At 34.5% G+C, this 72,089-nt stretch overlaps 2 protein-coding genes, 3 long non-coding RNA genes and 2 pseudogenes across 5 annotated transcripts; 2 read left to right on the forward strand and 5 right to left on the reverse strand.

The window, feature by feature from the left end:
- Positions 1 to 8,105: 8,105 nt before the first annotated feature.
- On the reverse strand, positions 8,106 to 8,803 carry LOC146904371 (uncharacterized). Its single transcript, XR_015018970.1, has 2 exons — positions 8,663 to 8,803; positions 8,106 to 8,430 (listed from the first exon to the last, which is right to left on the reverse strand). It is a non-coding gene; the product is annotated as an uncharacterized LOC146904371 (long non-coding RNA).
- A 1,640-nt stretch (positions 8,804 to 10,443) lies between these two features.
- LOC146904372 (uncharacterized) lies at positions 10,444 to 12,929 on the forward strand. Its single transcript, XR_015018967.1, has 3 exons — positions 10,444 to 10,849; positions 12,242 to 12,353; positions 12,547 to 12,929. It is a non-coding gene; the product is annotated as an uncharacterized LOC146904372 (long non-coding RNA).
- A 6,405-nt stretch (positions 12,930 to 19,334) lies between these two features.
- On the reverse strand, positions 19,335 to 20,001 carry LOC146904373 (methyl-CpG-binding domain-containing protein 4 pseudogene; annotated as a pseudogene).
- A 4,606-nt stretch (positions 20,002 to 24,607) lies between these two features.
- Positions 24,608 to 25,129, reverse strand: LOC146904374 (paired amphipathic helix protein Sin3-like 3). Its single transcript, XM_085728280.1, has 2 exons — positions 24,987 to 25,129; positions 24,608 to 24,875 (listed from the first exon to the last, which is right to left on the reverse strand). Exons 1-2 carry the CDS (start codon positions 25,127 to 25,129, stop codon positions 24,608 to 24,610), a joined length of 411 nt encoding a protein of 136 aa, XP_085584406.1.
- Positions 25,130 to 43,345: 18,216 nt separating this feature from the next.
- On the reverse strand, positions 43,346 to 43,702 carry LOC146904375 (dof zinc finger protein DOF3.1-like). The gene has a single exon (XM_085728281.1). The coding sequence runs from the start codon at positions 43,700 to 43,702 to the stop codon at positions 43,346 to 43,348; it is 357 nt and encodes a 118-aa protein (XP_085584407.1).
- Positions 43,703 to 44,995: 1,293 nt separating this feature from the next.
- LOC146904376 (uncharacterized) lies at positions 44,996 to 49,220 on the reverse strand. Its single transcript, XR_015019212.1, has 2 exons — positions 48,235 to 49,220; positions 44,996 to 46,105 (listed from the first exon to the last, which is right to left on the reverse strand). It is a non-coding gene; the product is annotated as an uncharacterized LOC146904376 (long non-coding RNA).
- An 858-nt stretch (positions 49,221 to 50,078) lies between these two features.
- On the forward strand, positions 50,079 to 52,385 carry LOC146904377 (uncharacterized; annotated as a pseudogene).
- Positions 52,386 to 72,089: the final 19,704 nt, after the last annotated feature.

The following is a 72,089-nucleotide window of genomic DNA, read 5'->3' on the forward strand; positions in this document are numbered from 1 at the left end:
GATTTTTAGAAAACTGAGTTGAAGAAAACACGCCAATAGCAAAAATTTTGCTAATAGCGAAATTACTCCAGAGGATTTCGCTAATAGCGAACCTGGAGCGAAAATTTTTAGTTTTTCAAAAAAAAAACTGTCATTTTGTCTCTAGGGCTTTAGTAGCTATTGGGGGTTGTTTTCACAATCTTTTATGTAACAAACACCCTCTAGAACATCAAGTATCGAATGCACATCACACCCTATGATTTCTAAGGAAGAAAATGCATGGACAAGTATTAACGGAATCAATCCGGTTTAAGGTAGTTTTGGAAGTTAATGTTCAAGATCAAGAGTATAGAAGTTCCAACATTTAGAAGGAAAGTCACCGATGTTTATGCATGAGTTATGAAGTAAGAAGTTAAAACGGTGCGAAGTTGTAAGAAATCACAAGGTTCTCGGATTACATGGAATTATGGCGTATCTCTCGAATCTATGTTTTGCCTAACGGACATGTTAGGGCTCGATATGATGTTGGATTATAAAGTTTAAATAATTTTAGAAAGATTTACGCGTATGGGTGATTGAAGTTGACATTTTGAAAATTCACGAGGTTTTCTAGGAACCGGGTTGCTTCGACACTCGTAGGGCGGGCTAGACTTATTAGAGTCTAGGTTTGATGGCACGTATGTGTTATCAACTCGTTCTATGATTTTAGAGCAACGGCCGGGGCCTAGACTCAATATATTTATAAAGTAGAAAATCATCAACGTCAATGACCCGTGCGCTAGTTTATGAAATTTTCTTTAAAAGAAAAATTAATGAGCAAGCATTGGTATGATTAAGCAAAATATAGTCCGCGAGAATGCGAAGGTACTAGGAGTAAAATATTTAAGAAAGTCATGTTCAAGTGTTAAATGGGTTGGTTAAAGGATTTTGAGTTTACACGAAAACAAGTTCAAATATGATATGTGTGGTAAATACAACCAGCAAGAACATAAGGTTCACCCCCAAGTCAAGTATTATGAGAATAAGATAAGTTATCACGAGTTTTGTTCTTACCAGGCTGTGACGATGTTTACAACATGGGAGATCTTGAGAATAGTTCAAGAAGTAGGTATTCAAGTGGTAAGCATGAATTGAAGACTCAATTGCTCTAACGAGTTAGAGTATTAGTTTAAGCCAACCGGTGGGAATCAGAGTAGCGCCATGGAAGTTAATCGTTAAACACGAAACATGGGAGTTTTAGTATGTATGAAGCTTCGTGAAGAATGTTTGGTTAGTAAGGCAAGTTTAGCAGAAGCATCATAAAACAAGTGAGGAGTTCTTGATGTGATAAGTAAGCATGGATGATTATATAGATAACATTGGCCAAGGTAAAAGTTTTAAGTATGTGCCATCACTTAAGTAAGATGAAAATGACAAGAATTGCCTTATATGAATTGGTCAGGATGCACAAAAGATGATAATGGGAAGTATGTAAGGTTCAGAAGGTTACATTTTGTGACTCAAGTAAAGAATCAAAGCATCAAGAACGATGACCGGTTTCCGGAAAGGGTATTAACGCTCAACCGATAATCGAATGAGTTAATGTGGAGAATCAAGTTTAGTGTTCCAAAGAAGAGGAACAAGTTAATGCAAGAGGTTCAAGGATTTCCTATGGATATGCAAGCGGTATGGCAAGTATGTATATCGGTTGAGTAAGGGAAGAATTTATCTTCGAAGTTAAGTATGTTATCATGAAAGAAGATGCAACTCTCGAGTTTGTGCAATGAGAATCATGCTCTCGTATGCAACACTTGTTGAGAGAAAACGATACTTGTTAAGACATGTTAAGTCATGATTTTAAAACTTTAAAAAGTTAAGATTGGTATTATGGAACTTGGGAACGATGTTTTTATTTAAACTTATGGAATTATACATTTTCGAAACTGATAAGATACGTCGTAAGTAAACTCACTTAAGACGTACAAACTTCAGGACCAACTTGTTGTGGACAAGTTTTGGGCGAGTTGTAAAATCTTTTTCAAAATATAGAAACTCGTCCGGTGGCTCTGTGGTGCTTTTACAAATTCAGTTTTGGAAATGATAAAATATTTTTTTTTAGTTATGTATATATATATATATATATATATATATATATATATATATATATATATATATATTCGTTCCAAAAACCCAAATACCAAAGTTTATGAAAAATTTCTTCAAGAAAGATTTTAGACACGTATCGTTATCATTTAACAAGAGATGGCACTTGGAAGTATGTACATGTTATGGAGACGACAATGTGCGTATGAAGTTAATATCATGTAGGATACACGGAAATGTGTTAAGAGTATACGATGTATGTGCAAGTGGATGTATTAGAAAGTTTCAAGAGCATGTGAACCGCAACGTTGGTTATTAGATTGTCAGGTGAAGTGGCTAGTTGATTTCACTTTTCCATATCAAGCAATATGAGTTACCCCTTTAGTACGGGTGATAAGATGCAATAAGATTGCAATGTGATCGAAAGATTTCCTAAGACTCGGAAAGAGATAAGTGATTCGTGGAATCGTCTTTATGAGTAATGAAAGTAAGAGACATGTGTCTCAAGGTATAATAAGTAAACTGATATATGAATTATATGGCTACCCGATAAGATTAAGAATGCATGAAAAGATGTTTTAAAGTTACAAATAAGCACTGCAGGGCAAACCTGGTTTCCGTAGGATTCCAGTTAAAAGGCAAATCCTGAGTGTTCATGATTATGATAAGGTAACGTTATGAAATGGTTTATGTTAATCGGGTAAGATCCGAGATCAAGATAATAAGTTTATATGTAGCAAGGTAAGCTCCAAATCATGACATACTAAGATAACTCTAAGTTGAGTGATATTAAGATCAAGAAAGCTATGTTTAATTGTATGTGGATTAAGTAACAAGATGAGAAAATTATACGAAGAACTTCTTGATAATGTATGATTAAAAATATGTATGGTTTAGACCAAAGATGTTAAGATTTTGTTATGATGATTGGTAAGTGATCTCTAAATTTCGAGGACGAATTTTTTTTAAGGGGGGTAGAATGTAACATCCCGCTCGTCAGCTAATGGAAATTTCATCTGTTAAAAGTATCAGAGGATTAAGATTCAAGGAAAACCAGTATAACGAAAATGTTAAGTATGGAGGATACTAAAAGTAAGCAATATCAGTTGAGCAAGGACTTATGCATCAGTGTCAGGTAAACACGACTGAGACGAAGGCCATTTAAGTAATCTCGCACAAGGGAGTATATAAGCATGTTTGGGCACCAAATACTCATTTTCCCATTTCCTTTCTCTCTCTAGGTTTTGAGAAAACATTTCTCTCCCCATTCTCTCTAGTTATTCGCCCCCTCCTTCTCTCCCAATCCACTCAAACTGTTCCAAGAATCAACAAGTGGTAACCAACAAGGATTGTGGAAGCTTTAGGGACAAGACACAACAAGAAGAAGTGGTTTTGGTGGATCAAGAATGAAGTGGAAGTTAGGGTTAAAGCTTGATCAAGATGAATTTAAGCTTATTAGATGCTTCATATAGCAGGTGAGTTCTTAGATAGAACCCACCATTGGAATTATGTGTTTAATTTGCAAGCCAAGCATGATTTATGTTAAGATTAGGAAAAATATGATTTTTATACCCTTGTCTTGATCTTGTCTTGTACATGTTAATATTGCTATGAAAGATGTTTTATAATGTATATATATGTTGCTGGATGTTTTGGTGCATTGCAGGAGCCATTAGGATGAGTTTTGGGTCAAAAATAGCAAAATTTGTACCACAGACCCGAAGAACCACGCTATTAGCGAAATATACGCTAATAGCAAAAATTTTCAGCAAGGGCTACGCCCAAGCTGCGCTAATAGCGTGGCCTTCTGGATGGGCCAGCATGCTTTGGCCTGTTGGTCCATTCTAGGGTCCGTGGTGCGTTCTGAAGCTTTTCTTTCAACGTTTTATAACTTTGTAACCCCAAAACAACATCTAATCAATGCGCATAACATCAAGCAACCATCGAATCAAGAATCATGGAAATCTTAACATCTACATCAAGGAAGGCACAAGAGAGTTTAAGCCGATTTATTCGGGTAGTAAGCACTAAGTAAGGGAAAAACTAGAGCCTCGACATAGCAGTCGAGAAATAGCAAGTTAGCAAGAAATCCTAGATTGATAAGACGCGAATGATAATCACTTCGCACATGAGTTAGATGATTTAGCAACTATGTTAAGTTGTGGATAGGATAGTCTATCTCTCCACCATGAATAAGAAAGTACAAGCATGACCTAGAATGATATTTACCGCTAATCGGATCGAACAAGGTTCCGAGGTAAACATGTATGCATGATTAGGTTTAACCTATACGAACGACAAGACTATGATTAATAAGTGTAGGTGACATGTCTCTTGCTATCCACGCCAGGGGGATACAAGGGGTTCTCGTAATGAGAACGATTCAAGCCGTATGGGACCCGCATGTCACTGAGTAAACAAGATGTAGGTGCTCGTGTCTCTTGATATCCACGTCAGGGGGATACAAGAGGTTCTCGACCTAAGGGGAACGGTTCAAGCCGCAAGGGACCCACATGACACCGAGGGAGTCCGATGTACGTACATCGGTCATGTATGGGATTGATCTCAGGGTTACTCCACCCGGGACTATCCATAAAATGAACTCAGATAATAATGTTTGTTCAACGCTAACATAATGAACTTATGTACGACATGTATGTTATGATTAGGTTTCTATGCATGATTATGTTTAAGAACAAGATCAAGATATGTATAGAACGAGTAAAGAAAGCTATGCCCATGACGACCTTAGGTTTTCCTAATCATCCGGTTTAGAATCATGTCATGAATATGTTATGCTATTCTATGTTTAGACCTTGTTGCGTAAAGCGTACACTTGGCAATGCGGTCTAGGTTCCCTCAACCTCCATGACATGTATAGATGAGAAGCCTATAACAAGTAAGATAAGACTATGACGGCCCTAGTATGCACGACCGTCTAGGTATGCGAGTGCCCACACACGTATAATCAACCGCCAGGTTGTAATGTAGACACGTGGTGACCGTAGGTTTCCCCTTGAGGTTGCCTATAGCCTAGGATTTAGGGGAACTCACTGAGACCTTATGTCTCATCCCAATCCTTATTTGTTTCAGATAAGCAGGATGCTATGCAAGTTTGAAGTCAGATGGATGTTTCAGCAAGAGCGCGTTCGTGTCGCTGCAGGATGCTTTGGACTTTAAGGATGTAATTATAAATGTATGGATGAGCTGTTTATGTGATTTATGTACGAACGCAATTTGTTGTATAAATATTCATTCGTATGTAATTTATGTTGTAAATTTTTAATGTATCCAGTACTAATATTAACGCACGTGCTAGACTTTCTAGATACGTCTGGTATGGGTGTTACACCGTCAAATTTATAAATTATACAACTTAACAAAGCATCGTTGGTACCACATTCATTCTATTGCAGACTCTGAAAATCTTAAAATCATAATTTTCAGACTTAAAAATAATTCCCGTCAAATTTATAAATTATACAACTTAACAAAGCATCGTTGGTACCACATTCATTCTATTGCGGACTCTGAAAATCTTCTGAGACATGGTAATTATAATAATTGAACTTTTATTCATGCTATTCGTTATCTTTCTTTGAAGTAGAGAATTAAAAGAGAATAAAAAAAAGTGAATCAATGGAAACAAAATGAACAGAACCTATTAAGGATGGATACTATAAATAAAAAGGAAAAAAAAAGGCAACAACAACAGAACAGCAGCGCAACAACAATATGAAATAACACAGAACAACGGCGCAGCAACAAGGAAGTAAAATAATAGCAGAGCAACTTAATTGATATCGAATAACAGCAATATGGTAGCAGCAATCGAAATCAATAAGAGTAATCTCCACTGAATTAATAAAAAAGGGTACGTAACAGCAACTTAAAAATAAAAGGAATTTGGATAAATGATTATAATAAGTAGGAAATGGTAGTGGAATTAAAATTGCAAGAGAACAAAGTACTTAAAACTTAAATTACAATAAGCACTTAAAAGTGAAGAATAAGTTGTTTTCTAAATTACTTAATTTCTCTCTAAAAAGCTTGGAACCCTTAAATTGTTTCTTCAAGGTCTATTTATAGGCAAAAATATGCCCTGAAGTGCTTTTGGTCGTGTCCAAAGTGGCAGAGAAAATGCAGATCATCAGTGATGGGCATCTCCCCCCTAGTGATGGGCAGACCATCAGCCTTTCGCTGACTTTCCTCCTCTGATTTGTTGACTTTATGGTGACTTTGGAGCTTTCTTCCTATTTTCACCGTTTTTCATCATTTTGACGTGTAGGGACTTTTAATCGATAGATATTTGAAATAAGACACACAATACCAGCATAACATTGCAAAAAATCTATAAAGTAAATATCAAAGCATGTGTAAGTCGAGCTAAAATAGTAGTGCATTTATGTGTTATCACTTAAATAAGATTTTGAGTTTAAATGTTGTTTACTTCTTTTTGTATTTGTTGATAAATTTGAAGGTCAATTTTGTTGGGGAAAATCACAAAATATTTTTAACTTGATGTTTCAATGATAACAAACTGAAGTGAACATAAAGATCAGAATGATTCTTATATGTGTTGTTTCCTCACAAGTTTCTTTGAGTATTCTTTGGAACAAGATATTACAAATGCACAAATCTTGAAAGAAACATGAATCCGAACAACAAACAAGTGTTAAGAAGGACTTCAAAATAATCATAAGGACTTCATAATGAGATTAGAAGTTATGTGATTTGAGAAAACGAAATGAACCTAACAAGCCGAATTAAACTGTTCTTGAATTTTAAACGAGTCGAACTCGAGCTTGGAAAAGAGTCCGTGTCAAACTTGAGCCGAGTTTCGAGCTTAGCAAATTCTTATCAAGTCAAGTTCAGACAGATTCAACTCGACTCTACTCATTTCCAGCCCTAAAATGAAGGAACTACAAAATATATTTTGCCGAAAAGAATTATACAAATTTAATTAAAAAAGTGTAGGACCGGTATCAACAACTACCATTTGAATATGTTCAAAACTAAAATAATAAACCATCAATTTAATCCTTAAATTATCGCTTTTTCTTCAATTTAATCCATAAACTATAAAAATTGATAGTTTAATCCTATTCCAATCTTTCTTATTGGGCCTTCGTCATCTTACATTACCAAAACAAAAAGCTAATAACGCACATGAAAATTCTAAATAACAAAACATTGTCAAAATTTTGTAAAAAAAATAAAAAATTGCTAAGATAAAAAACTGCATGTTTGATCTCCTCCGCATGAGGAAGAACAATGAGCAAGAGATTGTCAGCTTCAGTGACCATAACAGGAATGAGATGATTAGGAAGATCATTAGCAGTATACAAATGAGAAGTAGCAAATATTTGGGAAAATAATTAAGAGCATGAGATTCTATGTTAGAAGCCGTGTTGTAGACCATATCCCCATCTTTCAGAAGGCAGATCATGTTCTGCTTTAAATTTTGAAAACACCTCTTCCCATTTTCGTCCTTACAGCTAAGTTGAAAATTTCAATTTTGCCTTTTCCTAAAGAAATCTATATTAAAGGTTGATGATGTTTTGTTAAGAATGGAAATCATTTTTTGGAATATAAGTTTTTTGTTGTGCCCCAATCCCAACAAATTTGGTTTATATTATAGTCCATCGAGATTATCCAAAGCTAAAAATAATACAAAAAACTATGTTTCAAAGGAGAGAAAATGATCAATCCGTTAAAGTGTGAAATTTTTTGGTTAAATTGATAGTTCAAATTTAAAAAAATAAAAAAATCATTATAATCATATATAGTAGCAAAATGTTAAAATCAAACACCTCAAATAAATAAATAGTTTAGGTCTAAAGAAATATACATTTTTATGAACAAGAAAACACATAACCTTTATAACGTCAATGATCAAATAATAAGGACAAACTAGCATATGCATATAGAATATTCTTCAGGATGTAGTATTGATGACATGTTTTTGGTACTCGATTTGATTTTTTATATTTCTGAGTATCTTTGTAGCAACATTGTTATTGTTATCTTCCTCTAGTGTTATAAAAATAAGGATTGACATGCATATCTGATTGGTTTGATCAAAAGTTGAAAATTATTGATGTTTTCAATTTCAAATCTAGAAATTTATTACAAGACAAATGCTAACAATGTCATTAAGCCTTTCATCTAATTTGACAGAACCTATAGCTTTTAGCTTTCAGAAAGTCATCATACATATCCCTCCTGTTATCTTGAACAAATCTACGTTTAACTTCATTGACAAATTCTTTGGCATTTATGGCTTCACAATGTTCCAAAAAATGTCCTTTCATTATCTCGGGTTGCCCTAGGCTTCTCCATAGTCCTTCATTATAGTCCATCAAGATTCTCTAAAGTAAAAAATAATAAAGAAATCAATTTTCAGATAAGAAAAAATAATTGATTTGATAAAGTGCGTATTTTTTTCGTTACATTGCTAGTTCAAATTAAAAATAAATAGTGTAGATATATGAAAAACTATAACATAAATGATCTGATACTAAAGAAAAATTACCATATGCATATTGGATTATATAATAAAAATAATAATAAATTAGAGGATTTTGTATTGATGAAATACCTTTGGTACTTCGTCGATTTGATTTTTTTAGATTTCTGAATATTTTCATAAGAACGTTGTCACCGTCATTGTCATCATCTTCATCTAGAGTTATGAAAACTAGGATTGACTTATAGATCTGATTGGATTGATCCAAAGTTGAACACTTTGTTGATTTGTTCAAGTTTAGTTCTATCCGAACTCACTAGACATTGACACTTGGTAAGACTATTAAAAGATAGGTATACCGAAAAGTGGAAAGGAAAAAGAAAATATATATGAAAAAGAAACAACGGAAATAAAGATCTAAAACACAAGAGAAGAGAAATCAATAAGCCTTTGAGAGATGAATAAAAAGAACCAATGGAAGTGAAATGCGGCGACTACTCTTTTTATATAAATGGTGTACCCATGTATGAACGAACGAAGGAACGAAGATAAAAAGGGAACAAGGCAGTAGCTGCTGCGTCTGTTCTGGTTCGTGCACAAAATCAGCACCAGCGTGAGTTAACTCACGCTCGTGTTAAAACTAGCGTGACTTAATTCACACTACTTTTTGTTTTAGTTAACACTAGCGTGACTTAAGTCACGCAACATGAGTTAAGTCACGCTACCTGACTTAAGTCACGTTACATTTTGAACTAGCGTGAGTTAACATGCGTAGGGGTAAAATGGGAATTTACTTTGGGAATGAGCAAATCCATTTGGGTAAAGAGCAGGATTTGACACCTTTTTAACGAAGTTGGCTGAGAAAATGAGTAACAATGAAATTATTCTATGACTTAAGGGATCAATTTGTAAAAACAAAAAAATAACTTAAAAGAACCAATTTATAACAAACAAATTTAGAGAACTAACTTATTATATATAAACATCTAACTTAAAGACTACGATAAATATTTGGCCTATATTTATCAACAATGAGAAATAAATGGGTCAAACTTAGATAACTTCACCCAGCTACATTTTGATAAAAAATACACAGTTAAGTTCTAATTTCACGTACTTGATTTTATATATCTTTCATTCTCTTCATTTGTCAATGAAAAAAATAAACCAGTGTTGCATATTGTTAATTGTCATCATTTGAAAACACCTCGTCCCATTTTCGTCGTTACTGCTTATAATTTGAAAATTTCAATTTTGCATCTTCTTATAGCATACGAGTTCCATCAAAAGAACTCTATATTGATGGTTGATGATGTTTGTTTAAAAAATGTGGAGGTTATCCTTCATGATCACAACCACTTTGTTAAGAATTAAAAGGTTGGAGGATGTTGATCGTTAAGGGGGTTTATGGTATAGAGTTTTGAAAGCTAGGTACGGCAAGGCGGAAGGGAGACTGACGGATGGGGAGGGGGGGGGGGGGGGGGGGGAGGGCTGTTTGGTGGAGGACTATATGTAGGGTCCGTGAAGGGGTGGGTGAGGGCACTACAAGAAATATTGCATATTGCCAGAGAATAATGCCAGGGGCAAGAACTCCTGGCAAATTTGCCAGGAGCAATGCCAGGGATGCCCCTGGCAAAATGTCATAAAAAAATACGGGACCACCTTTTCGTGAACCAGGGGTAAGCCCCTCACAAATTGCAATAACCCCTGGCAAAATGTTAGGCACAAAATCAAATTCAAAGAGGGAACAGGAAAATGCAGGCGTTGCAGAGAAAAACACATGGGATTGCCCTTGTTTATTATTATTATTATTATTATTATTATTATTATTATTATTATTATTATTATTATTATTATTATTATTATTATTATTTTTATTATTGCCCTTGTTGTCAAAACAAAAATTGAAAACTCTTTCCTTATACTCTTCTCCCTGTTGCCATGCGACTTCTTCTTGCTTGAACCCCACCTCCCAATTCTTTCAGCCACCACAACTTCACCATCATACCTCCTTCCACCACACCACAGCCACCATTGAAACCCTCTCCTCCCCCTCTTCAAAAACTACCCATTTATTTTATCGATTGGTTAGATTTGAAAAACTCCAATCATCACCTTCTCTCTTAATTTCTAGTCACTATGATCCTCTTTTTGAGAAACCAAACCCTCCATCTTCTTCCTCATGATGTTAGCAACAAAACCCCTTGGTTTATTTCATGATCGGAGAACTTTCACCCGCAACCACTGTACCGGAAATCACTGCCACCGCGTCGGAAAAATCATTTGAGGTCATTTCATCCCTTTCTATTCTTCTTCTTGGTGAGTTCTCTATTCTTTCTCTTCTCTACACTATATTTTAGAAGTTTTATATTTATTTTCGGATTTTTGCTTAGATACACTAATTGAACATGTTATTTTTGTTAAATTGATGATTTTTAAGCTTCCTAATAAGGTCCAAGGGGATATATTAGAATTGGTTGTTGTTTGGGTTTTGTTTGGTACTATTGTATAATTGAAAATCATAATTTAGAGTAACTTAGACATAAACAATTTTCTTTAGAATTTGATAACTTGTAGACTTTAATGTGGATTGAACTTTAATCCTTGAATTGATGCTTTTGTTGGGATAACTTGTTGGAAATTAGTAATGGTGACTAATCCGCTGCTGAGGCTCCAGCTCCAAGTCCTACCTCTCCAGCCACCGTTGTTTCTCCGTCGTTCATTGTCGGTGTTGTTGCTATGGTCGTTGCTCTTGCTGGTTCTACTCTCCGGATCTGAGCGTATTATATTCTTATGAGCATGGATTTACTTTTACTCGTGTGGAATTTTAGTAGAGGATGAGATTTGACTAGAGTAGTGTAATAGTATATAAAACTCTATCTCTCGTTTATTACTTTTGAATCAGATATTGATATATTGATCTTGTTACTTTTTTTGTCATTTGATGAGTATTATCGTTGTTACCATTGTTTCTTGTACATAATAATGGATTTTCTTCTAAAAAAAAAGTGTGTGGATTCAAAGTAATATGAAGAATTCAATATCTGATGTATTGATTCTTGTACTTTGTTCTAGTTTGTTGAGTTGTGTACGACTTATTGTCGTTTGAATTACAAGAAAATAGAATCCATCCTTTGATGAGGAGGATTCATATGTAAACCAAATATATAAATCTTCGATATAAAGGGCAAGGTAATTAGTAAATGCTCTCATTGAGGGTTTGGATCCATAACAGCAAAACAGATTTACTCTGTTGCCACTCTGACAGAAGTGTGCTTTCATATTTAGTGGCATAATGTTTTTAAGTTAGATTATGTTTGGTTAGATTATGTTTTTCAGTAAAAAACAGTGTTGTAACTTGTTTGTAATGTACCTCTTTTGGCCTAACTATGTTATTATTCCATCAGTCACTGAATTTTGAGTTTGTGCTTGGTTCGCTTACAGTATACTTTCACTTAATCATCTTCATCAAAACCTTAGGCACACAAGTCTTTGTAGCATAGGGCTCCAAATTCTTTATAATAAACTTATGGGATCATATTTTCTTATTATGCAAGTACTCGATCATATTAGAATTTCTAAAAGTCACTAGAATGTGTTGGAATTTTTGATTACTTGTATTGATTATTGGATTGTTTATGACATTTGGTGTATCTAGCTGTGCTGACGTCGTGATTCTTTTTCTTTGCATATTTGCTTAACTCCATTAAGGGCAGAGTTGAGTTTACTTAAGCAGCACGTAGAAGCCCAGGCTAAAGAACTCGATCATAGAATGCACCGGGTGGAGGAACTTGAAGAGAAGGAAAGAGTGGCAAATGAAAATGTAAGCTTAACCACATTTGCTACAAGTTTAATATGATCCCTTAATTGTGATTTGTGAAGGTTCTGTCGACTTTTTTTTATTTTGTAGAATGTATGTTTTGTTGTGTGGTTATGGGCTGTGGGTAATTTGCATGAGGCATTTGGTGTCAATACTTTTTTATCTCGTGAAATCAATTGGCCTCTTTGTAATGCAGATCGAGGGGCTAATGATGGACATTGCGGCTGCTGAAGAAGAAATTAACTGATGGAAATTAGCAGCAGAACAAGAAGTTGTTGCGGGCACAGGTGTTGAACAACAATTTGTGGCAGGTATGGAATGCTATTAGTTAGAAATATGTTTTTTCTTTATTTACAAGCTTGCTATGTTTGGAGGATGTAACTGAATAAATTTCTAAGTTGCAGCTGATTGCATTATTCTATTCTCTATTTTTATTTTTCGTTATGCTCATGTATATTTAAATGCACAATTTTATTTATTTGCTAGATTGTGTTAAGATTAACTATAATTAGAGGGAGTTCCACCATTCTTCACTCTGTTGTAAATTTGAGCCTTGTCAATTTGTTTATCGATTTTGAACTTTGTATGCTCCTTTTTTGTGTTAATTGGCACACCTATACTGTGATTTGTGAACTTTTCCATCAATTTTGGATTGGGATGCCATGTTGTGTATTTTGTTGAAGTTAATTTTAAAATGTTTTTTTAAATTATTTTAATTATTAAATTTTAATATTTTTGTTTTTTTAAACATTTAAAAAATGTTTTTTTTTTTTAAAAAAAATTCGTACACAATTTGCCAGGGGTTAACCCCTGGCAATTTCCCTGGCATGGTTTGAAAATGAGTGATGTGATTATCTGCAAAAGCCTGCACTGACCAGAATACGTCAGAAAAGCCTGCAATTAGGCAGACACAATTTGCCAGGGGTTGAGCCAGGGGCTGTGCCAGGAGCGCATTTGCCAGGAGCTAAAGCCCTGGCAGGGTCATTTGCGATGAGCAGATTTGCTGGGTATTCTGCTCCTGGCAAAACTCCTGGAAAACGTCCATTTGCCAAGGCTTTCTGCATTTTGCCAGGGCTTCTGCCCCTGGCAAAATGCAACATTTCTTGTAGTACCGTTGGCAGGTGGTTTGAAGATAATGTTAGACGGGTTGTAGGTGACAGTAGGGACGCTTTATTCTGGCACGACACATGAGTGGGGGATACTTCTTTGAAGCTAAAATTTCCCCGCCTATTTGAATTGTCTGTCAATAAAGAGAGTATGGTGGAGGAGATGGCTAGATTATGTTGGGAGGTAAGGGAGAGGGGGTGGGAGTGGAGACGTCGTCTGATGATGTGGGAGGAGGAAAGCGTGTAGGAGTGCTCTGTTATGTTACACAATGTTGTTTTGTGGGTTACAATTCATGATACCTGGCGGTGGTTACTTGACGCTATTCATGGTTATTCGGTTCGAGGAGCATATCATTTTATTACTACTACAGGGACAACTGTTGATCGTAATTTGGATGATGATGTTTGGCATAGGTTTATTCCCTAAAAGGTATCCTTGTTTGTGTGGCGACTCCTTCGTGATAGATTGCCTACTAAAGATAATTTGGCAAGACTGAGGAGCATTCCAGCAACTGACACGGCATGTTCGACATCTTGTGGTAATTTAGAAACATCAAAGCATTTGTTTTTGGATTGTGCTACGTTTAGTTCTCTATGGCCTCTTGTGTTACATTGGTTAGGCATCTCGGCGGTCCTTGGTGGTGAGCTTCGACATCACTTTCTTCAATTTATTCATATGGCTGGTCTGCCTAGATTCATACATTCTCACCTTAGGGTGGTTTTGTTTGCTTCTGTTTGGGTGATATGGAAGGAGCGGAACAACTGAGTCTTCAATAATGCGGTGTCAGCTCCTTCTATTCTCCTTGAAAAAGTCAAGCTGAATTCATTCTTTTAGTTGAAATCAAAACAGGCGGCCTTCAGTTACAGTTATCATGATTGGTGGAGACATCCCCTCTTGTGTATGGGTCTCCACTAGTTTTCAGTTTTTGATGGTTTCCTCTTTGTTGAGGCTCATTTTGTTGTAACTACTTTTGGTTGTTTCACCTTTTGCACACCATGTGCGGGGTGACACACTTTGATTATATATATCATTTTAGTTTGTTCAAAAAAAAAAAAAAAGAATTGAAAGCATTTTTTTGGAATAAAAAGGTTTTATGTTGCGCCCCAATCTCAACAAATTTGGTTTATATTGTAGTCCATCGAAATTATCCAAAGCTAAAAATAATTAAAAAAAACTATGTTTTTGAAGGAGAGAAAATGATCGTTAGAGTGCGTAATTTTTGGTTAAATTGATAGTTCAAATTAAAAAAAAAAATCATCATCGGTAGCAAAAAGATAAAATCAAACTCCTCAAATAAATATAAATAAATAGTTTAGGTCTAAAAAAATGTATATTTTTATGACCAAGAAAACACATAACGCTTATAACCTAAATGATCAGGTACTAAGGAAAAACTAGCATGTGCATATAGAATTATATAATTAAAAATAAAAATAAATTAGAGGATGTAGTATTGATGACATGCTTTTGGTACTTTATCGATTTGATTTTTTAGATATCGTAGTATCTTCGTAGGAACATTGTTATTGTTATCTTCTTCTAGTATTAACCTAAATATCTGAATGGTTTGATTAAAAGTTGAAACATTATTGATCTTTTCAATTTCAGATCTAAATATTTATAAGATAAATGCTAACATTTGTTAACCCGGTAGTATAGTATATATACGCTATCGCACCTATACATATACTCCACACATCATCCTCTATATTGCAAGATCTAAGAAGAACTTCAAGAGCCACATAATATGCACCTCCAACAATGTCATTAAGCCTTTCTTCTAATTTGACAAAATCTATAGCTTTTAACTTAGAATGTATCCGTTGAAGTGTGGAAGAACTTCACAGGCTTAAGATCCTGGTGCACTACACCTTGAAGATGACAAAATGAAACATATAATTATCCTTCGTATTATCTTGAAATTCCAAGGCATTTTTAGCATCCCAATGTACCAGGGAGGGATAGTCCATCCTCCAGTGGAAGCTATTTCATATCCATTTGATATGTAGTAGTTTAATCTTCAAATACTTACTTCAATATTTTAACAGAGATTGGTAGCTTTTTTTTTAGCTTCAGCATAGTCTTTCACTATAGTCCATCAAGGTTATTCAAATAAAAAAAATATTAGACAAATGAATTTTCAAATAAGAAAAAATAATAATTATCCAAAGCAAAAAATTATAAAGAAAACAAATTTCAAGTAAGAAAAAATAATTAATTTGATAGAGTGCGTATTTATTTTGTTACATTGATAGTTCAAATAAAAAATAAAATAAATATCACCAGTAGCAAGAAGATAAAATCAAATTCTTCAAATAAATAAATAGTGTAGATCTATGAAAAACTATAACATAAATGATCTAATACTAAGAAAAACTACCATATCTATATTGAATTATATAATAAAAATAATAATAAATCAGAGGATTTTGTATTGATGAGATACCTTTGGTACTTCGTCGATTTGCTTTTTTAGATTTGTGAATATTTTCATAAGAACGCTGTCACCGTCAATGACATCATCTTCATCTAGAGTCATGAAAACAAGGAGTGACTTATAGATCTGATTGGTTTGATCCAAAGTTGAACACTTTGTTGATCTGTTCAAGTTCAGATCTAGAAAGCTATCAAATAGATGCTAACACTGCCAAATTGATAGTATATCAAATTAAACCACTGAACTCACTAGACATTGATACTTGGTAAGACTATTAAAAGATAGGTATACCGAAAAGTGAGAAGGAAAAAGAAAATATATATACGAAGAAGAAACAATGGAAATAAAGATCTAAAACACAAGAGAAGAGAAATCAATAAGCCTTGGATAGATGAATAATAAGAAACAATGGAAGTGAAATGCGGCGACTACTCTTGTTATATATAATCAACAATAAAATGGACTTTAGGGTTTCATACGTTGGGCTTCGCCCATCAGATTCATAATTAAAAGAAGTTTGCTCAATAGGCCCCTCTAATTTTCATAGACCCCTTAAAAGCAAAAAATACCCCTCTTGGAACGTAACTCCCGATCTGTCAAATTTGGGAGTTACGATTTGAACAACCTCTGTTACATACATGAACCCAACCGGTACCTTCATTTGCGTTTCAAACCAATTTTTTACACTTTCTCAAACTCAAACAACATGACACAAACTCAAACAACAAGTAAGTGTATAATTTCTCAAACTCTACACATTCTTTCTCATTATTTAGGTTAGGTTTTTTTTAAGTTGCTTAAATAAGTTTTTGAGTTTAAATGTTGTTTACTTCTTTTTCCACTTGTTGATAAATTTAATTGTGGGTTTTATTGTGGAAAATCACAAAATAGTTTTTAAGTTTATGTTTCAATGATAACAAACTGAATTGACCATAGGGATCAAAATGATTCTTATATGTGTTGTTTTCTTAAAAGTTTTTTTGAGTGTTCTTTACAAGATATTACAATGCACAAATATTCAAAGAAACATGAATCTGAACAACAAACAAGTGTTAAGAAGGACTTCAAAATTATAATAATGACTTCATAATGAGATCATAATCATCTCATGGGCACATCAGATTGAAGAACAATATTACTTTACAATGATATATGGATTTACATTAGGTATTGGGACTAAATTGTCCATTTTCAATGATTTTTAGAGGAAGATATCGAAGGGAAATCGCAAACAAAAACAAAAGATAATCGAAAAAAAAATATTAAATTTCTCTTTAGATGGATCAATACGAATAATCATGAATAAGTTTGACATCTTATAACACAATACCATTGATAGTCAACTACTCATTCTACACACGCAAAACTATTATGTCAACAATGGTAGTATGGATGGAAGAAAGCTTTTGAGAGATAGAACAGTTTCAGTTTCATAGAGGCTAGGCTTTTCTGAAAAGTGAAGTGAGTTTTGCTTCGACACAGTTATTCTATTTATAGAACCACTTTTGCACATTGTATCTTACTGTGTAGTGCATTTTCCCTAAAACACATTCTAAGTTTAATGTTTATAACAAGTTGATCATTTATGTTTTTTTTGGTTATAAGTTGGTCCTTTCAGTCAGAAATTATCTGCACTATTATCCTATTTTTATCAAACTCAATTTAAAAGTGCTTATGTTGATGTTTAATGTTAAGTTGGCAAGTTCGATTTCACCGCTCACAAAAGTAGGGTTTATAGGTTTATTATTCAACCTTGATTTGAAACAAAATTGATCGATTGTTTGATTTTTAATGTTGTGTATGCAATGTTTATCTGTAAAATTAGGCTCGAATTCAACAACAAGAAGAAGAAAATGTGTGTAAGTAATTATGTTTGATGTTATAAACACTTTTGGACCTACCACCCCAATGTTAAATGGTTCATGGACACCTTTTAACGAAGTTGGCTGAAAAGATGAGTAACAGTGAAATTATTCTATGAGTTAAAGAATCAATTTGTAAAATAAAATTAAAAAAACCTTAAAAGGACCAATTTATAACAACCAAATTTAAAGAACTAACTTATTATAAACTTCTAACAAGACACCGTTTGGCCCGACTTTTTTTTTCTACTTCTCTGCATTTTTAAGGAGAAGGGAGGTCAAACACAATATCAATTAAGCACTTACTAAAAAAATTACTTTTTTTAGAATGCATAAAATTGAATGGAATGAGTTTTAACAAAAGTTGTTGATTGCTACTTTAGAACTATTTGTTAGTAACAAACTAACAAACTATGCATATCTTTTCGACAAGACATATTGTAACAAACTATGCATATCTTTTTCTTATTAAAAAAAAACTATACATATCATTTTCAATGACACTAACAATGTAACAAATATAATATCATATAATATAAATTCTTATATTTCTGAATGACACCAAAAATGCAGTATTCTTATAACCAAATTTGTTATAGGGTATAATTGAAAATTAAAAAACCAACTATTAGATTCAAAGTTTTGTACAATATTTTGCCAAACAACTTTTAACTTAAAAATATCAATAAAACTAAAAATAATAAAGTAACCAAACAACTTTAACTTTCCTTAAAAAAACAACTTTAACTTCTTTTTTAAAACCCTTAATTTTAACTTTGTTTTAAAGTAGATTTTAAACTGTAAAAAAAGTCAGGCCAAACGACCGCGAGAAATATTTGGCCTATATTTATCAACAATGAGAAATAAATGGGTCAAACTTAGATAACTCCGCCCAGTTACATTTTGATAAAAAAAATACAGTTAAGTTCTCATTCCACGTACTTGATTTTATATATCTTTCATTCTCTTCATTTGTCAATGGAATAAATCAACCAGGCTTGCATGTTGTTAATTGACGTCATTTGAAAACATCTTGTCCCATTTTCGTCCTTTGCTGCATATAAGTTGAAAAATTCAATTTTGCATCATTCTTATTGCATCTGAATTCCATCAAAAGAACTCTATATTGAAGGTTGATGATGTTTGTTTAAAAAACGTGGAGGTTATCCTTCATGATCACAACCACTTTGTTAAGAATGGAAATCATTTTTTTTGGAATAAGTTGCACCCCAATCTCAACAAATTTGGTTTATATTGTAGTCCATCAAAATTATCCAAAGCTGAAAATAATAAAAAAAAAACTGTGTTTTCGAAGGGGAGAAAATCATCAATTCGTTAGAGTGCGTATTTTTTTGGTTAAATTGATAGTTCAAATTAAAAAAAAAATCATAATAATCATCGGTAGCAAAAAGATAAAATCAAACTACTCAAATAAATATAAATAAATAGTTTAGGTCTTTTTTTAGAGGCAAATTGATTGAGGTGCATAGAAGAATACATAATATATTTTGGGTGTTCTGATCAGGCAACATAAAGAGCCTGCAAATATCTGTTTAGGTTACAATGAACCACCAGAACTAAAATTAAATTTGTTTCAATACCACTGAATTGGTGTTCCCTAACGCAATATCTATAAATAATATATTACAAACAAACCAACCATAATTAGAATCAACAACAACAGCAGCTTGCAGCAACCTTGTGATGACATTTCTCAAACTTCATCTTTAGCTATCTTAGCTTTTATGTTCGCAGAATCCTTCTGTTGCTCAATAAATTCTAGAATGGTGTCTTGCATAATCTTTGGGGATGAAAAATGAAAATCTGAAGCAGATACACCACTGGGTTGAGGATGATCTTTAAGATATGCTGCTATCTCATTGCGGGTTCTTAGTTTTTTACCTGTAGGTGTGATGTAGTAAGAGTCCAACTAAGAGTAATCCTTGCTAAGCACCAAGATTCTCTTGAAACCTTGTGGAGTCTTTGGAATGTTAGGCTTGTTAATGACCCATGTCTGATAAGAATCATATTCGATATCAGCAGGATCATCACAACTAAGATTAGCCTTTTTGCTACAATCAAAAGGCTCTCGAATGATTTTATGAGTGATCTCCTCAAACTCCTCTTGTGTATCAATCACCCTCCATTTCATGCAAAGTTTGCATTGTGCCGCATAGATATCAACTGAACCCTGGGTCATCACTGGTCTCTTTCTAGAAGAAGATGGAGTTTTGAAGCCCGACATTGATTCAACAAACAAATTTCTCTCTCGCTCTGTACATTTTTATAACGTAAATGATCAGATACTAAGGAAAAAACTAGCATATGCATATAGAATTATAAAATGAAAAATAAAAATAAATTAGAGGATGTAGTATTGATAACATGTTTTTGGTACTTTAGCGAATTGATAACATGTTAAGAAAAACTAATAATAATAATAATAATAATTATAATAATAATAATATTTTTTTGGACATAAATGATCTGATACTAAGAAAAACTACTATATCTATATTGAATTATATAATAATAATAATAATAATAATAATAATAATAATAATAATAATAATAATAATAATAATAATAATAATGATAATAATAATAATAATAATAATAATAATAATAATAATAATAATAATAATAATAATAATAATAATAATAATAATAAATAATGATGATATACCTTTGGTACTTTGTCGATTTGATTTTTTAGATTTGTGAAATTTTTTATAAGACCGTTGTCATCATCACCTTCATTGTCATCTTCATCTAGTGTTATGAAAACTAGGATTAACATACAGATCTGATTGATTTGATCCAAAGTTGAACACTTTGTTGATTTGTTCAAGTTCAGATCTTGAAAGCTATCAAATTCCGAAGTCACTAGACAATGAGACTTGGGAAGACTATTAAATGATAAATATACCGAAAATTTGAAAGGAAAAACAAAATATATACGAAGAAGAAACAATGGAAATAAAGATCTAAAACACAAGAGAAGAGAAGTCAATAAGCCTTGGAGAGATGAATAATGAGAAGAATCGATGGAAGTGAAACGCGACGACTACTCACTTTATATAGAAAGTGAACTATAAACTAGACTTTAGGGTTTCATATGATGGGCTTGGCCCACGACAAATCAGATTCATAAATAAAGGAAGTTTACTCAATAGGCCCTTCTAATTTCTGACAAACCCCTAAAAAGCCAAAAATACCCTTCTTGGAACATAACTCTCAATCGATAACCTTCATTTTTGTTTCAAACGACATTTTCAAGCTTTCTCAAACTCAGACAACATGATTCAAACTCAAACAATAAGTAAGTGTATAATTTCTCAAACTATACACATTCTTTCTCATTTTTTACACAAGAGTTTTTTTAATTGCTTAATGATAGGTCCGCAAGTGCACGGAAATATCGATTTTAGTATAAAAGATGTTGTACCCGCAAGTATAAAAGATATCACATTATTTTTCTAAGGCGTGCTAATTAGTATGATTGCGAAATTAGGAAATTAACTTGTTTAATTATTTTAATGACTTGTAACAAAAAAAAATTATTTTAATGACGAGGGACAGGAATATAATTCGCGTCGACCATGTATTCTTGCTAAGTTATATTTTATTATTATAACTGAAAAAGATTATCAAGCGTAAAAGGATTAAATTAAAGAGACCGCTCCGCTTTCGCGTGTACGACACGAATTTCAACTTTGTAATCTATTCGACCGCTTTTGCGGGTATGCATTTACAACTTCAAAATTCCGTTTGAAAAACAATTAATTTTTGCGTGAAAAGTTATTTTTAGTACAAATTTAATTTAAAGGTTCCGTTTGCTCTCATACAGCGGGAACCATATTTTAAACTCACAGACCTTCGCTTTGGCGTGCTCGGATACAAGTTTAAAATAGCGTTTTTGAAAATCAATAATTTCTTGTCACTGTATTTTAAAATTAACTTCTGAATTTTCTACAGAAGATATAGTTTTCACTCTTTTGAGATGAAACCTGTATCTCGTTATTCCAGTTTTCACTGCAAAAATTCATCGTTAAAAATCATAATTTTCAGACTTAGAAATAATTCCTGTCAAATTTATAAATTATACAACTTAACAATGCATGGTTGGTACGACAGTCATTCTATTGCGGACTCTGAAAATCTTTTGAGACATGGTAATTAAAATAATTGAACTTTTATTCATGCTATTCATCATCTTTGAAGCAGAGAATTAAAAGAGAATAAAAAAACGTGAATCAATGGAAACAAAATGAGCAGAACAATGTTAAGGATGTATACTCTTAATAAAAAGGAAAAAAGACCACAGCAACAGAACAACAACGCAACAACAATATGAAATAACACAGAACAACGGCACAACAACAAGGAAGTAAAATAACAGCAACATTGCAAAAACAGCAGCAAGCAGCAGCAGAGCAACTTAATTGAAATCGAATAACAACAATATTAGGAATTTGGTTGAATGATAATAATAAGTAGGAAACAGTAGTTGAAATTTGATAGAGTAAGTTGTTTTCTAAATTACTTAATATCTCTCTAAAAAGCTTGGAACCCTTAAATTGTTTCTTCAAGGTCTATTTATAGGCAAAAATATGCCCTGAAGTGCTTTTGGTCGTGTCCAAAGTGGCAGAGAAAATGCAGATCATCACTGATGGGCATCTCCCCCTAGTGATGGGCAGACCATCAGCCTTGCGCTGACTTTCCTCCTCTAATTTGTTGACTTTATGGTGACTTTGGAGCTTTCTTCCTATTTTCATCATTTTGACGTGTAGGGACTTTTAATCGATAGATATTTGAAATAAGACACACAATACCAGCATAAAATTGCAAAAAATCTATAAAGTAAATATCAAAGCATGTGTAAGTCGAGCTAAAATAGTAGTGCATTTTACGTGTTATCACTTAAATAAGATTTTGAGTTTAAATGTTGTTTACTTCTTTTTGTACTTGTTGATAAATTTGAAGGTCAATTTTGTTGGGGAAAATCACAAAATATTTTTAACTTGATGTTTCAATGATAACAAACTAAAGTGAACATAAAGATCAGAATGATTCTTATATGTGTTGTTTCCTCACAAGTTTCTTTGAGTATTCTTTGGAACAAGATATTACAAATGCACAAATCTTGAAAGAAACATGAATCCGAACAACAAACAAGTGTTAAGAAGGACTTCAAAATAATCATAAGGACTTCATAATGAGATTAGAAGTTATGTGATTTGAGAAAACGAAATGAACCTAATGAGCCGAATCGAACTGTTCTTGAATTTTAAACGAGTCGAACTCGAGCTTAGAAAAGAGTTCGTGTCAAACTCGAGCCGAGTTTCGAGCTTAGCAAATTCTTATCAAGCCGAGTTTCGAGCTTAGCAAATTCTTATCAAGTCGAGTTCAGACAGATTCAACTCGACTCGACTCATTTCCAGCTCTAAAATCAAGTAACTACAAAATATATTTTACCGAAAAGAAAAATACAAATTTAATTAAAAAAGTGTAGGACCAGTATCAACAACTACCATTTGAATATGTTCAAAAATAAAATGATAAACCATCAATTTAATCCTTAAATTATCACTTTTTCTTCATTTTAATCCATAAACTATAAAAATTGATAGTTTAATCCTATTCCAGTCTTTCTTATTGGGCCTTCGTCATCTTACATTACCAAAACAAAAAGCTAATAACGCACATGAAAATTCTAAATAACAAAACATTGTTGAAATTTTGTAAAAAAAAATAAAAAATTGCTAAGATAAAAAACTGCATGTTTGATCTCCTCCGCATGGGGAAGAACAATGAGCAAGAGATTGTCAGCTTCAGTGACCAGAACAGGAATGAGATGATTAGGCAGATCATTAGCAGTATACAAATGAGAAGTAGCAAATATTTGGAAAAAATAATTAAGAGCATGAGATTCTAGTTAAGAAGCTGTGTTGTAGACCATATCCCCATCTTCCCATTTTCGTCCTTACAGCTAAGTTGAAAATTTCAATTTTGCCTTTTCCTAAAGAAATCTTTATTAAAGGTTGATGATGTTTAGTTAAAGAATTTGGAGGTCATCCTTCATAATCACAACTACTTTGTTAAGAATGGAAATCATTTTTTGGAATATAAGTTTTTTGTTGTGCCCCAATCCCAACAAATTTGGTTTATATTATAGTCTATCGAGATTATCCAAAGCTTCAAAGGAGAGAAAATGATCAATCAGTTAGAGTGTGAAATTTTTTGGTTAAATTGATAGTTCAAATTTAAAAAAAAAAATCATTATAATCATATATAGTAGCAAAATGATAAAATCAAACACCTCAAATAAATAAATAGTTTAGGTCTAAAAAAATATACATTTTTATGAACAAGAAAACACATAACCTTTATAACGTCAATGATCAAATAATAAGGAAAAACTAGCATATGCATATAGAATATTCTTGAGGATGTAGTATTGATGACATGTTTTTGGTACTTAATCGATCGATTTGATTTTTTGGATTTCTGAGTATCTTTGTAGCAACATTGTTATTGTTATCTTTCTCTAGTGTTATAAAAATAAGGATTCACATGCATATCTGATTGGTTTGATCAAAAGTTGAAACATTATTGATGTTTTCAATTTCAAATCTAGAAATTTATTATAAGACAAATGCTAACAATGTCATTAAGCCTTTCATCTAATTTGACAAAACCTATAGCTTTTAGCTTAGAATGTATCAGTTGAAGTGTAAAAGAACTTCTCAGGCTTAAGATCTTGCTGCACCACACCTGAAGATCAACGACAAAATGGAACAACATTTAGTATATGCAATATGCCATCCTTTTGCACCATCTTGTGAGAATTAAAAAAATCTTTGTGTCATATAATCCTTCAAGACTTTCAGAAAGTCATCATACATATCCCTCCTGTTATCTTGAATAAATCTATGTTTAACTTCAATGACAAATTCTTCGGCATTTTTGGCTTCGCAATGTTCCAGAGATTGTTCCTCCTCCGATGGAAGCTTGATTTCATATCCATCTGGCATGTAGTATTTCAATCTTGATATAAGATCTCTATGACCTCCAAATAATTCCTTCAATATTTTACCGAGATTCGCAGCATCAATCCTACAAAATGTACCAAAAGGATAGATAAATTAGATACAATCAACAATATTTAATAAAATCCATCTAACAATATAATAAAAAAAATAAATTAGTGGTCACACATGATCAAACCTTTGTGTCTTGTAACTCTTCAAGACTTTCAGAAAGTCATCATACTTATCTCTCATGTTATCTTGAATAAATCTACACTTAACTTCATTGACAAATTCTTTGGCCTTTTTGGCTTCACAATGTTCCAGAAAATGTCCTTTCATTATCTCGGGTTGCCCTAGGCTTCTCCATAGTCCTTCATTATGTCCATCAACATTCTCCAAAGTAAAAAATAATAAAGAAATCAATTTTCAAATAAGAAAAAATAATTGATTTGATAAAGTGCGTGTTTTTTTCGTTACATTGCCAGTTCAAATTAAAAATAAATAGTGTAGATTTATGAAAAACTATATCTTAGTGAACAAGAAAACTATATCTATGAAATAACATAAATGATCTGATACTAAAGAAAAACTACCATATGCATATTGAATTATATAATAAAAATAAGGTCAAATGCATCTAAAGGCCCTTTAAGTTTTTCGTTTTTCCCAAAGTGGTCCTTTAAGTTTCAAAAGTCTCAAGTCATTTTAGTTTTTGAATCATTTCAAACAAGTCCTATTGTAGATAGCATAGTTGGTAATTGCTTCCTTGAACTCATCTTTGGTACCAAATCTGGCTCCTAACAACCACTTAAAATTATTCATAAAGGACTTGTTTGGGACTTTTGAAACTTAAAGGACCACTTTGGGAAAAACGAAAAAACTTAAAGGACCTTTAAATGCATTTGACCTAAAAATAATAATAAATTAGAGGATTTTGTATTGCTGAATTACCTTTGGTACTTCGTCGATTTGATTTTTTAGATTTGTGAATATTTTCATGAGAACGTTGTCACTATAATTATCATCATCTTCATCTAGAGTTATGAAAACTAGGACTGACTTATAGTTCTGATTGGTTTGATCCAAAGTTGAACACTTTGTTGATCTGTTGAAGTTCAGATCTAGAAAGCTATCAAATAGATGCTAACACTACTCACTAGACATTGATACTTGGTAAGACTATTAAAAGATGGGTATACCGAAAAGTGGAAAGGAAAAAGAAAATATATATTAAGAAGAAACAACTGAAATAAAGATCTAAAACAGAAGAGAAGATAAATCAATAAGCCTTTGAGAGATGAATAAGAAGAACCAATGGAAGTGAAATGCGGCGACTACTCTTTTTATATAAAATCAACGGTAAAATGGACTTTAGGGTTTCATACGATGGGCTTGGCCCATACCAAATCAGATTCATAATTAAATGAATTTTGCTCAATAGGCCCTTTAATTTCTCACAGACCCCTCAAAAGCAAAAAATATCCCTCTTGGAACGTAACTCCCGGTCAGTCAATTCGAGAATTACGATATGAACAACCTCTATTACATACATGAACCCAACCGGCAACCTTCATTTGTGTTTCAAACCACTTTTTCACAATTTCTCAAACTCAAACAACATGATACAAACTCAAACAACAAGTAAGTGTATCTTCTTATCTTCTTATTATAAAAGCTTATTAGGTTAAGCTTTTGCTTAACGCTAATCATAAGCTTGATTTCCCTCCTAAACACTTTACCTAGCTTCCTTAGAAAGTCTCACAACTGCATTTAATTCAGTATTAAAGGCCATCTACCCTCCAATTCTTGGTGACCATTTATTTACCAATTTGAATTTGAATTTGAATTTTCCTCTTTTCAGCAATTAATTCGGCCCTAATCTCCAGGAGTCTCTTAAGTCTTTTGGCTCTCTATGTAGAAACACATATGGAATAGAATTCTTTGCCATCCTTAATTAGCAGCACATGTTATGTATGGTATTTTTTTTGACTTTGTTGTCAAAATATGGAAATATTTTTAATGAATTTTGTTTCAAATATATATATATATATATATATATATATATATATATATATATATATATATATATATTAAAACTAAATAGAAGTTTTGATTAGATCGAAATACCCTTATAGGACATTTAAGGAAATTCTTAATTTCAATATTATTTCTCTATTGAATTTTTATGTTTTCTAATAGACCTGGGCATCGCACGGGTCAAAAGTCTAGTAATTTCTCGAACTCTACACATTCTTTCTCATTATTTAGGTTAGGTTTATTTAAGTTGCTTAAATAAGATTTTGAGTTTAAATGTTGTTCTTTTTGCACTTGTTGATAAATTTGAAGGTGGGTTTTAAAAATTACAAAATTGTTTTTAAGTTTATGTTTCAATGATAACAAACTGAATTGACCATAGAGATCAAAATGATTCTTATATGTGTTGTTTTCTTAAAAGTTTTTTTTACTGTTCTTTACAACAAGATATTACAAATGCACAAATAATCAAAGAAAAATGAATCTAAACAACAAACAAGTGTTAAGAAGAACTTCAAAATTATAATAATGACTTCATAATAAGATCAGAATCATCTGATGGGCACATCAAATTGAAGAAGAATATTACTTTTCAATGATATATTAATTTACATTTGGTATTGGGACTAAATTGTCCATTTTCAATGATTTTTAGAGGAAGATATCGAAGGGAAATCGCAAACAAAGGATAATCGCTAAAAAATATTAAAGTTCTCTTTAGATGGATCAATACGAACAATCATGAACAAGTTTGACATCTTATAGCACTATACCTTTGTAACACCCATACTAGACGTATCTAGAAAGTCTAGCATGTGTATTAGTTTAGTACTGAATACATTAAAAATTTACAACATAAAAACTTCGAATGAATATTATAAGCTACAAATGCGTTCATACAATAGATTACAACTCAAATTTCCTAAGACATGTCATATGCATCCTTGAACATCCATGCCATGCTGCAGCTGGTACGAACGAACACTTGCTGAAACATCCATCCGGCTACTAGCTTGCTTGCTAACCTTCCTGATATCTGAAACAAATAAGGATTGGGATGAGACATAATGTCTCAGTGAGTTCCACCTAACCCTAGGCTATAGGCAACCACGGGGAAACCTACGGTCACCACGTGTCTACAATACATCCTGCCGGTTGATTATACATGTGTGGGGACTTGCTTTCTTAGACGGCGGTGCTTGCTAGGGCCGTCTTAATATTCTTAACTTGTTATAGGCTTCTCTGCTATACGTGTCATGGCGGTGAAGGGGGAACTAAAACCGCATTGCCAAGAGTACACTCTAAGCATCAAGGGTCTCTTATATCTCTATCATGACACGATTCTAAACCGGACGATTAGGGGTAACCTAAGATCATCGTCGGCATATCTTTCTTTAATTGCTTCTACTTGCTTAATATGTTGTATCTTCAACATATCATCTCTTATCACCTAAGTGATTCTTGCTATTTTACTACTTCTTGACAAACTACGCCAAGTCTCTACTTGTTCTTGACGATCTACGTCAAGGCTCTATGACATAACATAAACATGTATAATAGATATGCATAGTTAGCTTCATTGGTTATGTTAGCGTGTAACAAACAACTTATCTGAGTTCATTTTACGGATTAGTCCCGAGTGGAGTAACCCCGGAAGATAATCCCTTACTACCGGTGATATGCTTAGCAAGAGCGCACCGGACTCCCTTAGTGAACGTGCGGGTCCCTTACGGCTTACCCCATTCCCCTTGGAGAACCTTTTGTACCCAACCTTGGAAGGAATACAAAAGACACGACACCTTAACTTAGTGAAATGCGGCTCCCTTGCGGCTTAACCATTCCCCTTGGGGAACCCCTTGAATCCAATTTGGATAACAAGAGACATGACACTCTTTCTTAAAAGTCTTAGTCTTATGCATGAAAATTAACTTAAACAGGCTAACTCTTTACCTCGGATCCCTAGACGATCCCACTAGAGGTAACTATATGCTTGCTCAACTTACTTCGTGAATGGATATAAAATCGATTCACGTCTTGCCATACTCGTATGGCACTTGCTTTTATGCGAAGATAATACTCTCATTACCTCGTGTCTATCAAGCATATTACTAATGCAAAGCATTCTATTCTTTCTAACTATTCTAGTTCTCGATAACTATACCGAGGCTCTAGTTCTTCACTTTCCTTAAAGATTATCTTGCTACCTGAATCAACCTTCATACTCTCGCTTACCATGCTTTACCATACTTGCCAAACACTTGGTTCATTTAAAAGAAAGTCTCCTTTCAAAGCTTAACAATTAAAACCTTGGTTTGAGGGGTTTATTTCTCTTAAAAAGACTGCACAAAAAAAAAACCCTCGCGAAACGCCGAAACGACCTGAGGCGAACAAACAATGGGTTTCCCCACTGTGTAGCTCGCCTAGGCGAGTAAATTGGTGTGGGAGGCGAGCTCCTACTCGCCATGGCGAGTTGGGGGCGAGCAGGACCCCCTGTTCGGCCTCCTAGCTCGCCGTGGCGAGCTGTGACAGTCCTGCAACTTCAAAATTGATATTTTTGACTTAAAAACCTCAAACCAAGCATCTCTAAGTGCTATGTGACTCTTAGGATCATTAGAAACCTATAAAAACAGTCATGGAGCAAGTGTATACAAGTATGACAAGCATGGTAAGAAAAGGGGCAACTAACTTATACTTTAAACCCTAGAATTCATATAGTTTCCTTACATGAATGAAACAGATAAACCAAGGGTGGTAAGCTATCTAAGGAACTCACCTAATCAAGTTTTGAAGCATCACCAAGTTCCAAACCCACTCAAGCCAAAACCCTAGTTTTGAACACATGCTTCCTTGACTTAGACCAATCCATCTTATTGCTCTTTCTTGTAACCCTAGCACCATGATTCTTGATCTTGAAATAAACCTAGCTTGAATCCTCTTCCATCATACCAAGAGCCAAACCCCAACTCTTGACTTCAAAACAAATTCAACTTCAAGGTCGTTTTCTTGCTTCACTCTCCAACTCCATGAAATATGACTAGTATAAGCTCCAAATCCAATCCCAAAAGCCCTAACTTCATGTTACAATCCAAACCCTAGACTTTTGATTCACTTCTTGAGAGGAGGGGCAGAGGAAATCAAACATGAATCAAACTTCTCTTGAATTGAAGGATCATGAGAAAACATATTCTTAAGACTTGACACGAGAAGAAAAGAATTTAGAAGACTTGGTGGTGAGAAGAGAGGATGAGGGCGTGAGAAGAGAGGAGAGAAAGAGAGAAATTTCTTTTCCATCATGAGAGAGAAAGGATAAGGGAAAATAAGATATTTTCCACCCAAAACATATAAATATCTCTTTACCGTGAAATTACAATTATGCCCTTGCCTCAAGCGTGTTTAAAACGACTCCGATACTTTTCCCGTGTTATGTTGACGTGTCATAAAATATTGACTATAACCACTTTCCATGAATTATTTCCTCTGGCACGATTGACGGGTAATATTCCGATACTAGCAGGCGGGATATTACATTCTACCCCCCGTAAATAAATTTCGTCCTCGAAATTTAGAAACCATATACCAAACTCTGAGATTAAACTCGTCTTCTTCGGTTTTTAGTTAAACAAAGTCTGTTCGTACTCACTCCCAAAGGGTTAGAAGCATATAACTCATCCTCTTTCTTTTTTTTCGCATAAACGAATATAATCTCCTCAATCTTAATATCTTTCTCAAAATCATAGAACTAACTCAGAACATTGTGTTTAACACACATTAGCTACATGCGGACTAGTTGCCTCAATTCCATATCTCATCTGTTTATCATAACCATTCACGTAATTAACCTGTCGCGAACTAAACACTCAGGATTTGCCTTTATACTGGGGTCCTAACGGAATCCAGGTTTGCCCTGCAGTGCTTACTTGCATTTAAACATCTTATCATGCATACATTCTATCATGCATACATAATCTCTCTTATCGCAATTTGCGACTTATTCTTCTTACTTGTGTTACTCATCTTGATGGTTCCACACATCTCTTAACTCTTCAAATATTATTTTATTTTTTTTTTAAGAAACCTTTCTATCCCTTCTCAATCTCCTTCCAGTACCGCTTCTTGTTAGTTAATAACGATACCCATTCAAGCACTTCACTTTTAAAATTTCTAAACTTTGGTACATAGGTTCTTGGAATGAACATTTACTTGAATAAAGAAAATCTCATTTTTGAAACCGAGTTTGTAATGGTACCTCAGAACCACAGGACGAGTCTCTAAATTTTTATTAAAAAGGTTTTACAACTCGCCCCAAACTTTTCTATATCAAGTTGGTTCTAAAGTCCTTACGTCTTAAGTGAACTTGCTCACTCACGACGCAACTCATCAGTTTCATCAATGTTTAAAATCATATTTTTAAAACAATTTCGTTCCCAAGTTTCTTGATATCAATCTTGACTTTAAGAAAGTTATACTCATAGCTTGACACTATTCTAACAAGTATCGTTATCATTTAACAAGTTTGATATAGGAGGGTATGTACTTCATCGTATAAATCTCATGAACCTTATTCTAATATTATAGCATATGCTCTTCTACACATTCGATTAGGCAATCCTACTATTTCATCTGTGGTAACTCTAGTCTTCTTTGTCTTGCTTAAGTGAAGATACATCCTTTAAACTTTTACTTTACTCATCACTGACGGTATAAGCATCAATAGTTACTTATCATGATGAAAGTTCCTCTCGCTCGTCTCGTAGTACTTTCTTTACTAACACTGTATTACCAACTTGAACATTCTTCGCGAAGGTTCTTACTACTAAATTCCATAGTTATTGTCAACAATTTTGCTGATTAACTTCCGTCGCGCTACTCTGATTCCCACCGGTTGGCTTCAACCAATACTCTAATCTGTTGAGACGAATGTAATTCGCCCTTCTTCTATCATTACATTACTAGCTTCTTGAACTCTTCTCAAAACTTTCTATGTTGCCATCAACTCTGCACCCTTGCTCTACCCTTTGTTTGCAAGATTAATCTCACGATCAACTTATCGTATACTCATAATGCTTTACTCGGAAATAGACTTCACGTTCTCACCAGTTGGATTCACCTTCTGATATATACATATCATACTTAAACTTGTTTCCGTACGTACCTCAAATTCCCTTAGTAGACTCATCTTGCACTTTGACATACCTTCCTTAAATATCTATCATTGTATCTTAGTATTCTCGCATACTATATTTTGCTTAATCATTCTTATGCTTGCTCGTTAGTCCTTCTTCTAACGAAAATTTTATAAACGAGCACATGGGTCATGGACGTTGACGATTCCTTACTATATAAACATATACTGAACCTAGGCCCCATTTGTTACTCTAAAATCACAGAACGAGTTGATAACACATGTGTGTCGTCGAATCTTGGTTCTAGTGAGTTTAGCCCACTCTACACGAGTCATAACAAATCGGTACCTACAACATTTTATTTTAAATTTCGAAAATGTCAACTTCAATCACCCATATGCATATATCTTTCTAAAATCATACAAACTTTACGTTTTAACATCGTAACGAGCCTTAGCAAGTCAATTAAACAAAACATAGATTCGAGGAATACTCTTAGTTCCACAAAAACGTGAACCTTGTGATTTCACACCACTTAACATCTTGCTTCAAGCTTTCTCATCCGTGATGTCCATTCCACATACCGGAACCTTTAAACTCTTAGGCTAAGCTCATCCTTAACTCTTGATACATTAACTTCCCAAGTTACCTTAAACTGAACCGACTTCGTTAATGGTTGCCCATGCCTTTTCCTATGGGAACCTTAGAATGTGATGTGCATTTGTTACTTGATGTCATAAAAAGGTTTTCGTTGCATGAAAAATATTAAGAAAACAACCCTCCAATAGTCAACGAAACCCTGGAGATGAATTAACGGTTTTCATGAAATAGGAAATCTCATTCCTGGTTTGCTATTGGCGAGTTTCTTCAGTTCAATTCCCTGGAAAAATATTTTACTTACAATTATCATTCCTCAAGTAATCCAGTGCACATCAGTCACTCCTACCTTCATAAAATACTTTATCATCTATGCATGGCAAGCATCAACCTAATTCGATACAATGTTCGGTACGTTGGAAATTAATGCATCAGTCCTGATGACATAAAATTCTCGCTTAAATTCTTAGCTTCTTCCGCTACGAGTAGCTTCCCTCTCTTCGTGTTGCTTAACACAATCTTCCGAACACTAGAACCTTCTCCACTCTGAGCATACAGAATTTTAATTTTATCACATAACCACTTCTTGAGAGCTTACTAACTCCGTCAACATACGTCGACTTCTCCTTATCTTAAAGCCTTACGCTGACGTTCTGGAAAACAAATACTTCTCATAAAATAAGTCTGTTCCAACAACAAATCTTACTGAAACTTCAGATCATACTTAGACATTTCCAAACTCTTACCTACGATATACGAAGTTTCATTAACAACTTACCCAACACTTTCGGAACGACCCTTCTCAACATTGTCTTACATTCCCGGAGGATTCATACTTCTTACTTAGTTCACCGGCCACCTACTGGCACGATCAACTTCTTACTAATACTCATTCTGAGTTCTTACTTCTGAGTTCACACTTTCCGGTGCATCTTCATCACATACTTCGTTCCTCCAGGGTCCTATTCAGCTCTCAGGCATCCATTCTAATCGTCGAATGCTAAATTGAGTTGATCAGGCTCAACTAACAACAACAACTAGAACATTTACCCGGAACCCAATGGTCCCACAACTTTTGTTGTAACTTAATGACCCAAGGCACGGTCTGAATCGACCTGCTCTGATACCAAATGTAACACCCATACTAGACGTATCTAGAAAGTCTAGCATGTGTATTAGTTTAGTACTGGATATATTAAAAATTTACAACATAAAAACTTCAAATGAATATTATAAGCTACAAATGCGTTCGTACAATAGATTACAACTCAAATTTCCTAAGACATGTCATATGCATCCTTGAACATCCATGCCATGCTGCAGCTGGTACGAACGAACACTTGCTGAAACATCCATCCGGCTACTAGCTTGCTAACCTTCCTGATATCTGAAACAAATAAGGATTGGGTTGAGACATAATGTCTCAGTGAGTTCCACCTAACCCTAGGCTATAGGCAACCACGGGGGAAACCTACGGTCACCACGTGTCTACAATACAACCTGCCGGTTGATTATACGTGTGTGGGGACTTGCTTTCTTAGACGGCGGTGCTTGCTAGGGCCGTCTTAATATTCTTAACTTGTTATATGCTTCTCTGCTATACGTGTCATGGCGGTGAAGGGGGAACTAAAACCGCATTGCCAAGAGTACACTCTAAGCATCAAGGTTCTCTTATATCTCTATCATGACACGATTCTAAACCGGACGATTAGGGGTAACCTAAGATCATCGTCGGCATATCTTTCTTTAATTGCTTCTACTTGCTTAATAGATATGCATAGTTAGCTTCATTGGTTATGTTAGCGTGTAACAAACAACTTATCTGAGTTCATTTTACGGATTAGTCCCGAGTGGAGTAACCCCGGAAGATAATCCCTTACTACCGGTGATATGCTTAGCAAGAGCGCACCGGACTCCCTTAGTGAACGTGCGGGTCCCTTACGGCTTACCCCATTCCCCTTGGAGAACCTTTTGTACCCAACCTTGGAAGGAATACAAAAGACACGACACCTTAACTTAGTGAAATGCGGCTCCCTTGCGACTTAACCATTCCCCTTGGGGAACCCCTTGAATCCAATTTGGATAACAAGAGACATGACACTCTTTCTTAAAAGTCTTAGTCTTATGCATGAAAATTAACTTAAACAGGCTAACTCTTTACCTCGGATCCCTAGACGATCCCACTAAAGGTAACTATATGCTTGCTCAACTTACTTCGTGAATGGATATAAAATCGATTCACGTCTTGCCATACTCGTATGGCACTTGCTTCTATGCGAAGATAATACTCTCATTACCTCGTGTCTATCAAGCATATTACTAATGCAAAGCATTCTATTCTTTCTAACTATTCTAGTTCTCGATAACTATACCGAGGCTCTAGTTCTTCCCTTTCCTTAAAGATTATCTTGCTACCCGAATCAACCTTCATACTCTCGCTTACCATGCTTTACCATACTTTCCAAACACTTGGTTCATTTAAAAGAAAGTCTCCTTTCAAAGCTTAACAATTAGGACCTTGGTTTGAGGGGTTTATTTCTCTTAAAAAGACTGCAAAAAAAAAAAACCCCTCGCGAAACGCCGAAACGACCTGAGGCGAACAAACAATGGGTTTCCCCACTGTGTAGCTCGCCTAGGCGAGTAAATTGGTGTGGGAGGCGAGCTCCTACTCGCCATGGCGAGTTGGGGGCGAGCAGGACCCCCTGTTCGGCCTCCTAGCTCGCCGTGGCGAGCTGTGACAGTCCTGCAACTTCAAAATTGATATTTTTGACTTAAAAACCTCAAACCAAGCATCTCCAAGTGCTATGTGACTCTTAGGATCATTAGAAACCTATAAAAACAGTCATGGAGCAAGTGTATACAAGTATGACAAGCATGGTAAGAAAAAGGGCAACTAACTTATACTTTAAACCCTAGAATTCATATAGTTTCCTTACATGAATGAAACAGATAAACCAAGGGTGGTAAGCTATCTAAGGAACTCACCTAATCAAGTTTTGAAGCATCACCATGTTCCAAACCCACTCAAGCCAAAACCCTAGTTTTGAACACATGCTTCCTTGACTTAGACCAATCCATCTTATTGCTCTTTCTTGTAACCCTAGCACCATGATTCTTGATCTTGAAATAAACCTAGCTTGAATCCTCTTCCATCATACCAAGAGCCAAACCCCAACTCTTGACTTCAAAACAAATTCAACTTCAAGGTTGTTTTCTTGCTTCACTCTCCAACTCCATGAAATATGACTAGTATAAGCTCCAAATCCACAACCAAAAGCCCTAACTTCATGTTACAATCCAAACCCTAGACTTTTGATTCACTTCTTGAGAGGAGGGGTAGAGGAAATCAAACATGAATCAAACTTCTCTTGAATTGAAGGATCATGAGAAAACATATTCTTAAGACTTGACACGAGAAGAAAAGAATTTAGAAGACTTGGTGGTGAGAAGAGAGGATGAGGGCGTGAGAAGAGAGGAGAGAAAGAGAGAAATTTCTTTTCCATCATGAGAGAGAAAGGATAAGGGAAAATAAGATATTTTCCACCCAAAACATATAAATATCTCTTTACCGTGAAATTACAATTATGCCCTTGCCTCAAGCGTGTTTAAAACGACTCCGATACTTTTCCCGTGTTATGTTGACGTGTCATAAAATATTGACTATAACCACTTTCCATGAATTATTTCCTCTGGCACGATTGATGGGTAATATTCCGATACTAGCAGGCGGGATATTACAACCATTGATAGTCAACTACTCATTCTACACATCTAAAACTATTATGTCAACAATGGTAGCATGGATGGAAGAAAGCTTTTGAGAGATAGAATAGTTTCATACTGGCTACGCTTTTCTGGAAGGTGAAGTGAGTTTTGCTTCGACACAGTGATTCTATTTATAGAACCACTTTTGCACATTGTATCTTACGGTGTAGTGCATTTTCCCTTAAGTTTTTTTTTTAGTTATAAATAGGTCCTTTCAGTCAGAAATTATTTGCACTATTATCCTATTTTCATCAAACTCAATTAAAAAATGTTTATGTTGACGTTTAATGTTAAGTTGGCAAGTTCAATTTCACCCCTCACAAAATTAGGGTTTATATAGGTTTATTATTCAGTCTTGATTTGAAACAAAATTAATCGATTGCTTGATTTATAATGTTGTTCAGGAAATGTTTCTCTGTAAAATTAGGCTCAAATTCAACAACAAGAAGAATAAAATGTATGTAAGTAATTAGGCTCGATTTCACTGTTACTCATTTTGGACCTAACTTATTATAAACATTTGGGCACCGTTTGGCCCAACCTTTTTTTTCTACTTCTTTGCATATTTAAGGAGAAGGTAGGCCAAACACAATATCAATTAAGTACTTACTAAAAAAAGTACTTTTTTTAGAATGCATAAAATTGAATGGAATGAGCTTTAGCAAAAGTTGTTGAATGCTACTTTAGAAGTACTTGATAGTAAAAAAAATAACAAACTATACATATATTTTGGACAAGACATATTGTAACGAACTGTTGAAAAGTGCCTTGAAATTGTGATGCTGAGAAAATCACAATCGTGACACAATTTGTGAAGCGTGTCACGATTTCGTAGTGCTGAGAGCATGTTTTGCAGGGTGTCCAATCGTGACACGATTTTGGGAAACCGTGACATGATTTTCATCTTGCTGGGCACGTTTTCAGAATAAGGTTGGTCGTACCTTGGGTCGTACGCACCAACTGTGTCACGATTTGGCAAAACGTGACACAATTTTGACGGTTGCAGGGTATTATTTAAGTGTTCTTTGCAGATTTTGAAGGAGAGCTTGAAGAGAGAGAAACTTGGGATTGCAAAGGAGGGAACTTTAGGGTTGAGTGTCTTTGTAGTGAGGTTCTCTTGAGTTGGGAAACATTGTAAACACCTTGGGTGAGTGAAAATCATTGAGTGTCTTGTTCATTGGTGAGATTGGGAAAAATGGGTTGAAATTAGGGTTGTTCTTTGTGAGCTTGTTAAAGCTAATTTCTTGTAACCCATTTGTATCCCTCTGTAAGAACTCATTGATAGTGGATTGGAGAGATCAATCTCTCCCCCATTGTAGGTCAAGTTGGATCGAACTGGGTAATCATCTCTTGATGTGTTTGTTTGCTTTCATATGCTTGTGGTTTTGAGCTTTTCCCTTTGATTCCTAGGTTAGATCTAGATGTTGTTATTGTTGTTATTGCTTGTGTTTACTTTGAAATTGGTTACTACTTTCCTTTGCTCCACACATCATAGTTTGTATTGGTGTGATTTTGAGTCCGAATTCACAACACGAACTATGCATATCTAAAATATATAGTCTTCTTATAACCAAATTTGTTATAGAGTATAATTGGAAATGAAAAAACAAACTATTAGATTCAAAGTTTTGTACACTATTTTGCCAAACAACTTTTAACTTAAAAATAATTGTAAAACTAAAAATCATAAAGTAACCAAACAACTTTAACTTCTTTCTTAAAACTCTTAATTTTAACTTTGTTTTAAAGTAGCTTTTAAATTGTAACAAAGACAGGTCAAACGATCACGATAAATTTTTGGCCTATATTTATCAACAATGAGATATAAATGGGTCAAACTTAGATAACGTTGCCCAGTTACATTTTGATAAAAAAAAAAATACACAGTTAAGTTCTCATTTCACCTACTTGATTTTATATATCTTTCATTCTCTTCATTTGTCGATAGAAAAAAATCAACCAGGGTTGCATGTTGTTAATTGTTATTTGAAAACACCTCGTCCCATTTTCGTCCTTACTGCTTATAAGTTGAAAAATTCAATTTTGCATCATTCTTATAGCATATGAATTCCATCAAAAGAACTCTATATTGAAGGTTGATGATGTTTGTTTAAAAAATGTGGAGGTTATCCTTCATGATCACGAGTCACGACCACTTTGTTAAGAATGGAAATCATTTTTTTTGGAACAAAAAGGTTTTTGTTGCGCCCCAATCTCAACAAATTTGGTTTATATTGTAGTCCATCGAAATTATCCAATGCTGAAAATAATAATAAAAAAAGTATGTTTTTGAAGGAGAGAAAATGATCAATTCGTTAGAGTGCGTAATTTTTTGGTTAAATTGATAGTTCAAATTAAAAAAAATCATAATAATCATCGGTAGCACAAAGATAAAATCAAACTACTCAAATAAATATAAATAAATAGGTTAGGTCTTTTTCTTAGAGGCAAATTGATTGAGGTGCATTGAGAATACATAATATATTTTGGGTGTTCTGATCAGTCAACATAAAGAGCCTGCAAATATCTGTTTAGGTTACAATGAACCACCAAAACTAAAATTAAATTTGTTTCAATACCACTGAATTGGTCTTCCCTAACGCAATATCTATAAATAATATATTACAATCAAACCAACCATAATTAGCATCAACAACAATAACATGCATCAACCTTGTGATGACATTTCTCAAACGTCATCTTTAGCTATCTTAGCGTTTATATTCGTAGAATCCTTTTGTTGCTCAATAAATTCTTGGATGGTGTCTTGCATAATCTTTGTCGATGAAAAATCAAAATCCGAAGCAGATACACCACTGGGTTGATGATGATCTTTAAGATATGCTGCTATCTCATTGCGGGCTCTCAGTTTTTTTACCTGTAGGTGTGATGTAGTAAGAGTCCAACTTAGAGTAATCATTTCTAAGCACCAAGATTCTCTTGAAACCTTGTGGAGTCTTTGGAATGTTAGGCCTGTCAATGACCCATGTCCGAAAAGATCTTGCAAAAAGATAAAATCAAACTCTTCAAATAAATAAATAGTGTGGATCTATGAAAACTATAACTTAATTTGTCAAGAAAAATGAAAAACTATATCTTAATAAACAAGAAAACTATATCTATAAAAAACCATAACATAAATGATCTGATACTAATAAAAACTTCCACATCTATATTGAATGAAATAATAGAAATAATAATAAATCAGAGGATTTTGTATTGATGATATACCTTTGGTACTTCATCGATTTGATTTTTTAAATTTGTGAAAATTTTCATAAGACCGTTGTCATCATCACCGTCATTGTCATCTTCATCTAGTGTTATGAAACTAGGATTAACTTACGGATCTGATTGATTTGATCCAAAGTTGAACACTTTGTCGATTTGTTCAAGTTCATATCATGAAAGCTATCAAATTCCGAACTCACTAGACATTGAGACTTGGGAAGACTAATAAAAGATAAATATAGCTAAAATTTGAAAGGAAAAACAAAATATATACGAAGAAGAAATAATGAAAATAAGAAGAAGAATCGATGGAAGTAAAATGCGGCGGCTACTCATTTATATAGAATGAACTATAAACTGAACTTTAGGGTTTCATATGATGGGCTTGGCCCATGAAAAATCAGATTCATAAATAAAAGAAGTTTACTCAATAGGTCCTTGTAATTTCTCACAAACCCCTCAAAAGCCAAAAATACCCTTCTTGGAACGTAGTTGCTAATCGGTCAAACTCGGTAGTTATGATTCGAACCATCTTTGTTACATACAGGAACCCAACCGGTAACCTTCATTTGTGTTTTAAATGACTTTTTCAAGCTTTCTCAAACTCTGACAACATGATTCAAACTCAAACAACCAGTAAGTGTATAATTTCCCAATGATAGGTCCTTTTCATTGCTTAATGATAGGTCCGGAAGTGCACGGAAATATCGGTTTTAGTATAAAAGTTGTTGAATCCTGCAAGTATAAAAGATGTCACATTGTTTATCTAAGGCAGTGCTAATTAGTTTGATTGTGAAATTAGGAAATTAACTTGTTTTTAATTTCTTTAATGACGAGAGACCAGAATATAATTCGCCTCGACCATGTATACTTGTTAAGTTATATTTTATTATTATAACTGGAAAATATTTTTGCGCGTAAAAGGATTAAATTAAAGAGGCCTCTCCCATTTCGCGTGTACGGCACGAATTTTCGACTTTGTAATCTATTCGACCGCTTTCGCGGGTATGCATTACAACTTCAAAATTCTGTTTGAAAAACAATCAATTTTTGCGTGAAAAGTTAGTTTTAGTAAAAATTTAATTCAAAGGTTTCGTTTGCTTTCGCGTAGCTGAAACCGTATTTTAAACTCTCAGACGCCCGCTTTCGCGTGCTCGGATACAGGATTTTTTTGGTTACAAGCTCGGATACAAGTTTAACATAGTGTTTTTGAAAATCAATAATTTCTAAGTCAATTGAAAAAAAATGTTGTCGCTGTATTTTAAAATTAACTTCTAAATTTTTTCGAGAGGAAACCGGTATCGCGTTATTCCAGTTTTCATTGAAAAGCCATCATTAAAAATCATAATTTTTAGACTTAAAAATAATTCCCGTCAAATTTAAAAATTATACAACTTAACAAAGCATTGTTGGTACGACATTCATTCTATTGCGGACTCTGAAAATCTTCTTAGACATGGTAATTATAATAATTGAACTTTTATTCATGCTATTCATCATCTTTGAAGTAGAGAATTAAAAGAGAATAAAAAAAACGCGAATCAATGGAAACGAAATGAACAGAACCTGTTAAGGATGAATACTCTTAATAAAAAGGAAAAAAAGGCAACAACAACAGAAGAGCAGCGCAACAACAATATGAAATAGGGTCATGTTAACCAGTGCCCCGAGGCACTGGTTAAGGAAGCTAAAAGAAGAAATTATAAATAAAAAAAAGACACTTTTTAGACTTTTAATGCATTGATTACACAATTATCAATACAAATATTACTATATTTGCTTCCTTAACCAGTGCCCCGGGGGCACTGGTTAACATTTCCCTATGAAATAACACAGAACAACGGCGCAGCAACAAGGAAGTAAAATAACAGCAGCAATCCAAACAAAGCAGCAACAGAGCAACTTAATTGAAATCGAATAACAACAATATGGTAGTTGAAATCAATAAGAGTAATCTACACTGAATTAATAGAGAAGGGTACGTAACAACAACTTAAAAATAAAAGGATTTTGGATGAATGATAATAATAAGAAGGAAATGGTAGTTGAAATTTGACAGAGTAACTGGTACTGGAATTAAAACTGCAAGAGAACAAGGTACTTAAAGCTTAAATTGCAATAAGCATTTACAAGTGAAGAATATGTTGTTTTCTAAATTACTTAATTTCTCTCTAAAAATCTTGGAACCCTAAAATTGTTTCTTCAAGGTCCATTTATAGGCAAAAATATGCTCCGAAGTGCTTTTGGTCAGGGGCGGAGCTACCTATGGGCCCACCCCAACCCTAAAAAAATACTCCCTCCGTCCCTTAATAGATGACCTACTTGACAATATACATTTTTGACTTAACATACTTTGACCATATTTTTCTACTAATTCACAAAGATAAATAATATCATGTAAAATGTTGTTGGATTCGTCTCGATGAATATTTTTAAAATATTAAATTTTCATAATTTTTTTAGTAGAGAATTGAAGATATCAAAGATACTCCCTCCGTCCCTATATCTAATCACCCATTTGACTTTATTTTTGTCCCTAAATCTAAACCCCTTTTCAAATTACTAGATGCATTTATTATTATTTTCCTAAACATACCCTCTATTAATGGGCAAAGATCCTCTCCATTTTATATAATAAATGGAGTATGTAATTTGGAGAGAGATAGACACATAAAATAGATAGTGGGTCCCACTATTAAGTGGGTTCCACCATCATTAATTACTTTTTAGTTTTTCGAGATTTTTTTGTGTCTATATCTCTCCAAATGGATGAAATGGAGAGAATACCAAATGGAGATGATCTTAACTCTCTATTAATACTACTAACTTATCTTGAAATTTAAAAAGTCAAATTTAATACATATACAAACAAAGGACAATATGGTAATATTAACACACAAAACAGACATAATAATTACACTGACAGCTTTTCTTAAGAAATGTGAAAAAAGCAAAGGGAGGTTACATTAAGGGACGGAGGGAGTAAAACATATGCATTGGTACATGTGTCGGAGTCAACTAGGTCATCTAATATAGGACGGAGAGAGTAATATTTAATAATAAAAACATATTAGAATATGCAATTATATTATTTATATAATAGTTTGCGTCAAATATCACAGATCTTAGGCATGTCCTAGCTGTTAATGCAACTTATCATTTACCTTCTTGATTACAGATTGACTCCTGCCTGCCAACAGGACAACAACATCATATGAGGTTGTATTTGATTTTAATTATTATATATATATATATATATATATATATATATATATATATATATATATATATATATATATAATTCTATATCGCTCACTAACCATTTACGTAAATTCCTTTTAAAAAAGTATATGTGAAATAAAATAAAATAAAATTATATAATATCTATGTAAAAATATTCTTTTTTTTTTGACAAGATGTAAAAATATTCTTAAAACATCGGTTTAAATTATGTTTCATAGACAAAAAAATTAATAGTCACTCGAATTAATTAATAAAAAAAAAAATCTACACCTATTAAAAGAATTGGCCCACCCTTTATTAAAAAAAAAAAAGAAAAAGAATTGGCCCACCCTCAAAATTACTTTCGGCTCCGCCACTGCTTTGAAAATTGCTGTTGACACATTGCATATGGCTGTGGCACACATGTAAAAGACGAAAATACCCCCTCGGCAGTTAACTACCGAAATTTTGAGCCGGCTGCAGTTAACTACCGAGGAAAACCTCGGTAGTTAACTACCGAGGAAAATGAAAAAAAACAAAAACCTCGGCACTTAGGTACCGAGGATTACAGTTTTTGCATTTTTCAATGCTTTACAACAGGGCAAGAAATAACTGGTGTGGTTGGTTTCTTGATCCTCTTATTCTTTCTGCCACCACCAACAGGAACATTGCGTAGAGTTCCACCTTTAGTCCAGTGTCTTTTACAAGCTCTACAGAAATGACGAGGTTGAGACTTGTAATTATTGTAGTAACAAAACTTTGTGTTTGTTGAATCACATCTTGGACAGTTCAAATGTTCTGCTTGTTGCTGAGTTTGTTGCTGTTGTTGTTTTCTCATTAGATGATGAGGCTTTGGAAGTTCCAAATCTTGAGATTCTAATAATGTTTGTTTCCAATCAAGTCCACTGCTAGAAATAACCTGCTTAGAACTCAAACCCATGTCTTAAATTCAACTCTTTATAAGTACTAATTAACCAGAAAAACAAACGAACAAACCATGAAAAGAAGAAGAAGAAGAACTGTACTAAGCTAGAAAGTTGCACTGTTGTAAAGCATTGAAAAATGCAAAAACTGTAATCCTCGGTACCTAAGTGCCGAAGTTTTTGTTTTTTTCATTTTCCTCGGTAGTTAACTACCGAGGTTTTCCTCGGTAGTTAACTGCAGCCGGGTTTATTTTTCCTCGGCAATTAACTGCCGAGGGGGCAAAAACGTATTTTACATGTGTGTCACAGCCTTCTCAAATGTGTGAACATCAATTTTCCACTACTTTTGGTTGTGTCCAAAGTGGTGGAGAAAATGCAGAAAATGGGGAAAAAATGCTTCAAAACGCGGGGATAAATTTTCAACCCGACGCCATGACGGGCATCTCACCCCTAGTGATGGGCAGACCGTCAGCCTTGCACTGACATTCCTCCTCTGATTCGTTGACTTTATGGTGACTTTGGAGCTTTCTTCCTATTTTCACCGCTTTTCATCATTTTGACGTGCAAGGACTTTTAATCGACATATACTTGAAATAAGACACACATTACCAACATAACATTGCAAAAAATCTATAAAATAAAGATCAAAGCATGTGTAAATCGAGCTAAAATAGTAGTGCGTTTTACGTGTTATCACTTAAATAAAATTTTGAGTTTAAATGTTGTTTACTTCTTTTTGTACTTGTAGATAAATTTGAAGGTCGATTTTGTTGGGGAAAATCACAAAATATTTTTAACTTGATGTTTCAATGATAACAAACTGAAGCGAACATAAAGATCATAATGATTCTTATATGTGTTGTTTCCTTACAAGTTTCTTTGAGTATTCTTTAGAACAAGATATTACAAATGCACAAATCTTCAAAGAAACATGAATCTGAACAACAAACAAGTGTTAAGAAGGAATTCAAAATAATCATAAGGACTTCATAATGAGATCAAAAGTTATGTAATTTGAGAAAACAAAATGAACCTAACAAGCCGAATCGAATTGTTCTTGAATTTTAAACGAGTTGAACTCGAGCTTAGAAAAGAGTTCGTGTCGAACTCGAGCCGAGTTTCGAGCTTAGCAAATTCTTATCAAGTCGAGTACAAACAGATTCAACTCGACTCATTTCCAACCCTATCCTCAAGGAACTACAAAGTATATTTTGCCGAAAAGAAATATACAAATTTTATTAAAAAAGTGTAGGACCGGTATCAACAACTACCATTTGAATCTGTTTAAAACTAAAATATTAAACCATCAATTTAATCCTTAAATTATCACTTTTTCTTCAATTTAATCCATAAACTATAAAAATTGATATTTTAATCCTAGTCTAGTCTTTCTTATTGGGCCTTCGTCATCTTACATTACCAAAACAAAAAGCTAATAACGCACATGAAAATTCTAAATAACAAAACATTGTTAAAATTTTGTATAAAAAATAAAAAAATGCTAAGATAAAAAAACTGCGTGTTTGATCTCCTCCGCAAGAGGAAGAACAGCACGCAAGAGATTGTCAGCTTCAGTGACCAGAACAGGAATGAGATGATTAGGCAGATCATTAGCAGTATACAGATGAGAAGTAGCAAATATTTGGAAAAAATAATTAAGAGCATGAGATTCTATGTCAGAAGCTGTGTTGTAGACCATATCCCCATCTTTTAGAAGGCGGATTTCTTTTCCCTAATTTTAGCAGCTCTATGAAAGAAAGCTATATTTCTGTCTCCATCTATGAATCTTGCATTTTTAGCCTTTTCTCTCTCTCTCTCTCTCTCTCTCTCTCTCTCTAGAAATTACATTTCATCTGAACTGCTTCATTGTATTTAGCAAGGCAAGCAACCTCCTCTTTAGTTCTTTGAGGATTATGGCCCAATTGATCAATACTAAGTTGGATAGCCTCAAGCTTTTCATAAGAAAGAGTGACTTGTTGGTGGACATCCCAAAACACCTGCTTGTTCCAACTTTTGAGGAGAGGTTTAAGAGTTTTCAATTTTTGTTGAACGACTTGCATAGGGTTCCCAATGAGATCGGTGCTCCAGACATTGGCCACGAATGATTCACAACTATCACTTGTTGTCCAAGCCTTGAAAAACTTGAATCTAGGTATAATTCTAGTAGGGGGTGTCTCTGCATCTCAACCAACAAATGTTCCAATATGTCAACCAGTCAGTATTACTGATTGCTCTATCTAGCCTCTGCGCAATAAAAGCACTGTCAGAGCGCTGATTATTCCAAGTATACTTAGCTCCTTCAGTCTGCAAATGGGTCGAGTCATTAGCATTGGACCATAGTAAGAAGTCATCACAAGCAGTAGTGATAGGTTTTATTCCCCCTATTTTCTCATGCACTCCCAATGCAGAATTGGTGTCACCTATGAAAAGCCAAGGTCCATGAAAAGTAGGAAGAAGGTTATGCAAATCAACCCACGAAGATATTCTTCTAACATGATAAGTGTTAGCATAAACAACAACAAGGAAAAAAAATAGAATTGTCATATTTACAAGAAATAGCAATGCATTGATCATTAGAGAGTAAAATGGTCACTTCAAGCTTAAACTACCACATTCCCCAAAGGTTAGGCTGATGACTCTCTCTAGAATTCACAATGTGAGCAGTTAGGTGGAGCATGTGCCAGAACCAAGAAGGGACACTCTCAAACTGCACCATCGGTTTAACAACAAAGAGAAAATCTGGGTGATGAGTATTTACAAGCTTCAAAAGATGCATTTGTGAATCTGAATTCCCTATGCCTCTAATATTCCAGTATAATACCTTTATAACTCAGGACTGATAGAAGAATCTATTTTGGAGCGAGTTCTGATGCTCTTACCAAAAACATTGGGTGCTAGATTATAATTTTTCTGTTTCTTCTTCCTTCCTTTAGTTTTAAGAAGTTTCTCAATAGGACCAGGGTCCACAGTTCTAATATCATTAGAAGTGGGATCTTCAGAATCATACTCATAATCTCCCAAAAACATTTCCAGAACTTTAACACTTTAATCTATGGCTGCATTGGAGGTAGACTGGTTTGAGGTCAGAAATACATTCTCAGGTTTTTTAGCAGCACTGAATTGGCCACCCTCCATAGAAACAGGAGTAACCAAAGGTGTAAGAACTAGAGTAGAGGCCCATATTTGTAGAGTAACAAGATCCACAACTTTACCAGAGGATGCAGGGATGAAGCTGGGGAATGGCAGCCTCCCAGTGTTTTCATCCTGCAGAGATGAGTCTGAAGGAATGATAGGGGAATGACAGCCAATCATTTAAATTTAGTTGAGTCTCAATGAATCCACCCATCTGCTCAGAGGGTATGACTTCAACATAAACAATTTTCTCTGGCCTGATGGTAGACACTGCAGAAATAATATCATCAGGGGTAGCTATGGGAGCGTTTATGGCATCATGAAACCTGCCAGCACCTCCGGAGCACCCGATTCCTTAGGTAAATTAAAGCCTCACCTTCTGACTTATCTTCATAACTACAAAGCACTTTAAAAAGGTAGTTGGCCACAAGATCTTGATCATCCAAGGCATCTTGACTCTTAGTAGTGATAAGAATGTCATCCTTGGGGATATGGATAACAGGGCTATCAGGAATGATATCAGGAAGATTAACAACAATTTGGTTCAGAGATTCAGTGGTACCTTTCTTCTCTATGTTCATATTTTTTTCCCTGTGTAACAAGTGCTACAGTGTTATGGACACTTTTTTCCATTACTGAAGGAGGTGCAATATGTTGTTTAGAGGACAAGTTACCAATTTTCTTCTTGGCAATTTGAGGATGTTTCAACTATTGCTTCTGTTTACCAAATTCCCTATCTTTCTGATCCTGCTTGGCACCAATTTTCTTACATTGTTGGATGGAATCCCCTAGGAACTTACAATGAGTGTGGAAAGGCGGCTACCGTTCATATTGAACCTCTATCTGGAATGCATATCCCTCTCTTTCCATAAGAATAGAGTCAAACAATTTACTAGACATATCAATATCCACCAAAATTCTAGCATAGATACCAAGCAACCTGGATTTAGTAGCAGCATCAATGATAAGGGAAGTTCCCACACCAGAAGAAATTTCAAAATGTGTTTGTTTCCTCCAATATTCTTCAGGCAAGTGCATCAACCTAACCCAAACTTGGGCGTGAGTTTGTATCTGAGAGTAGGGATTAAAATCTTGTGACCAATAGAAGAATCTTAAGATGCCAGGTTTGAGATTGATAACCCCTTGTGCTAGAATCTTTCTCATATCCTCCAGTGAGTGGAATTGAAACTCAAAACAACCTCTTCCAAGTGGAGCAACATACCAGTTGCTCAGGTATGGCCAATTTTTTTGCAGTTTGAGCCTTAAAGTGAGTGGTTAAGGGTGTATCATTTTTTTGCAGAGTAATTCTACCATGAAGGTTGGCGCTACAGTCCCTAATTCTGGCCTCATAATCTTTCTGTGAAGGTTTGATTCTAATAGAGTCACCAATAATAATTCTAGGAGGAATATGTTTTACCTGCGATTCGGATGAAGCAGACACCACCTGAACAAAAGTCTTCCCTGATTTTGTAGTCGCCGTCTCCACCATCTCTGGCGGATCAAGAAAAGTCCACGGCCAAATCGGAGGAGTCATCAGTATGAGGCGAAGAAGAAGCAACACGCAGCTGAGGAAATCACAGAACCCAAAGTCTTGCCGGTAAAGGGAACTTCACCGGAGAGGAGAGACGAAGCAGCACTGCCCTTAGAAGCTAGCAGATCTAGATCAAGAGGGAGAATACAACAAGAGGGGTTGAGCAGAACACACAAAATTAGAAAAAAATCATCATTGGAGCTTCACCGGAGATTGGATAGGTCATCGGAACAAAACAGTTACGACCCAGATAGAGAGGATTCCGGCGAGGCATATTTTCATTGAGGTATAAAACATAAAGTAAGTATGATAGAGAAAATTGTAACAAAATTTATCATAAAATGACTGTACGAATATCATTTCTCTGTTAAATAAATTAGATGTGAAATTATCACATATAAGAAATTAAAGAGAAATATCATAACAAATAAATATGACTAATAATAAATAAAAATGAAGCATAAGGAACTTATCAAATTTGGTTGCCGACATGGCTCCATCAAAATCTTTACAAATCAAATTAGAGAAAACCTGCAAAACAAGACACTGTTATGTTACCTGAGGCATGACATAGTCACTGTCCTTGAGGATTTTATGCGCCTCATAAGCGCATATCCTCCTAGAGTACAACGGGTCCTTCCCGGGTATGAATCATAGACAAAGGTGATAGAACAACTCAAATTTATAACAGGAGATGTAACCCAGAAACTCAATATTTTTTGGATCAGAGAAAATAATTGTGTACGGAGAAAATGAAGTGAGAGAGTATATAAGTGCATACTATGTGCATGTATTTTGTCTGTACCGGCGATTACTATGTATTGTGGAAAGTTACGTGACCTTTATTTTTCAAAATAAATGAAGGATACATCCATGAGAGTTGTGGTGTGTTGTTCCTTGTATTAAGGAAAATGAGGCATAATAATAGGGAATGAGATTTAAGCCTTTGACCAAACCGTCAAGCATCAACGGTTACAAAAATAAATATAAAATAAATTTGACAAAGAAGACTTTGACTAAGTAAATATTACATAGTTAAATCAACAACAAATAATGAACAACATTTAATAACTTTTAAATTATAATATCAACTTAGAAATACAACATTATCTACATAGCGCAAACAATGAGACAAAGTCTTTACAAGATTATTTATTTATTTTCTAAGTGTTTACATGATAAATGGGTCAACATATAAAATGTTGGTTGCATTCCACTCTCATTTTATTATTTTAAACACACAAGTTGGTCATTCAACACAAGTTAAACAACAGCTCTCGTCTGCAAGTCCTAGCTAAACTGGCAAAATGCCGAAATTGTTAGGCCGAATGTCATAATTGGGGTTCGAACCCCAGTACCTCCACTTATGTGTGTGAGTTTATAATCGCTTTGCCATTTCGTCTATCTACAAAAAAAAAAAAACAGCTCTTCATAACGACTTTATCAAGTGGAAGAAATTGGAAGTGAACGCTGAAAGATTATGAGTTGATCGTTAGGATATGGTATACCAAATTTGATCTTTAACTATACAATACAATATTTATTTAGATGTGCCTGCTTTCCCCTATGTTATGTCAGTAGGACTAAAGTGGGAATGGAAAAATAGTTCACATTGTGACATTTGCCTAGCACAATCAATTATTGTCAAAGCATTAAATCATATTGAATTGGTCTATAAAGGTTTTTGATGCAACTTAGAACATTGTATGCAATTCATTTAATCTCAAAAAATGAATTTGACAAAATCTTTTGGTTCTAATACCTATAGTCCAAAAATGTGGAAGGTTTTTCTTCTTACTTAGGGTTTGTTCATGGGGACTCAATTTGCCATAGTGACATCTCAACTTCAAATGAAAGCAAATGCAATACTAAATAGTGGATGGTGGAACACATCTGATGTAGACTTCAATATCTCCAATCGTTGTAGTTGGTCTAGTATATCTTGCAATGAGGTTGGAAGTATAAAAGAAATCAATATATATTTTGCAACAAGGACGTGGGTGATTCAATTTGGAAAACTCAACCTGTCTTTTTTCCACAATTTGGAAAGACTTGCTGTCATTGGAATTGGTCTACAAGGGACTATCCCAAAAGAAATTGGTCTTCTCTCAAAGCTCGCATATGTCGATCTGAATAGCAATTCTCATGTAGGTGAGTTACCTTCTTCCCTAAGAAATATTAAAAGATTAGAGTATCTTGATATCTCTTTTAACAATATTCAAGGTTCTATTCCTTCTTCACTAGGAAATCTCACACAACTAAAGTTCTTATACATCTCTAACAACTACATTCAAGGTTTCATTCCTCTTGAGTTAGGGTTCTTGAATAATCTCAAAAAATTAGATTTATCTCATAACCGTCTCAGTAGAAACTTGTCTATTTCCCTTACAAATCTCACACAATTACAATACATTGACATTTCTAACAATTTTCTCAATGGCACACATCCTTCCGGTTGGTTTGCATTGACAGATTATTGTGAAATTTTCATGGACCTCAGTGACAACCTCATTAGTGGCAAAATTCCTTCTAAGTTTGGAAATTTTTACAACCTTAATTTAAGCAATAATAATCTCACTGGAATGGTACCCCAATCTCTTTGTGATATCTATTATTTGGACATTTCCAATAATTGTTTGAAGGGTCCCATTCCACATTGTACTTATCTTAGTCAAAGGAACACAAGGAATAAGGATGTATGTATAGACACTACATATGACCAATTACAACCTCATCCACCTCACAAGAAAAATAAAAAAGTAAAGCACAATGTTGTCATTGTTCTTCCTATCCTTATTATTCTAATCCTAGTCTTCTCACTTCTCATGTACGTCAAACGTCGTCATAATTCTAGCAAGAGCAAGCATAGAAACACATCAACACCAAAGAATGGGGATTTATTTTGTATATGGAATTATGATGGAAAAATAGCATACAATGACATTATTAGAGCAACAAAAGACTTTGACATTAAATATTGCATCGGAAAAGGAGCATATGGAAGTGTTTACAAGACACAGTTACCAAGTGGCAAAGTTGTTGCATTAAAAAAACTTCACAGCTATGAAGAGGTGCCAACTTTTGATGAAACTTTTAGAAATGAAGTGAAAATCTTATCAGAAATAAAGCACAGACATATTGTGAAGCTTTATGGATTCTGTCTACATAAAAGAATTATGTTTCTTATATATCAGTATATGGAAAGAGGAAGCTTGTTTTCTGTCTTGCATGATGATGTAAAAGCCATGAAATTCAATTGGAGAAAAAGGATTAACATTGTTAAAGGAGGTGCATCGGCACTATTATATCTTCATCATGATTTCACCTCTCCAATAGTGCATAGAGATGTATCTACTAGCAATATCTTGCTAAACTCGGAATGGCAGCCTAGTGTTTCTGACTTTGGTATAGCTCGACTCCTTCAATGTGATTCATCCAATCGAACAATAGTTGCTGGAACTATTGGATATATAGCTCCTGGTAAATTATTCATTGCATTAACTTTTTATCCTTCTCTTTATTTTATTCCAGTTTTTTAAGAGACATAACAAACTATTCATAATCCACACAAATAACATACATGTTCAATAGTTTTTAACACTAACATCATAAAATTCTACTCCTAATTTACCCCCTAAATATATGGTCTCTTTAAAAATAAATTCTCATTTTTAATTGTTAAGTATGTTTATTACTTGTTCCAAATACACTCCTAATTAAAACAATATTTTTTTTTTGTTATTTAAGAGTTGGCTATAGAATATAAATCCACTGATTATTTTTTACGATATATGTGAAAAAAGAGAAGGGACATTCTACTAATTTTCAACTATTTTTCTTTACAATCCTTCAACTTGCTCGTTGTGATTTGGTCAATGCAGAGCTTGCATACTGTGGTTGTAAGTGAAAAGTGTGATGTATATAGTTTTGGAGTAGTGGCACTTGAAATTTTATTGGGAAGACATCCTGAGGAAATATTGTCATCACTTCAATTAACATCAACTCAAGACATCAAACTACGTGAAGTTTCTTGCTAAATTGAAACATGCTGCACTTCAATTAATAAATAACAGAAAGAAAAAAAAATCACTCATTCAGTTATCACAATGTTGTTATGTTTTGACAGATGAATTGATAGGACTTGTTGGAGCCTTCAGATGGATAGTGATAGTAAGGTGTTTACTTGAATTGGATGCTTGTGAAATTCGCTCAGTTTGGTGGTATCATTTCGCATTGTTATCAATTTTTTCGCATTGGTCCTCTCAATATAGAGATGTGATTTTTGCTGAAATCCTTAACGTGATTTTTTCTGAAATCCTTAACGTGATTATTATTGTATGGTACAGCTGCAATCTACAGAGGTTTGATGGTAAAACCATATCTTGGCAAACAGCAGCCAGCAAGATTATCTCGACTGTTTTCTTAACTGCTAAATTACACTCATAATTAATCCTTATCGTCTATTCAAGAGTTTGTCATTATCAAGGCTTTCAAAGTTCTTAACTTCTGCGGCATTGATGCTAAGAGAGTTACTATTATGTCAAAGGATATTCAACTTGATTGCAAAATAGGTGAGAGGGCTTAGATTCGATTAACGGATCTTTATTTCATAGGTGTTTCTCTGTTAGAACTTCGCTCATTTTGATTTCTTTTTGTAATCTGTTTGAATCCTAAGCTCATCTAAGGATTTTTTTTCCTTCAGAATTCAGAAACTTGCTTTTGTAAGATAAATCTTGAATGTTTTGGATTCAGCTGTGAAATAGGGAAATTTTGTCATCAATCTTAATATCCAAATTGACAGATACAATAAATGGTTGTATGCTTTGTATATGTTGTAAATAACTAGTGTGCTGCCCAAGCGAAGCACCGGTAAACTTACCGTCGGCTGCGGACTACGCAACGCCGCCACCACGACACAAAAGTGAAAACTAAAACTATGAAAGTTTACCTATTGACTTGTCAACCCCACTACTTTTTCAATAAAATCTTTCTCCATAATTTCTTCTATTAATTTTTCTATTATATCATCCATTCCCCTATTCTCTTCCTAATTCTACACTTTTAGAATTGTTTTTAGCCCGCATATTTTCCTTCGACACAAACCCCATCCAACCATTAACACGTTGACCCTCCCATGCATCCTATGCTACCTTTTTTAACATCTTGTGATCAAGCCATGATTATTAAATCTAAATGGTTTAGAGCCCCAATCAAATCTACAAAGCCCGGATTCTTTATACTATACGGATACGATACCGCACCGATATGTCGATACAACCAAATTTTAAAATTCAAGATACGATGCGGCCGAGATACTTTAATAAAAAATTAAATTTAAACTAGATTAAAACTCAAAATACAAACTATGGACTAAAATTCAAAAACAAAAAAATAGGCTCAAAACCTAGTTCAAACAAACATAGAACAACAATGAAAATGTCTTCACGTAACAAGGCACAATTATGACAATCATCTTTAGTTTTTTTTTTTAAGTCAAATAGATATTAGTTTATTACAAGGTCTTTATCTTTTTTTATAATAGATAAATAAATAAAGGTCAAATACAATGAAATAGATTGTTTTAGACATTAAAGTTTATTTTACATTGTTTCCTATTGTGCTACTAAGGCTATTTTTGTGGGGCTTATGCTTTGTTAATTTTCATATGCTTTCTTTGTATAGGTGATGCGACCTGAGGAAAGAGGAAGTGACCTAAGGTGAGACAATATTTGAGGCGAGAGGAAGTAACATTCATAGTGTAATTGGTAAAATATTTTCAGCTTTATTTGCATACCATTTACCCTCATACCTTGACAGTTATATTCATATGCTTTCTTTGCATCTTTATTTGCCACATCTGTATAAATTGAATAACATATTTGATTTGGTTTGATTATCAACTCAAAACTTCTTATGTCGGCTACTATAAGACGGACGCGGAACGGACTTAACAAATCTCTTTTTACCCGACTTAAAAAGCGTTTTTTGCACTAGTGAATCATCAATACCAGCGTTCTCAAAATAACAAAAAGATACAAAACATATAATGAAAACCAACATAAATATAAATATAAGTAATATTGATAACAATGAAAGTGACAATTAGTCAATTACATATATGATATATCCCATAAAGAGAACAATATTGCTTAGTCCATTACATATATATCTAAAAACTAATCGATAGATCATGTATCACGCGAGTATCGATTGTCCACCTTCTATCACTCGCATATCCTCGATGTATCTGAATTTTTTATTTTTTTTTACAACAAAATTTAACCTCCGGATACTCTTCTGATATGTATCGGGGCGTATCGGTGCAGGGTACGTATCGGATGCGGTACGTCATGCATTTTGAAGTATATGTGCTTGATAGAAATCCATTATGTTTCAACACCAAGGGCAGTGATCCGACAGTGGTGACACCCAACAAGAACAATTCAATTCACCCACTCCTCCGACATAAGGATCTAGAAGAGAAGTTTTCTTATCAAGAGATGCCATTTTTTTTTAGACTATTTTTCCATATCAACCAAAACGGTCTAATGATAATATGACCAAAATTGTCTATGCTCCTCCTGATCATTCATTTCTTGATGACATCATCATTCATTCTTCACTCTCTACTTCACAAACTTCTCATTCACCGCATCATGTTTCACATACTTCTCCTCCTTCTCATTCATCTGAACAACCTATAAAACATGAGTCCTTGTATTTATCTTAATCTCAATCTCAACATCATTCGGACAACCCTATTCCTCTTAAAAGATCAAATAGAGTGCATCAAAAACCAGCTTACTTACAAGATTATCTGAAACCTCCAACAGGTGTTGTCCTCTCTCAACCTAACTTCTGCAAGTTACAAAGATCACTTTATGGTTTGAAACAAGCTAGCAGACAATGGAATGCAAAGTCAACTGAAACCTTTATTTCTCCAGGCTATGTGTAATCAAAAGCTAATTACTCTATTCACAAAGAAAAGCAACACAGGATTCACTGTCATCCTAGTACATGTTGATGATCTGGTCTTAGGGGGGACTGGATCTGCTGAGATAAAGAATATTTACTCCTTGTTAAATACCAAGTTCAGTATAAAAGACTTAGGAGCACTCAAATATTTTCTAGGATTTGAGGTAGCCAGATCTAAAAGTGGCATATCACTGTTGGAAAATAGGAGAAGATTATGGTGAGAACTTTGTGAGGAATTTAGGAGGAGAATATTTGAGAGAAGAACAATTTCTATTACTTGAAAGGATACTTTGATTCTTGTTTGCTTGCTTGATTTACAAATGACAAGCTCTCCTCTTTTTATAGGCTCCAAGGGAGAGTTCTAGACACATCCTAGGATAACTTTCTACACACTTCAAGAGAGTGTTCTACACACTTCTCTCATGAGAGTTCTACACTCTTCTCTCAACTACACTTAATGATATTTCTACCAATCTAGTTCTACATGACTCTAGAACTTTCTATGGGCTACATCACTTATTAGCTAATTGGACCTAACACTTGATTAGTCCAATGGACCAAATCAAGTTTATTATCCAACATCCCCCCTTAAACTTGATTTGTCATCCCTAGTAAACCTCTCAACTTGATAAAGTCTTCATGCTTGAGTGGCTTGGTGAAGATGTTAGCTACTTGATCTTGAGACTTCACATATTCAACTTGTACATCCTTTCTTTCGATGCACTCCTTTATGTAATGGTAGCGAGTATCAATATGCTTGTTACGATCATGGAATACTGAATTCTTTGCAAGAGCGATGGATGACTTGTTGTCCACAAAAATCGTGGTCGGCTCCTTATGTGACATTCCCAATTCCTTCAATAGATTCCTAAGCCAAACTGCATGACAAACACATGATGTAGCTGCTACATATTCTGCCTCACATGTCGAAAGTGCGACAATTGGCTGCTTCTTCGACATCCAAGTGAAAGATGTGTTTCCCATGAAGAACACAAATCCGGTAGTACTTTTCCGGTCATCTCCATCTCCAGCCCAATCAATGTCACTATAACCAACTAACTTATAGTCCTTATCTGATGAGAACCATAAGCCAAGGTCGGTTGTACCTTTGATATAGCGAAAAATTCTTTTTGCAGCCTTGAGATGGGTAATAGTTGGATTCTCCATGTGTCGACTGATGATCCCTGTAGCATAGAGGATGTCAGGTCTTGTGCATGTCAGATACCTCAAACTCCCAACTAAACTCTTGAAGTTGGTAGCATCCACCTTTTCTGCTCCATCAAACTTTGATAGCTTCAATCCACACTCCACTGGTGTGCTAATTGGTTTACAACCATCCATCTTGAACTTTTTTAGCATCTCCTTTGCATATCTTTGTTGGGAAATGAAGATTCCATCCTCTTTCTGCCTTACCTCTATGCCAAGATAGTATGACATGAGCCCAATATCAGACATCTCGAATTCCTTGATCATAGCTTTCTTGAATTCTTTAAACATATTTGGATTGTTTCCCGTGAGGATCAAGTCATCCACATATATGCAAACAATCAAGATATCTCCATTCTTGATCTTGACGTACATGGCATGCTCGTGTGGGCACTTTGTAAAGTTGTTTGCTTTGAAATAGTTATCAATTCGACTGTACCATGCTCTTGGGGCTTGTTTCAAACCATACAGTGCTTTATTTAGTTTGAGAACTTTATCTTCTTGTCCTTTCACCTTGTAACCCAAAGGTTGTTCGATGTACACTTCCTCCGCTAAAACTCCATTTAAAAAGGCAGATTTCACGTCCATCTGGTGAATTTTCCATTTCTGTTGAGCTGCTAGGGGGACTATGAGTCTTATGGTCTCCAGACGAGCGACTGGGGCAAACACTTCATCATAATCAATCCCCGCCTTTTGACTATAGCCTTTTGCGACTAGTCTTGCCTTATATCTTTCAATTTCTCCCTTTGAATTCTTCTTTGCTTTGTACACCCATTTGACACCGATGGATTTATGCCCTTTGGGTAGGGATACGAGTTCCCATGTGTTGTTCTTCTCTATGGATCTGATTTCTTCATCCATTGCATCTCTCCATTTCTTATCTTGTGTAGCTTCTTCGAAGTTCATGGGTTCACAATCTGCAAAGAGACAAAATAGTGTGATGTTATCTGTCTCTCCTGTTTCCTCATAGAGATCTTCAAGCCTTCGTTGTGATAGTGGCTCCGTGTTATCATAAAGATCTTGAAGACTCCGTGTGCGTGCCGTAATTCTTTGACTACTTGTATCTGCAGCAGTGGGTGATGTTGGTGAACGGGGCACTTGTTGAACTTCTTGAGACGTATCTTCTTCGAATTCTGGAAAGAAACTGTATTCCTTTTTGTGTGCTCCAAAGTCCCATTCTCCTTCTTCATCAAAGACCACATCTCGGCTAATTACAATCTTGTTGTTGTCTGGATTGTATAACTTGTAACCCTTTGAGCTTTGATCGTAACCAAAAAAGATGAACTTCTCACTCTTATCATCAACCTTTGCTCTTTTCTCATCTGGAATGTGAACATGAGCTACACTCCCGAAGACCCTCAAGTGTGAGATACCTGGCTTCCTTCCACTCCATGCTTCTTGTGGTGTCTTTCCCCACACACTCCTAGTTGGAGATCGATTAGATAGTGTCGCGTCATTTTTCGGAGATCAAGGCTATTTGATTAGCTTTTGACTCAGTAATTTATTTCACGACTGAACATTTTAAATTTTTTAAGAAAAGGGGAAAAAAGTTCAAACACCCCATATTTTGAAAAGATTTTGGGTTCGGGGGTTAGTTACACAAAGGAAAGGTGTTAGCACCCTTTATGTCCGTAGTATTCTACGGGAACCTCTTGGTTTTATTTAATTAATGTGCTATAACTTACTTGCTTTTTGAAAAAAAGGATTTGAAATGATAAAAAGAAAGGAGACCTAGTTATCTACATTTTATTGATTTGGAAGGACATGGTCATCTGCCTACGTACCCGTGAGGGATCAAAACCTCGTAGTTCGGGGTTAAAAAAACTAACGTTTGATTGGTTGTGTGTTTTTTAATGTTTTTTGAAAAGGTTTTAAAATGAAAGAAAGCCGAAGTGGCAAAAGAATATTTGTTTGTGTTTTTTAATATTAAAGAAAAATGACCTGAAATATGATTAAATTGATTGAAGTTTGATTAAGGAAAGAAAATAAAAAAGACGTCACTTGATTCAAGATCAAAGTTTATTTAAAAAATATTTTTGTGTTTTGTTGTATGCATGTTTTTGTTGTTTTTTGAATGATAGATAAAATTACACTAACGGAGCATAAAAGAATAAAAGCGTAGGCATTTCATGGTGACGTTGGATCACCACGAAGACCATTAACCTAGACTAGAAACATAAGAATAAAGGCATACACGCACGCACGCACCCATGCACCTAAAGCTATTACATAAAACCTATGGTACATTCTAGGGTCTGCAATAAAAAATAAATAAATTACATGAAAGCCTACTATACATTCTAATATCCGCGAAAAAATAAACATGCATGAATTATTTACATTCAAGCCTAATGTACAAAATAATTACTGAAAATAAATAATGATAATTAAAATGAAATGTAATGAATGGATTAAAATGACCTAAAATGCGGTGAAATTAAAATGCAATAAAAGGAAAAAATGCATGAGAAAATTAAGCAAGATAAAAATAAAGATGAATGCATGGGTGTCACCGGTTCTCTTTATGATGGAGTCTTTGGTTTGGAGAGCAGCCACGACCTTGCAATTGGAATGATGGAATAATAGAACAGCCACGACAAACACCTGTTAACATCTGCTACAAAAGAAGTAAACAAACAATAACAGGGAACATATATACAAAGAAAACAGACAGAACAAAACAGTGCTGTTATGTGCCAATAGTGATGAAATAAAGTAGTAATGGCGCAAGGCACATCAGCTGCAATGTTATTAATTCATTCACGCATTAATAGTGAAGAGGAAAGTATGGAATAGAAAATGAAGCAGCCGTGAAAGTGAATTCTAACTTCTAAGTGAATATATGTGATATGGAACTAGAATCTAAAAATTGCATGGGAAATAAATCTATTGGAGTAAAGCATATAACAGGAAATACGGCACACCACAAACTAGCTGAATTCGAAATCGACGATAATAATAAAAACAGCAGCCAATGAAACTATGGTACAAGGACTAACTAGCCATGCAGCAATGTAGAAAATAAATGAATGGAAATAACACTGCAATGAAAACTAACAAGAATTGTAAATATAGAACCGTAAAACATAAGTTCTCTAAGTTCTCTAATATCAAATAGTTAGTGTGAATGAAATAAAAAATGTAATTGAAATTAGAAACGTGAATGAGCAACAGCAATGGCAGCGTGAATGCAAAATAAAACAAAGGGACAGTTGATACTTTGAATTAAATTGGAAGTAGTTTGCAAAATCTAAATTAGAAAATACGGCAGACCAAGGTTTTTGAAACTCTAATGTTGTGTGGTGGCTAGGGTTTTTGGTTTGCATTTTTTTGGAATATTTGTGCGTGAAAGTTGTGTGTTCGGTGAAATTTTTTTGTCCTTTTCTTGGCTGTGAAGACTTGGTTTTATAGTGTGAGGTTATGGGTTTGTTCTAAAAGGAAGGGATCAAGATGAAGCAGAGTGTGTGAAAGTTGTTCCTAGCTTGCAGAGAGGGAAAGGTATCCGTTCCTGAAATCGGGATTGAGATAGCGTTCGACATGTTGTGTTTGGATTGGGATGAAAACTGGTCTATGGATTTGGATTGATGAACTTGGACTGTTTTTGACTCAATACTCAAAAATAAAAAATGAAATAAAAACTAAAAAAAAAACAAGGGATACACGTACATATATTTTTTTGATTTTTATCTTATAACTAAAAAAAGTAAATGGAAAAAAAAACAAAATAATAACTAAATTAAAAAAAAAAGTTAAAATTAATTAATTAATAATAAAAACAAAATTTAGAAGATGGAGATAAAGACTAAAAAAATAAAATAGATAAATAATGGAGAGAAGATGGCCCAGCTCGAAAACATGGGGTATGACAGATAGATAGACTGCACACGCCACATCTTCAGCCCAAAACTCTTTTGGTAGTTTCTTACTTTTGAGCATGCTTCGAGCCATGTCTAGTATTGTCCGATTCTTCCTTTCCGCCACACCATTTTGTTGGGGGGATCTTGGAACTGTCAATGGACGTCTGATTCCATTCTCTTCACAAAACTCTTGAAACTCTTTAGAAGTGAATTCTCCTCCTCGGTCAGTCCGCATAGCTTTTATCTGTCGACCACTTTCTTTCTCCACAACAGCTTTAAACTTCTTGAAGGTTGTAAAGACTTCTGATTTCTGCTTCAAGAAATAGACCCATGTTTTTCTTGAAAAATCATCAATGAAAAGGAGGAAATAATTGTTTTTACCTAGTGAGCATGGCTTGATTGGTCCACATACGTCAGCATGTATAAGCTCGAGCGGCTTCTTGGCTCTTGAGTTTGACTCCTTTGGAAAACTCATCCGGAATTGCTTCCCAAGTAAACATCCTTCACACAGTTGGTCTGGATGGTTGATAGATGGAAGACCTCTCACCATATTTTGTTTTGCCATAAAGCTTAAGCTTCCAAAATTTAAGTGCCCAAACCGGAGATGCCAAAGCCATGAAGCATCATTGTAGCAAGCTTTGAGACACTTTGCAACATCATTTTGGATATTCAAGAAGAACATCCTATTTCTTGACATTGGTACCTTGGTGATGAGATTATTTTTTTCATCTTTTATGGAGAGACTTGAATCTTTCATGTGAATATCATAACCCTTTTCTAACAGTTGGCCCAGACTCAAAATATTGCTCTTCATATTAGGGACATAGTAGACATTTGAAATAAATTGATGTCTGCCATCTTTCAAGCGAATTAAGATATTACCTTTGCCTTTCACTGGAATCTTAGAATCATCGCCAAATGAGACATTTCCATGCCGAAACACATGATGTAGCTGCTACATATTCTGCCTCACATGTCGAAAGTGCGACAATTGGCTGCTTCTTCGACATCCAAGTGAAAGATGTGTTTCCCATGAAGAACACAAATCCGATAGTACTTTTCCGGTCATCTCCATCTCCAGCCCAATCAATGTCACTATAACCAACTAACTTATAGTCCTTATCTGATGAGAACCATAAGCCAAGGTCGGTTGTACCTTTGATATAGCGAAAAATTCTTTTTGCAGCCTTGAGATGGGTAATAGTTGGATTCTCCATGTGTCGACTGATGATCCCTGTAGCATAGAGGATGTCAGGTCTTGTGCATGTCAGATACCTCAAACTCCCAACTAAACTCTTGAAGTTGGTAGCATCCACCTTTTCTGCTCCATCAAACTTTGATAGCTTCAATCCACACTCCACTGGTGTGCTAATTGGTTTACAACCATCCATCTTGAACTTTTTTAGCATCTCCTTTGCATATCTTTGTTGGGAAATGAAGATTCCATCCTCTTTCTGCCTTACCTCTATGCCAAGATAGTATGACATGAGCCCAATATCAGACATCTCGAATTCCTTGATCATAGCTTTCTTGAATTCTTTAAACATATTTGGATTGTTTCCCGTGAGGATCAAGTCATCCACATATATGCAAACAATCAAGATATCTCCATTCTTGATCTTGACGTACATGGCATGCTCGTGTGGGCACTTTGTAAAGTTGTTTGCTTTGAAATAGTTATCAATTCGACTGTACCATGCTCTTGGGGCTTGTTTCAAACCATACAGTGCTTTATTTAGTTTGAGAACTTTATCTTCTTGTCCTTTCACCTTGTAACCCAAAGGTTGTTCGATGTACACTTCCTCCGCTAAAACTCCATTTAAAAAGGCAGATTTCACGTCCATCTGGTGAATTTTCCATTTCTGTTGAGCTGCTAGGGGGACTATGAGTCTTATGGTCTCCAGACGAGCGACTGGGGCAAACACTTCATCATAATCAATCCCCGCCTTTTGACTATAGCCTTTTGCGACTAGTCTTGCCTTATATCTTTCAATTTCTCCCTTTGAATTCTTCTTTGCTTTGTACACCCATTTGACACCGATGGATTTATGCCCTTTGGGTAGGGATACGAGTTCCCATGTGTTGTTCTTCTCTATGGATCTGATTTCTTCATCCATTGCATCTCTCCATTTCTTATCTTGTGTAGCTTCTTCGAAGTTCATGGGTTCACAATCTGCAAAGAGACAAAATAGTGTGATGTTATCTGTCTCTCCTGTTTCCTCATAGAGATCTTCAAGCCTTCGTTGTGATAGTGGCTCCGTGTTATCATAAAGATCTTGAAGACTCCGTGTGCGTGCCGTAATTCTTTGACTACTTGTATCTGCAGCAGTGGGTGATGTTGGTGAACGGGGCACTTGTTGAACTTCTTGAGACGTATCTTCTTCGAATTCTGGAAAGAAACTGTATTCCTTTTTGTGTGCTCCAAAGTCCCATTCTCCTTCTTCATCAAAGACCACATCTCGGCTAATTACAATCTTGTTGTTGTCTGGATTGTATAACTTGTAACCCTTTGAGCTTTGATCGTAACCAAAAAAGATGAACTTCTCACTCTTATCATCAACCTTTGCTCTTTTCTCATCTGGAATGTGAACATGAGCTACACTCCCGAAGACCCTCAAGTGTGAGATACCTGGCTTCCTTCCACTCCATGCTTCTTGTGGTGTCTTTCCCCACACACTCCTAGTTGGAGATCGATTAGATAGTGTCGCGTCATTTTTCGGAGATCAAGGCTATTTGATTAGCTTTTGACTCAGTAATTTATTTCACGACTGAACATTTTAAATTTTTTAAGAAAAGGGGAAAAAAGTTCAAACACCCCATATTTTGAAAAGATTTTGGGTTCGGGGGTTAGTTACACAAAGGAAAGGTGTTAGCACCCTTTATGTCCGTAGTATTCTACGGGAACCTCTTGGTTTTATTTAATTAATGTGCTATAACTTACTTGCTTTTTGAAAAAAAGGATTTGAAATGATAAAAAGAAAGGAGACCTAGTTATCTACATTTTATTGATTTGGAAGGACATGGTCATCTGCCTACGTACCCGTGAGGGATCAAAACCTCGTAGTTCGGGGTTAAAAAAACTAACGTTTGATTGGTTGTGTGTTTTTTAATGTTTTTTGAAAAGGTTTTAAAATGAAAGAAAGCCGAAGTGGCAAAAGAATATTTGTTTGTGTTTTTTAATATTAAAGAAAAATGACCTGAAATATGATTAAATTGATTGAAGTTTGATTAAGGAAAGAAAATAAAAAAGACGTCACTTGATTCAAGATCAAAGTTTATTTAAAAAATATTTTTGTGTTTTGTTGTATGCATGTTTTTGTTGTTTTTTGAATGATAGATAAAATTACACTAACGGAGCATAAAAGAATAAAAGCGTAGGCATTTCATGGTGACGTTGGATCACCACGAAGACCATTAACCTAGACTAGAAACATAAGAATAAAGGCATACACGCACGCACGCACCCATGCACCTAAAGCTATTACATAAAACCTATGGTACATTCTAGGGTCTGCAATAAAAAATAAATAAATTACATGAAAGCCTACTATACATTCTAATATCCGCGAAAAAATAAACATGCATGAATTATTTACATTCAAGCCTAATGTACAAAATAATTACTGAAAATAAATAATGATAATTAAAATGAAATGTAATGAATGGATTAAAATGACCTAAAATGCGGTGAAATTAAAATGCAATAAAAGGAAAAAATGCATGAGAAAATTAAGCAAGATAAAAATAAAGATGAATGCATGGGTGTCACCGGTTCTCTTTATGATGGAGTCTTTGGTTTGGAGAGCAGCCACGACCTTGCAATTGGAATGATGGAATAATAGAACAGCCACGACAAACACCTGTTAACATCTGCTACAAAAGAAGTAAACAAACAATAACAGGGAACATATATACAAAGAAAACAGACAGAACAAAACAGTGCTGTTATGTGCCAATAGTGATGAAATAAAGTAGTAATGGCGCAAGGCACATCAGCTGCAATGTTATTAATTCATTCACGCATTAATAGTGAAGAGGAAAGTATGGAATAGAAAATGAAGCAGCCGTGAAAGTGAATTCTAACTTCTAAGTGAATATATGTGATATGGAACTAGAATCTAAAAATTGCATGGGAAATAAATCTATTGGAGTAAAGCATATAACAGGAAATACGGCACACCACAAACTAGCTGAATTCGAAATCGACGATAATAATAAAAACAGCAGCCAATGAAACTATGGTACAAGGACTAACTAGCCATGCAGCAATGTAGAAAATAAATGAATGGAAATAACACTGCAATGAAAACTAACAAGAATTGTAAATATAGAACCGTAAAACATAAGTTCTCTAAGTTCTCTAATATCAAATAGTTAGTGTGAATGAAATAAAAAATGTAATTGAAATTAGAAACGTGAATGAGCAACAGCAATGGCAGCGTGAATGCAAAATAAAACAAAGGGACAGTTGATACTTTGAATTAAATTGGAAGTAGTTTGCAAAATCTAAATTAGAAAATACGGCAGACCAAGGTTTTTGAAACTCTAATGTTGTGTGGTGGCTAGGGTTTTTGGTTTGCATTTTTTTGGAATATTTGTGCGTGAAAGTTGTGTGTTCGGTGAAATTTTTTTGTCCTTTTCTTGGCTGTGAAGACTTGGTTTTATAGTGTGAGGTTATGGGTTTGTTCTAAAAGGAAGGGATCAAGATGAAGCAGAGTGTGTGAAAGTTGTTCCTAGCTTGCAGAGAGGGAAAGGTATCCGTTCCTGAAATCGGGATTGAGATAGCGTTCGACATGTTGTGTTTGGATTGGGATGAAAACTGGTCTATGGATTTGGATTGATGAACTTGGACTGTTTTTGACTCAATACTCAAAAATAAAAAATGAAATAAAAACTAAAAAAAAAACAAGGGATACACGTACATATATTTTTTTGATTTTTATCTTATAACTAAAAAAAGTAAATGGAAAAAAAAACAAAATAATAACTAAATTAAAAAAAAAAGTTAAAATTAATTAATTAATAATAAAAACAAAATTTAGAAGATGGAGATAAAGACTAAAAAAATAAAATAGATAAATAATGGAGAGAAGATGGCCCAGCTCGAAAACATGGGGTATGACAGATAGATAGACTGCACACGCCACATCTTCAGCCCAAAACTCTTTTGGTAGTTTCTTACTTTTGAGCATGCTTCGAGCCATGTCTAGTATTGTCCGATTCTTCCTTTCCGCCACACCATTTTGTTGGGGGGATCTTGGAACTGTCAATGGACGTCTGATTCCATTCTCTTCACAAAACTCTTGAAACTCTTTAGAAGTGAATTCTCCTCCTCGGTCAGTCCGCATAGCTTTTATCTGTCGACCACTTTCTTTCTCCACAACAGCTTTAAACTTCTTGAAGGTTGTAAAGACTTCTGATTTCTGCTTCAAGAAATAGACCCATGTTTTTCTTGAAAAATCATCAATGAAAAGGAGGAAATAATTGTTTTTACCTAGTGAGCATGGCTTGATTGGTCCACATACGTCAGCATGTATAAGCTCGAGCGGCTTCTTGGCTCTTGAGTTTGACTCCTTTGGAAAACTCATCCGGAATTGCTTCCCAAGTAAACATCCTTCACACAGTTGGTCTGGATGGTTGATAGATGGAAGACCTCTCACCATATTTTGTTTTGCCATAAAGCTTAAGCTTCCAAAATTTAAGTGCCCAAACCGGAGATGCCAAAGCCATGAAGCATCATTGTAGCAAGCTTTGAGACACTTTGCAACATCATTTTGGATATTCAAGAAGAACATCCTATTTCTTGACATTGGTACCTTGGTGATGAGATTATTTTTTTCATCTTTTATGGAGAGACTTGAATCTTTCATGTGAATATCATAACCCTTTTCTAACAGTTGGCCCAGACTCAAAATATTGCTCTTCATATTAGGGACATAGTAGACATTTGAAATAAATTGATGTCTGCCATCTTTCAAGCGAATTAAGATATTACCTTTGCCTTTCACTGGAATCTTAGAATCATCGCCAAATGAGACATTTCCATGCACTGATTCATCAAGCTCCACGAACATGCTCCTTTTTCCACACATATGATTGCTTGCACCAGTGTCAAGACACCATGAATTTTCATGGATGCCTTCATTACTTCCACGTGCTAGCAGCACTGTTTCAAATTTCTCGTCTTTTTCTTCCACATAGTTGGTCTTCTCCTCTACTAGATTCTTGGAGAATCTACACTCTGAAGCGTAGTGCCCAAACTTGTGACAATTGTAACATTGAGTTTGATATTTGTCATACCTTGATTTTGGGTATCCTCTCCCACGTCCTCTAATTGAGGTCTCTCCTTTCTCGTAACTGCTTCCGGTAAAAATTGAACCACGCGCACCGTAGCCACGTCCAAATTGTCCTCGACCGCGACCTCGTCCTCGACCTCTACCATGACTTTGTTGGCTCCTCTCATTTCTTTGAGCTTCATCTTTCTCTTTTAATTGCATCTTGAAGAGTTTCTCCGTGATCTTTTTCTTCTTCTTGTGCTTCTCCTCATAAGCTCGCAAAGATCCTTGAAGTTGCTCTATTGTCATAGTCTCTAAATCTTTGGTTTCTTCAATTGTCACAACAATATGCTCGAATTTGGGGTCTAATGATCGAAGTATCTTCTCCATAATTATCACATCTTCTAACTTTTCACCGTTTCTTTTTAATTGATTTGATATAGCGATAACTCTGGAAAAATATTCTGAAATAGACTCTGACTCTTTCATATGCAAGGATTCAAACTCACCTCTTAAAGTTTGGAGACGTACCTTCTTTACCTTGTCTTCTCCTTGGCAAGAGGTTTTAAGCTTCTCCCATGCCTCCTTAGCGGATGTTGCATTTGAGATTTTCTCGAACTCATCTTCATCCAATGCTTGGTAGATGAGGAAGAGAGCCTTTTTGTCTCTCTTTCTTGAATCCTTCAAAGAGTCTATTTGTGCTTTAGTTAAGGAATCCTCATCTTGTGATTCCGTATAGCCTTTTTCAACAACCTCCCAAACATCATGTGCTCCAAGAAGAGCCATCATTTTGATGCACCAATTATCATAGGTACTCCCTTTGAGAAGTGGAACTTGGAAGGATGCCGCTCCATTGACCGCCATACCTATGGAATAATTTCTTCTCAGAACCAGGCTCTGATACCACTTTGTTGGAAAATAGGAGAAGATTATGGTGAGAACTTTGTGAGGAATTTAGGAGGAGAATATTTGAGAGAAGAACAATTTCTATTACTTGAAAGGATACTTTGATTCTTGTTTGCTTGCTTGATTTACAAATGACAAGCTCTCCTCTTTTTATAGGCTCCAAGGGAGAGTTCTAGACACATCCTAGGATAACTTTCTACACACTTCAAGAGAGTGTTCTACACACTTCTCTCATGAGAGTTCTACACTCTTCTCTCAACTACACTTAATGATATTTCTACCAATCTAGTTCTACATGACTCTAGAACTTTCTATGGGCTACATCACTTATTAGCTAATTGGACCTAACACTTGATTAGTCCAATGGACCAAATCAAGTTTATTATCCAACAATCACTATGTTAAAGAAAATATGCACAAGATCCGATACAAGATGCAGTTTTACTTTGCGTTATGCATTCAGCAATCATGACATTGATAAAAGACTTGAATTTGCGAATAAATTTCTCTCCTTCAATGCATTTTTCCTAGTTCATAGTGAATTTTCTCTTTTCTATTCTACAGAGATTCAATCTTATGTTTTCACATAAGCAGCACCCCGACCACAAATATCTAAAATATTATCACAACACAGTAGAGTTCACATTTGACCAATATATGAGTTGCAAAATATTTAGAGGAACCACAACAAAAAATTATCCATTGGAAGAAAAAGTTTGTGTGTGGTTGTTGCATTGTCTAAAGGAACATGTCAATATCTTTCCAACCTTTTCCAAAATAAGAATATCATCACCAGAGAGTCCATCAAACTAGGGGAAGCTATGTCGAGTGCACATCATAGACTTGGATAACCGTATAATGATAACTTTTATGGCATCATCTATCGTCTGCGTAACATTGACAAAGGTATTGTGCCTATAAGGGATCATATCAAATCTTTTACCAAGTACTGTTATGACACAAATAACACTCTGCTACATGATTTATCACACTCAGAGATCGACATTGTTATGACAGCAAATATAACATAGGGAATTGTTTTATTTTTTTGAAAGATATATAACATGGGGAATTGTTGAGACATGGCATCTTCCTGATCTAGATATGCTCACTACACCATTTATCGTCTCTGGCAACACTTTTTAAGGCAACATGTAAAAATCGTCCCCTAAAAGTAGCTAAGGCAACGATTTATGACTGTTGCTAAAAATATTTTTGCAACACCTGGAAAGCGTTCTCTAAAGTACTTCTGGGGACGTTTTTGGAGTGTTACTCTACTATTTTTTTGGCGACGATCGTTAACTGTCCCCTTAGATACTTCTGGGGACGTTTTTAAAGTGTCACTGTAATATTTGTTTGGTAATATTTGATAATTGTCCCCTTAAATACTTTAGGGGACAATTTTGGATTGTTGCAATAGTTCTTACAAAAAGTTCTTCAATGTTTCATAAAAACTTTAACACATTTTTTTTTTGGCCAATCATTTCAAATATAAAATAAAAGTGTAATAAACACGATATAAGTGTGTGTGTGTGTGTGTGTATATATATGTGTGTGTGTGTGTGTTCAATTTTATTTCCTTTATTGAACAATTTTTTTCTATAATAAAGATTGTTGTTGGTGCCATTAAAAAAAAGATTATATTATTTTTCTTATATTGTTGGGGTCATTGAAATTGATAAGCATGGTTAGTTTGATTTGTTATAACTTAAAAACAACAAACATTTATATTTTTTATCTTAATCAAAATCAAAATTTTATAAAAAAAAAAAACACCGTTTATAATTGTCAAACGTTACTGCAATTAAAAGAACGATAAATAAAAAGAAAGATACAAAGAATGGGGGACATGAGACCTGACCCAGGTATAATCCATATGAAAATACATAGTGATAATCCATACAAAGTGGACCGGTTCCAATCTATTTTAACAAAAATTCATTAGTCACGCGTGCAACCCAGCGAATTGGCGTACGGGCACGAAACCAACCACAACATACCCTTTCGGGTTTACGAAACCAACCAAAGGTCAGGAACCAAAACCACCCCATACTAAGAAAAATAAAGAACGAAAAAACACAATTGTTGGCGACGAAGGTGCAAAAACACAACCGCGATTGTAAACAAAAACACAAACAGAAAGCTAGCAACAAAAATGAACCAGCAACCCACTACACCACTGGCGACCCACCAAGACGAAACAAAATCGCAAAACCCACCAGAGCCACGACGGCGAGCAGCGAAGTGAACCCACGGCTAACCGAACGAGTATGAATTTCTACAAGTTCTGATACTTAAAAAATGTTTATTTTATTCTATAAAAGTTTATTTTATTCTATATGTGTTAATAATTTTTTGATACTTAAAAAATGATTACCCAAGAGCGCTTAGATGAGATGAAACGGGTCTCTTCTAGCTTAACCAAGGTCCTGGGTTCGAATCCAGCCTCGGGCATGCAGCAGCGTTAAAACTCTTAGGGAGAGCCTGTCGCCCATTTGGGTCCCACAATGCTCGAGGGATTAGTCTCCGCAGTTGCGCGCAGAGGATACCCGGTTTACACCCAAAAAAGATACTTAAAAAATGTTTATTTTATTCTATATGTGTTAATAATTTTGCTAAATCTAGCTAATTTCATCCGCCTGAGCATATATTACTTTACGGGTACTTAAAATATGGTTTATTTTTTCTATTCGTGTCACCCATTAAGATATTTGTCCCGTACCAATATTCTGGTGAATTTTATTATTTGTCGTACCCGGACAACACCGGATAAATGCACTCATAATAATAATAATAGTTTATTCAAAATAATAATAATAATAATAATAATAATAATAATAATAATAATAATAATAATAATAATAATAGAGTTTAACAGTGGTCGGTTGACGGTCCAAAACAGTTTTGCACACACAATCAATCAAAACATTCTGAATTGTCACGTTTGACCCACATATATTCAAATTATTAATTGATGTGGCAATTCAAAATATTTTGATTGGTTGTGTGTGCAAAACTGTTTTGGACCGTCAACCCATCACTATTAAACTCATTATAATAATATGTTTTCCCCTAAAAAAATTATAAAATATGTTTTATGGATATTAAAGTGATATACAGTTAAAACTCTATAAATTAACAATGTTAGGACCGGAGAAATTTATTAATTTGGAGAGTTAATAATTTATTGATAAATTAATAATTATTAATTTAAAGAGTTTTTAAGTAATTATACGGTACATACCAAACAAAAAGACAAATTAGTCTATGCCTCTTAGAATTACGTTGCAGCGAACCTTGGGACTCAACGTAAATTAGTAACTACTGTGTTCATATGCATTGGAAATCAATAATGACTTTTGAAGTATAGTAAATGTAAACAAGAGGAACAAATGTGTTCAATGTATTCTTAATATATTTTTTTCAGTTTCTATGAATTATTAATTTATGATTTTCTTGGGACCGAAAATTATAAAGAAATCTCCCGAAAAATTATTATCTTATTATTTTATCGAGTTTTTCAATTTTTTACATTGGCCCAAGTCGGGACCGGACAAATTTATTATTTTAGAGAGTTTATTAATTTACCGAATATTAAATTAAAGAGTTTCTACTGTAGTGAAAAGATAATTAAAACAAACCATAGCCTTCGTTGCTCATAACAAGTTCAATTAATATAATATATAATAAAATAAAATAAAATAAAATAAAATTTATTAAAACAAATCATCCAATCCAAATAGTTCACCGTTCACAACCACAAATCCTTTGTTGCTCATAAGAACCCAAATCCTTCGTTCATAACTACTTTTGTTCCTTAATCCATCATTCTGTAAATCACTCGTCTCCCCGTCCTTGTTCACTAGTTAATAATCGGACCTTCGTTCTAGAAATTCAAATCGCTCCTCAAATCAAAACTTTCATCAATCTGTTCCAAAATTGTTCCTCGTTCCAGAATCAACCCTCGTTCCTCAAACCCAGATCTTCGATTTCTCTCGTCATATCTCAAACCCCAGATCTCGACTCATCGGACCTCAAATTTCATTCTCACAGACTGCTCAAATTCAAGAATCGCTTCTGGACATCAAAAGATTCATGTAAATCTTCTTCTCTTCTTCATCCTCCATATTTTTCTTTAATTTGTTTTAGTTCAACTTTTGGTTGATCATAGATTGATTTGAAAGTATTTGATTCATTTTTATGTATTTGTTGACCCTTTTGTGGATTTTTTGTCTTGTGGGTTATTGAGTGAATATTTTTTATCCCTGATGTTTCAATCCATCTGTTTAGTGAATTATTGAATTTTAGTGAATTATTGAATTTGTTAGAATGAATTTTCTGGACCTTTTCAATTTCTCAAATTGTAGTCACTGATTAGAACCCTAATCTCTGATTTATTGTTGATTCCTCTTCCAATAGAGTTAGCACTCTTACAAGTAAACTCTTTTAAAGGGAAAATATACAGGCTTCTTGTTTTTTTTGTTTTGAAGAAATATGCACACTTCTTATGATGAACGACTTT

This window comes from Medicago sativa, chromosome 7, assembly GCF_051527215.1.
Source record: "Medicago sativa cultivar Bolivia chromosome 7, Bolivia_mono, whole genome shotgun sequence".
NCBI lineage: Eukaryota > Viridiplantae > Streptophyta > Magnoliopsida > Fabales > Fabaceae > Medicago > Medicago sativa.

Coding starts and splice junctions, on each gene's coding strand:
- LOC146904374 (XM_085728280.1), bottom strand. CDS start 25,129: ATGAAAGGACATTTTCTGGAACATTGTGAAGCCAAAAAGGCCAAAGAA. Junction 24,876..24,986: donor AAGAGTTACAAGACACAAAG/GTTTGATCATGT, acceptor TACATTTTGTAG/GATTGATGCTGCGAATCTCG.
- LOC146904375 (XM_085728281.1), bottom strand. CDS start 43,702: ATGGGTTTGAGTTCTAAGCAGGTTATTTCTAGCAGTGGACTTGATTGG.